Source organism: Lolium rigidum, chromosome 5 (assembly GCF_022539505.1).
Source record: "Lolium rigidum isolate FL_2022 chromosome 5, APGP_CSIRO_Lrig_0.1, whole genome shotgun sequence".
NCBI lineage: Eukaryota > Viridiplantae > Streptophyta > Magnoliopsida > Poales > Poaceae > Lolium > Lolium rigidum.
Window position 1 is genome coordinate 208,500,670 of NC_061512.1, and position 72,089 is coordinate 208,572,758.

Below are 72,089 nucleotides of genomic sequence, written 5' to 3' on the forward strand. Positions count from 1 at the left end.
AAAAATAAACCGGGCGTATCGTACGTGCGCCACCGCCGAATGAAAAAGAGCCACCACCTCCACCTCCTACCCACTATAGATCGGTTCCCCCTCCTCCGACCGGCCTCGCCGGCGTTAGGAGCGGTGGGGAACCCGATCTATGAGTGGAGGTTTCAATAAAAGTGGTGCTTTTATATAAGATTAGGTTAGGGTTTTAGGTAGTCGTCTTCTTTTGGTTCCCAAATCAATGAAGATGATACCGTCTACAATAATTGATCTAGTGCCCACTTCTCGACGAGATCTTCCTCCCGACGTCAATGATGGTGTTGGAAGATTAAAGTTCTCTAGGTATGGTTCTTCGGATCTAGCTTCGCCGGATGGATCTAGGATATTTTATCATGGTTGCCGCGAGGATGTTTGTCCTCGTAATATTTGTCCCGGCTGCTACATCCTCGACAATGGTGATTCGTACTCTCGGGTTTCTGGCGATGTCGACCAAGCTGTTCGGTTGCTTTTCCCTGATATACTGGTGTTGGTACTCTTGTCGATGGTGATTTACTACTTCCATGGATGTGCACGTGCATGTAGTCTTGGCATATTGCGGCTGAAAAATATATAAAAGAATCTTCATTGGTATTTTCAGGTATGTGGTTTGGTATCTACCTTCGGCTGCCACTAGAAAAGTACAAGATTGTGTCATGGAAGAAGAAAGAGTTTGAAAACCTTGAAGATTTGTTGGTTTCTTTCATACTTTATTTCGTAATAGTTGAAGTTAGCTTGTGTCTCATTACCATGTATTATTTGTTACTATAAATATATGTGGTATTGATTGTAAAAAAAAATAAAGCAAAAGAGGTCACTCTTATGAATACCCAATTTTTTCTCTGCAAAAAAAGAAGAATAGGCTGGTGAGTATAAGTACTCATTTTCCGCAAAAGAGTTGCAATCTCTCACCATGTTTATTGCCCTCGTGTTCATTAGTAGAATGCCTCAGTTGAGCGGAATCACAGACACATTGTCGTGGTTGAGTTATCTTTCCTTTCTCGTGATTATGTGCCTCTCAAATTTAGGGATGATGCATTTTCTAAGGTGGATTATTTGATTAGTTCTCTTTCTAAGACTGATTATTCTCTTCTAGGATTTTCTTCTGAACGTGTTGGCTTAATCTTCGTGCCTATAATGCTCACAAATTCCAATTTATTTCTAAACCATGTGCCTTTCTTGGCCATTGTGGTCTTCATAAAGGCTTTTCATTCTTGGACATCTCTGGGGGTCATGTCTACATGACGTTCTATTCCCTGAGTCATGTTTCCCTTTGCCAATCTTCATCCCAGTGCATGTGCTTAATTGTGTGGTGAAATTTTAATTTCTCCATCGAATCTTCATTTTCCTATGCTTGTGGGGTCACAATTTAATGTTGATGCTAATACTGCTAATGATCAATATGTTGACTCTATTGTGTAGGAAACATATCATTTTATGTCAAATAATGATAGGGGTGCAAAGTATGGAGATGATTCCCCTACAACGGCACAATTTGCTCTAGTATCATTGGCGGATCCTCCTCCGATCATGCATACCAGGGAGCAACAACATCACACTAGATTTGCATGCCTCCCGCCATGTGGTGCCTCACTGTTCCCCTTGCTGCTGATTCATGTGTGCCCGCGATAACAACGAGTGTTGGGCCGGACACACTTTCTTTGCTATGCCCTGAATTTTCTGCACTGGATCTACTCCTTATGCGTCACCGAACGAATTATCTGGGTGTGTGTGTTACTCGGGAAAAAGAAATTCAAAAGGTAGTAACTAAATTAGTAATTACTGAGTCGTTGAAGCCCATGTATTTGTTTATGAATTCTTTGTAAGTAAATTCAACGGCTTTTTGGCTGCATTATTATTACAAGATCCTAAAAATGAAGGCAATGATGACAGTTGGTGCATGTACCTACTGAAGTGCACTTATAGTCGGTAGGTTCTCAACACTTGCTCATGCTATCTTTTGCCCTATAAAAGAGGAGTGGAAAGACCAAAATTGCTAAAGCAAAAAATAAGAGATGGCCATTCCTTATGAGTTATGTTGTATCGAACTGTTGTGGGCTTGTGATGCATTGGGATTATTTAGCTCGTTTCTGTTGTGATTGTGCGATCTTGTTCCACAACACACATGCACTCTTCTACTAGTATCATAGCACAACAAGCATCCCTTTGTAGAAACAAGGGAAGGCGAAGCACCACATTTGTTGAATGTCCAATTGTACTTGGTATCAGAGCCATCCTTTCACCCGTTACGCTATGAACAAAACTTTAAGTGCACTTTGTCGCAATTATTTACTTGACGAGGTTTCATACACCATGACTTCTGGTGGCACTACCACATCCGCTCTCCTCCCTGCTGCTAAACACATGCACCAATGATGCTTAAACTATGGGTGTCACCTTCTTCCTTCGCATAGTCCCTCCTCTCACTACCATCACTGCAAAAGAATAGGCATAGTAATTTTGAAAAATATGTTGCAACAAATTATCAGGGTGTACGTTTGGATATGCTATGTTTGATGGGGAAAATGATATTTTCTATGGCCCGTGTAAAAAAATAAATTTTGGTGACGCAAAGTAGGTTTTCATGAGAAAATCTTTTGTCTTTTTACATAAGCAACAAAAAAAGAAACAGAGACTATGATGTTTCGTTCTATCGACACCCACATGGACAAGAGACGGTAAATTTAGGGTATACTAACATCAGATACCTCAATTTAATTTCCAACAAAAAAAACCTTGCATCATTTGAACATGTGTAGCCCAAGTAATAATCGTTTTGGTGGGAGGTGTCCAAGCTATGAAGGATTAACAAATTTTAGAAAAGCTCCTCAATAACTCCTCAAGTTGACTAGTTTTCTAGAACATGTTTACACCTAAGCTGGTTACTTATCTTGCCTCCTTTCACACCTTAGCATGGGGTTGTCTCTTAGTATAAATAGGCTAGTGTTTCCTCTAAAGTTAGACTTTTGGCATTTCATATTCATAGACAAAGACATATATTCTCATCATGAGATTGGAGAGACCTTGATGCCCTTATTCCCGTGATTCCTAATGGATTTGCACCTAATTTGTGCTCCACGACTTAAACGCGGCTCTTTGTGGGTTAGAGTTCACGATTTCCTTGTGGATTGCACTTAGTTCGTGCTCCGGGACTTAAGTGTGGCTATGTGAGGGTAGTTCGCAAATTCCGGACAGGCGATTGTCTTAGATTGTAGAGTAGATTTAGCATCCTCTTCGACCGGTCATAATCTTTTTTTTTTTTTGCTTTTGCGTGCTTGCAACTATTTACCTCCTTGAGTCATGAAGATCGAGCCATATCTAAAATCACCTTCTTGCCCAAAGCCGGTGCATATCACCTCTCCTCTCTCACAGCTCTCCTTCTCCACTCTCTCTCTCTCTCTCACACACACGCGTCTGAGCTCATTTATGTTCCACCATTACTCCAAATCAGCTCAAATTTAAACGGTACATTTCAATTTGAATTTGGCTACATAATTTGCCTGTTTTTTCTATGAATTTTCCACAGCCTACAAACCAATTAAATCAATGACATAAATTGCATATTTGTAATAAGTTATTCAGATTCAAATATAGTTCACATCAACACTCAACCATATCCAAAGTGAGCACAAATCTGATGGTCTTCGGTGACATAACAAAATGATCACAAATTAAGTTCTTTAGTGAGTTTCCATTTCACAAATTAAAGACCAACATCAGCACATAGCATAAGTGTTTTTGTGAGTCCACATCTCACAAAATGACCAAAATCAATGCTTACAACTTGTTTAAGTTAGTTCTTTTTCTTGTTCCTTGGTGCTATATTCTTTGGAGTAGTCTTCTAGACATTTCTTGGTGACGACACCACATGCTCTAATGTTGCATCCTCAACCATAGACAAACTTTATGTTTCTCTATGAAATTTTGAAAACAAGAATAAAATTGGATATATTTTAGAGTATAAACATTAGGGTCACGATTGAGTGATTTGAGGGCTCAAACTTCGACATTCAATAATTGAAGGGAAAAAGTGAATTTTCTTTCCTTACTTTATTTTTGGATCTTGAGACAGAAATTTAAATTACTTTTTTTGTTTCCAAATAAGAGAGAAAAATAAAAAATGATTGAATATTTCTTTAACAATTTAATTTCAAGCATACACGCTGGAAGCTGCATCAGACTTCATAGAAAAAGAAGCAAAGACTGCCGATACAACGCCGAAGGCAACCCGATACAAACAAGCGCCGCCGCATGGTTCATAACTCAACAACCAAACGACAAGAACTTGCCTTGCATTAAATCTATGAGACGACACACAAGACCGCATCACACCCGAAGAAGGGAACTTCATAGGCCGACTCCAACTCCCGTATGGCACAAGCCAACGCACTGCCCTCCCATAAGCACCTAAGAGTCGGTGAGTGAACGGCAGGACTGCACCAGGCTAAAGGAGGCGCCGACCAAGAAGTGATGGCGATGGTGTACATAGCGCCCCGGAAGCCCACGGTCGGAGCAACGACTCTAGTTGGTGCACCGATGACTCCCCGAACAACCTAGGTGGCGCCTCCAAGGAGGAAACAACATAGCTGCCCCGTTGCCTCCAAGGAGAGAACGACATAGCTACGCCGCCGCCCGGTCTAATTACTAGATCCGGGCTTTCCCTCGGTGCTCGGGCGAGGAAGTCGAACATCACCATGATGATGCCTTCAAGAAGGTGATGGTGCCCGCAGGTGTCGCCGTCGTCAGCTTGACATGGGGATTTCGCCCCAGCACTTGCCGTCAACCCCAAAGCACCTCCTTCATGTGCCATAAGGAGCTGATTAAGCCCAACGACGAGAGGCGATCCCGGTCTGCTATCATCGGAGAAGGAGGAGCAGACCACACTCCCACCGCAACTCCACCGAACGGGTGCTGGATGGTCATGATCCAGCCAGCCGCCGTCACCTCCACGGTGCTCACCTATCGACGCCATCAGGCACTACCACGCCCAACTGCAGCCATGGGCCTAGAGCCGCATGCCCGCCAAAGCCCATCTAGGCCAAGCGGCCCCTAAGCTCGTGTCTGCAGCCATAGGGAGGCTTCCGTCACGGGGCGGACTGTGTCTCCACCGCCATCGTCGAGACGCGCGCATCGCCAGAGCTCCGTAGCACCTAGATGCCGCGCTGCTGCCAGAGAGAAACGCCACCACCGCACGACGGAGAAAACCCCACCGCCGACTTCCGGACATTGCCCGGGGAGACCTTTGGCGGCGGCGGGACGGAGCGGGGCGAGGGTGGAGGGGCCCTGAGACCGGCGGCGCGGTCGGGACTCGTGTCTCCTATGGTTGACGACTCAAGGGTTGGAGATATTTCCCAAATTTGAAAAAGGAAAAAGTCTTTTTCAAACCCTCAAGTTGTAGTGGTTCGCCAAATCCAACCTTCAACTCAAAATCCCGGTCGTTTATACCTGAACTATCTTATCCCAGTCTAAACCGAATGCATGATCTCCTTTATGTGCAACTATTGGTTTGGTGACATGTGACACGTGCGCAACTCTGTCCATTCAGCCAAGATTTGACCTTATGGAATCTGTAGCAAAAACATGTTACCACTTTATTACAGCTCTGTTTCCTTGCGTCTCTGTTTATGCGCATGCTGATCTCCTTTGAATGCATGCGCGTTACCTTAAAACCTACAGTATGTAACTATGTATGGATCATTGAGCAGACGGCAGACGTTAGCATGGTCGCGCGCGCGTCAGCAGTCCGCCGGAGCGAACGACAATGTTTCCGCCTCGAGATCGTAGAGCACGCGCATGTCCTGCTGCAGGAAGTTGCCTATCGTGGAGCCCGAGTCGCCGGAGTCGGCCAGGAGGAGGCACAGGCTCCCTCTTCTCTGGTCGTCCAGGATGTAGTTCCGCCGCGGCAGGTCGAGGTCCGCGCCCTCGAAGTGGAACACCATCCTCGGCACCGGCACCGGCGGCCCGCGCCTCCGCATGGGCGCCGTCGCGAAGCACACGCCGTCGTCCGGGCCGCTGCTGTTCGCGAACGGGAGCCTCAGCTGTGCGCGGAACGCCCTCACGACCTCGGTCAGCACGGCCGCCGGGAAAAGCGTGAGCGCCGTCCCGGAGTCGACGATGACCCCGCCGGAGCCGTCGGCGGGGCTGAGCGCGAACGCCGAGAGCGGTATCCGCAGCCGCCTGGTGCCGACCGTGACGCCGGTGAAGGGCACGTAGTAGAAGGTCGGGTTGTGAGGGCTCTGCAGGAGCCTGGTGGTCTGGACGGGGCCGCTGGCGTCGTCGTAGACGCCGGCGGTGAGGGAGCCGAACAGGAGGGTGCTCTTCCTGGCGCTGGCGTAGGGCGTGAGGCAGTAGGAGAAGCGGCGGATGGACATCTGCGACACGAGCGAGAGCGGGTTCCGCCCGAAGCCGACGATGCCGGAGCCGTTGTTGAGGCTGCCGATGTTCATGCTGCCGCAGCCGAACCCGAGCAGGGCACTCACCCTCTCGCCGGACGACGACGAGAAGGTGAACCGCTCGGTGGCGTAGACGCCCAGCGTGGTGGTCCCGTCGCCGTAGTTGTACCGGTAGGTGCACGTGTCCGGCCTCTGGCAGGCGTGGTGCAGGATCTCGCCGCAGAGCTGGCCCGAGCACCGCATGGGCTCGTACGACGACGACGCGCCCGGGGTGAAGAGCGGGTCCGGCTGCGGGAGGCAGCTTGCGCACGGCGCGCACTGCGTCCAGATGAGGTCGCTGCCGGTGTCCAGCAGCGCGGACACGGGCTGCGGCGGCGTGCCGATGGCGAGGTCGACGAGGTACTCGAGGTCGCCCGACGGGCGCACGGCCACGCCAGGCTGCTGCTGCTCCTCCGCGCTCTTGCCGGCGTGGCGCCCGTTGTTTCCGCTCCTCGCCACGGAGAGCGCCGCCGCCCTCGCCTTGCTGCGCCGCATGGCGCGCCTGATCAGCTCGCGCCTCGACATCTGCTTCCCGGCGTCCACGTGCGTCAGGTCGACGCGGACGTCTCCGGCGAAGGCCGCCGTACTGTCCGGCGGCGCGGAAGCGTAGACCGACGCCGCGAGGAGCAGCGGCAAGGCTAGCGCCACCACTGCTTGCTTCATGCTTACGATTAAGCTAGCTCGATCGAATACTATCTAGTTTGCGCGGCAAGGCGTCCCATTATATACCCACGATACTCTTGCACCTTCCGGATGCAAACACGCATCGAACGCGAGCTGCAGCGCACGAAAGCAACCGCCATGGCCAAGACGATGGTCCATGCTCGCGGCTTTAGAAAATTCTCTTATCAATGGTGGATGAAGCACCAAAGTAGGGGAATGCCCTTTGGTCTGTCTCGGGCCGGGGCATCACTCGCGCCAACAGTTGGGCGACCTGTACCTCACCAAGCTGCGCGCGACATACCCGTACACCACTAGATCACGGCTAGAATTCTTGATGTGACCGCCGAACTTAGAGGGAGATTCTGGGCAGAAATGCTAATTACCGGTGAGAGAAAAGCTCGGGCGCCCCTAGCAATGCGCGCCGCCGGATTCCTGCAAGAGATCAAATATTCTAGAGCTGCATAGAATCGATGTCCGGATCTAATTCGAACCTAATCTTAGCTTTCACGAACAAGATAAATTATTACTACTCACTCGATCTAGCATATGCCTGATGTAAGCAATCTATTGCAAGATGGCGTCATCAACTGTTCCCAAGTGTGCGGTTCTTTTACCTCAAAAAAAAAAAAGTGTGCGGTTCTTTCCTATAACACACCGTCTCGGCTGCCCACCACCAAGTTTATCAGTATCCAGATACTAGGTAGTATTGTTTTGTTGTCAGATATTACCGTATCGTAGAAAGGTTATCAGTATCAGGATACTAGGTAGTATTGTTTTGTTGTCAGATATTATCATATTGTAGAACCGTATCGTAGTATCAAGATACTATGAAATTTATTTTTATTAAAAATATATATTAATGATGTATCTTAAACAAATTTAAATTTAATCTTTAATTTTTAGCATGTTCTATGTCTTTCATAGTCTCATCATGTAAATGATGTATTTAAATAATACTGTAAATATGTGATAACTCATCCAATGCACGATACAAACATAACTAATAATGAACCCATGAAACAAAAGAATGTGTACGCTTAACAGTCGGTACAAACAAATGGCTATGCATGTTACTGCTTTCTTGCACATACAAACTTCTTTTGATACCCATCTCGCCTAAACTTATTGAGTTTGTATTGTTTAAATAATTAGTTAGCCTTGAGACTAAAAAATAACTTTTGCTTTTTTAGCTTACGGTAGCGTTGTTTTTTAGCATAAGCGTGGGATCATACGGTATTGCTTTTATATCGGGATTCTAAAGATACCATGATACGTATCGGGTTATGACTGCCCAGATTAAGATGCCAGCATGATACGTATTGATTGGCCACGATAGTATCATAAAATTATAAAATACTACGATACGTTCGGGATACCGAGAACCATGGGCACCACTTAGTGTGATCGTGCACGCGCTGGGTTAAATTTGTTGCACGAGATATCTCGAGATGACATCTTCAGGTAACTGAACTACATACGTGGCTTGGAAGTTGCAACCTGCTGAACTTAAGAACTAAACAAATTAAAGCATATATTTGTGCTGGCAGCAGTAGTGCAGGCCGCCGTCGATACCCCGGTTCCATCTGCTGCTCGACACGGAATGAATTATGCCTTCCTTTGCAGAATGGGATGTTGGCTGGTCTGATGCTGATGTGACATGAGTGGGTATGTGGGTATGTTCTGGAAGGTCAGTCACAAAAACACATGTGCGGTAAACGGCGACTGCAAATGCAGCCAGACATCAAAGACCAGACGGCCATCAGCTAGCTATGATCTTCACACATGTTGCAGTGAAAGGTTTGGAAAAGGAAGATACTGAAGGAAAGATTGCATTTTCATTCAAGCCATCAGACAAACCGAACCAGTAAGAAAATTCCCCGAAACCATCATAAACGAACCGAACCAAGGAGGTACGAAAGCAATCGTGCACTGATGTGACATGGGCCAACTGATTGAATTCTCCCCCGCTTTTCTGAAAGGATTGCAGTGCTGGCCATAACATAAAAAAAATGTCATTCGCCGCATCAGAAGCCTCAGTCGAGTACTGAGTGATGACTTGATCTATCAGAAAGGATTGCAGTGTTGATCTATCAAAACCAAGAAATGTCACTCATCTGGGTTGGTCGCGGCGACGCAACCTAGCTAAAATATGCATCTCGGATGCGTCTCTGCGGATGCTGCGGACGTGCCGAGTGTCCGCTCGCGTCTAGCGGATGTTTTGTCGGGCCCGCCTAGCGGTGACCCAGGCTCGATGCGTCTTCTCGGGCGCCGAGGCGTCGCTTCGGCAGTATGCGGCCACGTTAATGGCGATGCCTCACGTGGCGCGTGACCACCGCCTACCTCTGCGCACGAAGTAATGGCGATGCCACGCATGCCCCGGCCATCGCCTGCTCCGGCCTATATAAACAGGGGTGCGCGTATCTCATCCCCTCCCACACAAAACCCTAGCCTTCGCACAACCTCCACCTTTGTCACGAGCAGCGCCAGCCGCGGCCAGGCTACCGCGCCTCCACCTCCGACACCACCTCCCCTAGTCGAGAGCTCCAACGAGGAGTTGGAGGACGACGAAAGCAGCGACAACGTCCTTGACGCAGCCAGGGGCGCGAAGTTCATGAATGACGCGGAGCAGGAAGCAGAGGAGGAGCGGACGGCCCACGCGGCGTTCGACGCCGAGATGGAACGCCGCAGGGAGGCGGCCGCCGCAGAGGACGACTCCTCCGACATCTCATGGTCATCTGATGACCCTGACGCGCCTACCCAGGAGGAGAGGGCAGCAGAGCAGAGGGCGTTACTCGACTCCTTCGAGACGCTCAAGAAGGCCGAGGATGCCGCGAACGAGACGGCAACATCTTCTAGAGTACGCGGCGGCACACCGAGCTCTAGCGGCCACATGACGGGCGGCGGAGAAGCAGACGAGGGAGGGACGCAACGACGGGGCCGGGCCGTCGGGCAGCAAGTAGCCTAGGGCTTGTATCGACAGTAGTTTTTAGTATATCATGCTTTTTAACTATTATTAGAAAACAAAAATAGGTCACCCCGCTGGAAGCACACTCAGACGCAAATAGACGCGCGATCAAAATATATCCGCGGAGCGAGACAAACGGACGGCGTGCGACCATTTTTGAATGTCCGATATGCGGCGCCCTGGTTGGTGATGCCCTTAATGCCTAATCCTACAGTTGATATGGTATCACAGAGCTTGGATGCCTGGTCGCTTTGTTCTTTGTGCGAAAGGTGCATTATCATCTTTCATATCGTAGCCATCTGAAAAAAGCTTTCGTACCGCAAAGGATCGATAAACCCATGAGCAAACATCACAAAACAGCAAAAAATGGGGATAGGATTTCACAAAAAAAAAAAAAACAGAAATCCACAACGCATAGGACAAGTTGTTTCGAAGAACCCAAATCTCAAGATTTAGTCTATTTAACAGCGTTTTTGACATTCTGTCTCACTAGTCAGTTCCACGTGAAAAGGGGTCGGTTTCTCTCTCTCTTTTTTCTGAAGGACCGAACTTGGACCGAACCGTTCAGAATCAGAAGTATGACTCTTCTAACTTTCAACAGACAATAGTTTAAAATTTTGAACTTTTTCTCAAAATGTGGAAAATTCCAATAACTTCTCCTCCCACTGAACTCAGATTAAGATAAATAGCGACTTAAGGTTGTTTTGAAAACATTCAAATTTTCGTTAAATTTTGGCCAAAAGTTATAAAAACTACGACAGCTTCCAATCGGCTTGGCAGGATGATTTGAAAGTTTATCACTTGAATCACTAGATGTATTTTCAATTATTAATTATTTTATAATTTTAAAAAAGCTTACTTTTAGAACAAACTTTGGCCAAAAGTTACAAAAAAAACTGCAAACAACTGGGCAAAATGAGCTCAAAATATTCCAACTAGCTCGGTAAGTGAGTTTGAACTATTGGTATTTAAAAAAATATGAAATGATAAGCCGAAAGTAAAATATGTGAAATCTTTGAAGGGACATTGTTCAAGTCCGGTTTAGTTTGCATTAAAAACACAGAGAGAGGCGCCACCAACAGTGTCGGATCTAGGATAGGCAACTATTTGTTTCCCAATGTCACAAACATAACAGAACATTGAGCAAGTATTTAGTTTTCTATAGAATGAAGAAAATAAATTTATAAAGTCGCACAAGTATCATAAATTCAGTGATTATGGCTCAAATTTGCATATAAGAATATTACATGACCGCTATAATTTTAAAAAATATAGCAACACTACTTATTCTTTTGAGGATATCACTTCCTCATTGCCATGAAAGTCTCAATTATATCATCATCATTTATCTTGAAGAAAGTATCTTGCTCAATGAATGTGATCATACAATCATCCAAAAGACTATCATCCATCTTATTCCTCAACTTATGTGTCACTAAATTCCTTGCGGAAAACACTCTTCAACACTTGCCATTGCCACTAGTAGAAGAAATACCAATTTGAAAAGAGAGTAGCCACATCATGAACAATGTGCCTCCTTGTTTCAACAAGCATGAATGATAGCTCAAAAAGATGTTTTAGGCCTTTGAAGTTCTCATATTTTCTCATGTCACCAATGTAGTTAACAAGCTGTGTCTCAGGTCTTATCAAATCAGCATTTAAAATATCCCTAGGATAAAATTCAGGAAGTCTACGTACCTTCTTTGCATCAAAAGAAGCAAATAACTCGATTCAATGCTACCATACAACAAGTAACTCCATATTGACGTCATCAAACAGACTGTCAAGATCTTGTCAATAACACTAGTGTATACTTTTCTTCTAAAATGATCATCATTAGTTTGTTGTGAAGAAAACCGTGTCGATCTCCCATAAGGCACATAATCACCATCCAGTGAAGGAACTTGGATGCATGTTCATTGCAAAATGAATCACATTTTGATAGAATGGATCCAACCCACAGGCCCGGCCCAAGGGGGGGAGGGGCCCAAGAAAATCAGGGGCCCTCCAGATATAGGTTTATACTACTAGGCCCATACAGGGTTGGTTCTTAGGCTCCCAGGGAGGTGCTACCCACCGAGCTGGTCGGTGCCGATCGGGTTACCGCACACCCCGCGCGCCCCACGTTACCAACTGGGCCGCAGCCCAACAACAGGTAAGCCATTTTTTTCGTTTCTTTTTGTTTTCTGCTGTTTGTTTTCTTTTTTAAAAGACATCTTTTTTAAAAATCTGAACATTTTTCAAATTTTAATATTTTTCAAATTAAGAAGAAATCACTTTTTAAAAATCTGAACATTTTTCAGATTTGAAATTTTTCTAATTTGAAAAAAAAATTCTATGAACAATTTCAAAATTTGAACATTTTTGAATTTGAACAAATTTATATTTGAACAATTTTCAAATTTGAAATATTTTCATATTAGAACAATTTTCGAATTTGAACAAATTTCGAATATGAACGATTTTCGTATTTGAACAATTTTTGAATTTGAACAGTTTTCATATTTGAACAATTTTCGAATTTTATTAATTCTCAAAATTGAACGTTTTTCAAATTTAAACATTTTTCGTATATAGACTTTTTCAATTTAAACAAAAAAAATAAACAGAAAGAAAAGAAAATAAAACAGAAAACAGAAAAAAAAAGAAAAAAAAAGAGAAAACGAAAGCGAAATCGAAAAACCGCTAAATGGGCCAGGCCCAATACCCGACCAGGGTGTGCGGCAACCGCATCGGCACCGACCTGGTCGGTGTATAGGACCGGCCGGCTCCCAGGCTGGAGAAGAAAGCTCAGCTGGGCCTTTTTTGGTCACCAACGGAAAAGAATTCTATCGAGCGAGGCGTCGAGTCCGGCCCTCGTACGTATACGTATACGATTCGGTCCGATCCGATACTATTTTACCGATGCCCCGGCTGAGGCTGTTCGTGAACTCGTTCAATTCGATCGCTCCCAATTCTCCAAGCTCCAACTCGCTTGGCCGGCCGGTCGGCCGCTCGCTGATTCCTTCAGACTTGCTCGCTGAACGTAATCAGCCTAGGCAGGACTGCAGGAGACAACAAACCGGTATAGTCATCTAATATCTGAAATTCTGATTCTTGATGCTCTGGCTATAGGTAGTCTATATGGCCCTATGCCCTAATTTCTGTTACAATTTGACTCAAAGAACATGAAGCTAGTGTTGAGCATATTACCGGCATGGTCCGTTGGAAGGAACTGAGAACTAGACTGAGCAAACATGAAACAATTGATAAGGAGTTGCAGCATGAGATCACAAAGGAGAAGGACCGCATAAGGCAAGTTTTACTAAGAATAGTTGCTGTTGTGAAGTTTCTTGGTAAACGTAATTTGGCTTTTAGAGGATCCAATGAGCAGCTTTACAATGATCAAAATGGTAATTTCTTAGCTTGTGTTGAGATGATTAATTGCAGAATTTGACATGGTAATGCAAGACCATCTTAGACGGTTTCAACACAAAGAGATTAGAAATCAACTCATTCTGAATTTTATGACTAAGAACCAACCCTGTATGGGCCTAGTAGTATAAACCTATATCTGGAGGGCCCCTGATTTTCTTGGGCCCAGGGCGGCCGCCCCTCCCGCTCCCCTTGGGCCGGGCCTGGATATAATGTGTGTGTTTAAACACTGTGATAGTGTTCGTATTGTTGCTTATAACTATGGAAATATTGTAATTTGGTGAAAATATTGGGTGCCGGCCGTATAGGGTGCGCCGGTGTGGGATGTGCTTCTCTAGCGTTTGGTTCATAGACACATACGTATGGGATGGGATGGGATGGATTTTGGAGGATGGGATGGCTCAAATTAGATGATCCCATTTTCTGTTTGGTTTCAGGCATCTAAGGTGGATGGGATGGAATATGCTTAATTAATGACTGATGAAAACGGATAAGTATGACATTAATAGAGCGGTTAAACCATAATTAACGGGCTCCTTTTCTATTTGTGGCCGAGGCCGAACCTAGCGAGGTCGCCGCTCGCTCAGGCCTAGCGACGTCGCCGCCCCGCTCGCCTTGCCGTGGCCGTGCGGGTACCGCCGGCTGTGAAGACCGAGCAGGGATCCGCGATGCTGGTGTGCGGGCGCCGCCGGGATGTGAAGATGGAGTCGAGATCCGCGATTGAGCACGCCGACATCGCCATCTCGCCCCTCTCCGTCTGCTTCATTGACCGCCGCCCAGTTCAACGCATCGTCGCCCAAATTCGAGGCTCCGCCCAGCAGGCTGATGTCAAGGATCCGTCGATGCGGGGAGATGCGGGGCAGCGAGCTCAAATGGCGGGCAACGGCGAGCTCCGGTGGGGACCGAAGCAAAGCTCCAACTGCGACCTATCAGCGGCTCCACAAGAACATCTACGTTCATGGAGATGAGGAAGCTCGAAGAGGTGGGAAGGTAGACAATCATGAGCGACGGCCCGGCTCGCGACGGTACAGTAGGAGCGGCGGCACAATGCGCCGCGGCCCAATCAAAGGGGCAGCCGGCCTTGGACGGGATGGTGGAACGACGACGAGCGAATTAGGAAAGGGAGAGATAATTAGGCTGCCATCCACAAAATTAGAAAAGATGGATGGAGAGGTTCGGCCGATTTTGAGGGATCAGCTGCTCCACCATTTTTAGGGAATATTCCCTCAGGTGGATGGTACCATCCCTCTTACTTTACAAGCAAACACATGCAAAAGGAGGATCATCCCATCCCATCCCTCTCTTGGTCTAGAACCAAACACACGCTAAACTAAGGAGCTTCTGCTAGCACGTCCTATGCAGCTGTGACGACTGGCTATTATGAGACAGCTCGAGCCAATATGTAGGAATGTCGGAATTTTGCAAGTAAAAACAAGGGGAGACGACTCAGCTCAAGAATCAGTTCAAGATGTCATTTGTAGGCGAGCATATACTATATTCATGTCACATTTGAGCTGATCATGACATTTCATTTGGATTAATTCTTGACAAATCTCCACAAGAAATTACTAGTTCTTGGAAAATATATTTGGACACAGCACACAGCATAGAAATTACTGCTCATCACTCTCTTTAACCTGGGCTACATACCTCTACATAGCATATTTTGCCTATCAATATCTGCTTTTTTCCCGTGGAGAAACATGCAGTCGCCACACTGCAACCACCATACTTCTATAGCTAAACATCCACACCCCCTTCTACGATGTCGGTCGCCCTCTGTTGGGCGGTTCATTCCTTGCCGGTATAAAGCTCATGCTCTCTTACATGCATGCGATGGCACGAAACCAATCCTTACGCGTTCTAACAATAATGCAGGAAACCCTAGCAGCGCCCAGCCCCAAAACAATGTTGTTCGATGTCCTCGCAGAATGGCTAGATCTCATCCCCACGGTGCGGGAGATCAGTTGCGCGTCCGTCTACCCCTTGCCGGCATCTACGTGGGTGAGCGTGACCGGGAAGCCGAATCCACCATCATAATGCGAAGCAGCGACGAGCAGCGAGGACTGGATTAAGGGAAGTAGGACGAGCAAGACCACCGGGATGCTTGCCATTTTGGAGCAGTCGTGGCGATGCTGCAAGCTGCTGATGATGGAGCCATCGCCGGACGACGCCATCGCCAGGCAGAGGTTCCCGGTGCTTCCATCGATGATCATGTAGTTTTCCAGCGGCATCTCCATGTTGGCCCCTTTGAAGTGGAAGATGAGCTCCGGCATGGTCACCATCTTCCGCGACTCCAAATATTTCATCGACGACGCAACAGATATGCCCAAGGATTTTCAACGCCGACGCAAGGATCTGTTAATGCGAATTGTGTTTGACGCACTACAGGAGAGCAGGTCATTGCCGTGCGAGCAAATTGGACGGCAAAGGGGGTTATTTGCACGGCAAAGGCGTTGCCGTGCGAAGCCGCACGGCAAAGACCGCACGGCAATGCCTAGCCCGGCAACGTCGTCGTTGCCGTGCGCATCACCAAAATTGCACGGCAAAGACTTTGCCGTGTGTCCCTACCTTTGCCGTGAGCCAAGACCCTCTGCCGTGCAGCGTCTCATTGCCGTGCGCCGACCGCCCTCTGCCGTGCGGCCTCTCGTTGCCGTGCGCCACGCCTGTACTTTGCCGAGTGTTATCACGGCAGCACACGGCAAAGTTTTGTGGCTAGACAAAAAAAACAGAAAATGGCCGAGCTTGCGGCCAGGATAGAGGGGTTGTCACTGCCAGAGGAGGCGCACCGCCGCGAGGTAGGGAGGGGGAAGCGGCAGGTGAGAGAGGGTGGGGTTCTACGGGCGGCGCACGGTCAAGGTGGGGGCTGGCCACGGCGTGCGGTCGAGGTAGGACCAACGACGACGGCGACGAACAGGAAGTCCTCGGGCCGGCCAGCGTCGTGGAAGTCCTCGGGTCGGCACAGCCGCGACGGGAGGGGACGTGGTGAAGGCGGTTGTCCTGCTAGGTGCGGCGCAGACGAGGAGCTGCAGCGTGGACCGGACCCCTGCGCGCGCCGACGAGGAGGCTTGGAGACGAGGAAGAGCTGCAGCGAGGAGCGGCGGCGCAGAACGGAGCGGAGAGGAGACGTGCTCGTGGCCGAGCTGAGGCGTGGAGCGGCGGCGCGGAACGGAGCGGAGAGGAGACGTGCTCCTGGTCGAGCTGAGAAGTGGAGCGGCGGCGCGGAACGAGGCGTGCAGCTGCAGCAAGCGTGGAGGCTGCGGACGCACGCGAGGAAGAGATGCAGCTCTGTATCGTGGGAGAAGACAAGGCTGGTGAGGAGGAGAGGATAAGGATTGGTGAGGATTATTTTTTTAATCTAGTTGGTTGGCAGGGAATACATGGAATGCTGAACGTCCGATTTTAGATGATCCAACGGTTACCAGTAGTGATCCGAGTAGTGATCCGTGGGATGCAGGCTTAGACCAATCAAAACAAAGGATCTTTGCCGTGTGCCAGCTCTCTTTGCCGTGCGCCAATGCACGGCAAAGACTCTTTGCCGTGCGCTAATGCACGGCAAACCTTTATTTCTTTTAATATTCACCATTTCATTTGTAACCAACATTCAGTTTTATTTCAAAATTATATTAAACCTATTTTCAACAATTGTATTATTCAATAATGTCTTCATCATGCTTTTTAAAAAACTATAGGAGGTGGAGCCTCGATCGGATAATCTCGGTGTGCCGCCGTCGGGGACTTAGAGCATCTCCAGCCGCGAGAGGGAAGGCAAAATATGCAAACCAAATTAGAGACGTCTAACTTGTTTTTGCAGGGTTTGGTGATGTGATATGGCCATAATGTGATGATGAATATGTATGAGATGATCATTATTGTATTGTGGCAACCGGCAGGAGCCTTATGGTTGTCTTTAAATTTCATGTTGAGTAGTATTTCAAAGTAGTTGTAATAGTTGCTACATGGAGGACGATCATGAAGACGGCGCCATTGACCTTGACGCTACGCCGACGATGATGGAGATCATGCCCGAAGATGATGGAGATCATGTCCGTGCTTTGGAGATGAAGATCAAAGGCGCAAAGACAAAAGGGCCATATCATATCACATATGAACTGCATGTGATGTTAATCCTTTTATGCATCTTATTTTGCTTAGATCGCGACGGTAGCATTATAAGATGATCCCTCACTAAAATCTCAAGATAATAAAGTGTTCATCCTTAGTAGCACCGTTGCCAAGACTTGTCGTTTCGAAGCATCTCGTGATGATCGGGTGTGATAGAATCAACAAGTGCATACAACGGGTGCAAGACAGTTTTGCACATGCGGATACTAAGGTGGCCTTGACGAGCCTAGCATGTACAGACATGGTCTCGGAACACGTGATACCGAAAGGTAGAGCATGAATCATATGGTTGATATGATGAACATTTTGAGTGTTCGCCATTGAAGTCACACCTTTTCTCGTGATGATCGGGTTTAGGTGCGGTGGATTTGGTTCGTGTGATCACTAAGACAATGCGAGGGATATTGTTTTGAGTGGGAGTTCACCTAGATTTTTAATTATGATGAATTAAAATTTGAACTCAATTTGTCATAAACTTAGTCTAAACTATTGCAAATATATGTTGTAGAGATGGCGTCCCCAATCAATTTTAATCAGTTCCTAGAGAAAGAGAAACTTAAGAGCAACGGTAGCAACTTTTAGAACAAACTTTGGCCAAAAGTTACAAAAACAAAAAAAAACTTCAAACAACTGGGCAAAATGAGGTTAAAATATTCCAACTTGCTCCTCTGGTTGAAGTAGCGGAGCTTCAGCTTGGCAAAGGCGGACAGTCTGCCAGCTACGGGGAATTTTCTTCAGCGGCCAGGCGCGCGCAACAACGGGTGGCCGGTGCAATCTCACTATATACCAACATGAATAATGGATGCCTGAGAACAAGGAGTTGAATACTGACCTGATTGTTAGATGGAGAAGAGCTCGCCCGTCGGCCTTCCGGCCAGTCCACAACGCCTTGTCGGCGAACCGGCGCCGTCGCTTGCGCCCGTTGGTCACCACTCCACTCATCGGCCAGCCATGGTGCTCACTCTCACTCTCCTCTCCTCGACAAGTAAAAGTCAAAGTCTAAGTTATAGTCACACGCGCAATCCACACGCGGTGTGTTGCGAATGACTCGTATATATAGAACTGAGGGAGGTTGAAGAAGAGAGGATAAGGTGCTACGATGGAGAGGATGGACAGCTTAGATGAATCGTGATGGGCAGCCAAGATGGATTATGCCATGGATTGGTGACTTGGCATCCCTTCTCGTAAAACAAAACACATCCCAATACATAAATGGTGTGACCCCTTGAAAAACATGCTTGGTGCGAGCCCCGAGTAGCCATCCAATCCCATCAATCAATGAGCTGGTAGAGCGAGGAAACAAACTAGCCTTAAAAGAGCATGCATCCTGATGGATTTTCGTGTTGCCTAGCAACAGCTTCCAAAACTTATACCTACCAAATTTATTGTCCATCTAGCAGGAAAGAAAGTATCCTTATAACGTGCTGGTCTTGTTATGCATCGCGGCTTGCTCATGAACCTAATTCGTGTTGTCTTATGAAAGGATAGACTTGGCTAACGCGACGAGCTGCATATTGGAGACGTCGTGGTACCGCCTTCAATAACTCCGATTTCCGGCGAGTATGCCTCCAAAGCGTCGTCGTCATCCTCTAATATCCAACCTGCTGGAAGTAGGATACGAGCAGCGCCATTGATGCCGATCACCGTTGGTATCATCGCCCATCTGGCCGATGCTATTGTCCACGTACAAGCTAGCTAAAACACGCCGAGTACTACACTAATGCTATCTATGTGTGTTCTACTGTTCTTTCTTTACAAGGATAGTCATAAAGGAATATTTTGACACGAAATCTAAGAAGATTTCTGGATATTTACAATCACATGGCAAAATAAGGATAGTGATAAAGGAATGAAGTGCAACAGCACTAGCTAGTCAAAGTACACAAGTAGATAACTAGATACACATTTTATCTGTAGCAATGGAGATACAAATTATTTCCATGGACTTAGTTTATACACACGTACGTATACATGTTATCTGTAGCATTGGAGATACAAGTACATGAGAGCAACCCCAGCTAGTGTGGATAAAAATCGCTAGTGCAATAACTTGACCAGCATACATAGAACTGTAAAACTCAAAATCTGGATCTATCTATATACATACTCAGGCATACATGTTATCTAGCAATCTGGTACAAGTGAACACCCTCGTGTGCGGCAATCTACCAAAGAAACTAGCCTTCCTTTCAATAACAAATCAGCTTGACGAGTTCCTTGAGCCCCACATTGATGGTGTGGTGCTCCACACATCCTCCATCTACCCATCCATCTTCTCCACTCGCAAGGTTGACACCACCAGCCGCTCCAAGTAGAAGCACGAAGACGCTCCAGATGATTTGGTCATCCCTGCCATACAAAAGCACGTTTTTATAGCAAATAAATAAATGCCACACCATCCTAATTTGTCCGCACGAAGAAAAATGCAAAATATAGTCTAAGTGCATGCTGGCCCAAATGTAGACACGGGATATATATTCAGTTATGGTAATTTTTTTAAAGTGCAAGAAGGACCAACTAACCATAGACATCTTAGCATCGATCTCAAACATAGTGGCACACTACACATGAAACTCAGACACAACTCCGCCATTCCCGCTCAAGCTCTCTCTCACACATGTTGAACAAGGAAATATTTAATCTACAAATCTGAAAGAATAAGTTATGCTATCATCAATCACACAAGGTACACCCTAGTCACATAGATTAGTGCACTGTAATGGAGGAAATGCTAAGCTAGCTGCGCACCATGCATACAGATTAGGAGCGGCAGAGTAATCTCACCATGAATCTCTAAGCTGCAACAATACGAAGCAACCCGATAGTGGCAGCGTCCTCGCAGCCAGCATTCATCCCCTGACCTGACCCAAGTGGTCGGACCGGAGGCTTAAGCACCAGACAAACAAAAGTCGCCGGCGTTGGGGCAGCATAAAAGGCCACCACATGGTGTCATGTTGGAGCCACGGTGCATGAGTCAGAGGCAGCGCAAAATAGAACTAGTGAAAACATTGTTGCACAAGAATGGCTGTCAAGTTATCCTGTCAAAGTAACAAAAGAGTAAAACATCACACACTAGCTGCTGGCCAGTTACAAGTAGATACAACCAGCAAAATCTATGACTAACTATATTAAAACAACTTGTACAATGTGGTCATTCTGTAACTAGCCTATCGGGGAGATCATAACTTTCTTTCGTAACAATAGTATATCACGAAGATCATTTCCTTTCAATAACTGTGTTTTATTTTTTATATATAGTGAAATGACTGGCAAATAATGAAAAACACTTTCAGTAATGCATTACAGACCTGCTATGCTTTATTAAAGACTGGTTCAAGGATTTTTTAAAAAAAATCAAGCATGTTGAGTTCGACATTCTTGGATCCTAAATGAATGATGTTTCAAGAATTACTTAAACCAAGAAGGTGAAAGAAAGACTGAAAGAAAGGGAACCAAACTCTGTCACGTCCGGAACCGCACCCCTATTGATTTCAGGATCTACAGAAAACAGGTTAGGAACATATTTATTGTTGGTTACTTATAAACACTGATTTTACTACAGAATGACAATTTTCACTGCAAGGATAAATCACATGGATTTGCAGTACTGCCATAAGACTGGATGAAACCTAATAAGTGTGAGCATAAACAGAGATAAATGGTTGCATGAAGCAATGTACTCTGATAACTTTCAAGCCTATTACTTCATCTTGTTTTCCTTATATTATGTAGCACCTATAATTGTAGCAAAATGTTTTCTTATATAAGTAATGAATTTCAGCATTGTGAGATATAACCAGCCAACTAAGAGCATGATACAACGATTTTATGTTGATTTTACAGGGACAGAAAGAAAAAGGGAGAAGGGGACATGCTCTTGTCAACCTTATATGTTTCTTCATAAGCCGCAAGTATCAAAGTTCCTGACCAAACTCCCAGCACACCCCGGTCAACATAAGTGCCTTTTTACATGTGTGGGCCGGTGAAAGTTGGTTTAGATGCCACTAGGTGCAGGCATGAACTCCATCTGCTGCGCTCTTCTTCTGTAAATACACGCATAGAAATGTCAGATCTGATTTACTAAGAGCACGCAATTATTACAAGAACCATCTAGATTTTATAACATTCTAATTGTGATGAAAACAAGTAAAGTTTTTGAAATGAAACATCAAAAATATACAACTGAGAACAACTACAAAGATTGGATGACACCCAATAACATTTTTGAACTAAATCATCATTAACTACTGCTTTAGTTTGTGAAAATGAATTGGGACCTAGTACATGAAGTATCAAATTCTTCTTGAGCCTAAACCAAGGATATCTGACCAAATTCAGCAACCACTTCATAACAATGTTACCTACTCCATCAAACTATCAGGACTAGGTAAAATATACTAATAACAAGCTAACAAGTTCATAACAGAGTGAAAAAAGATTTCCCTGAAGAACAATGTCAAATAATGGAGCTATTCTCCCAAATGAGGAACTGATCAAGACCCGCAAACAATTAGCATTGAGAACCATGCATATAACAACAAACAGAGTCAACTAACAAAATCATCAAGTCCACTAGCTTACCAAGAATACTAGCACAAGGACCTCAAATAACCAGGTATAGATATAAAATTCCTACCAAAGAATTTAGAAAACTAGATGGCAAGATAGCCATCCGACCATATTTCCAAATCCAAGTCATCGCCTCGATGGTCGGAGCACAACATGGCTACATCGAGCGCAAGGGAGCTTGACTTCAAAAGGGTGAACATGAGCTCACCATAGAGGTTGTAACGAGGACAGGTCATGACCTCCTTGACGCCAAGCCGAATCACCTCTGCCTGCACCAGACCAGGTGGATCATGCAGATAACAGAAATGGTGAGCTCCAGAAAGAACTAAGCACATAAAAAACTAAGCACCAGACCAAGACGCAACATATTTAGTAGCCGATAGCATCCAGCCATCAACAAAAAAGCAACCATTGACCCATTTATACCAAAAAAAAAAGCTCCAGGTTACAAAAAAAGGCAACACTTCAGGAAAGAATTAAGGTTTAGTTTCCATGTTGGAATCCAACTAAACAATGCTATGCTAAGGTGCGAAATATTTCGAATTAGCACAAACAGAAACACTATTACACCACATAGTCAAAATAACATGAATTAATTAAGGCAAGTACAAGATCAGAGAACACATGTACAAAAGCATTCGAACTGACTACAAATCTAAGCTTTGGGTTCAAGATTATTATACAAAAGGGAAACCCACTTTCTATGTTGATAGTTAACCGTAATTCTAACACAAGTGTATCAGTTGGCATCACAACCAGGAGACAACACCACTCCATATACCCGTCAGACCTTCATGACAATGAAGAGCAAAGCATATAAAAACAAGTTGCCAGCAAAATAGACACAACCTCTCATACGAGACATCATGAAAAAAACAGTTACATGCCTCCATTTCAAGAGCTCAAAAACTAGATGGGTTGTACAAAATTAGCACAACCAGAAGATGACAACAGAACAAGTACTCCAACTTGCAATTCAGGTAACAAATACTAGGCAAGAGTGCAAATCCATCTTTCAAGAAAAGCAACAGCAGCGCATGCATATCAATTCCTCTTTCAATATCATTTCAAACAGCCAACAAAAAAACATCTTTACAAGGCAGCATTATGTTGAATCACAAAATAACCAATACTCCCTCCTTTTCAAGGCATAGGGCGTATATTTTTTTCGAATTTTCATCAAAGCATAAGGCGTGAGACGGTTCAGATGCAATTAACACGCCAATCTTCCAAAATTACCCCCCGCTTGTTCAGTGCTCCACCTTAAAAATCGCTAGCAGTTAATACCAAACGTTGCTTTTTCATGTCTCTGCATGCGTGGAATAGTAGTAAACGAGGAGAGGAGCAGTTACTACAGCCTTTTTATTGGTTCTACATGTTGCATGCATGGAGAGAGAAAAGGAAACCCATCAAAGGAGGAGGCAGTCAATGCTAGGTGAGAAGAATACTCAACTAACTAGCGATTAATTAGGGACAAGTTAGGAAAGAGTTATCTGGCCGGAAACCTCCTTAATTGGCGTGCAAAAAAAATTTACGCCCTATGCCTTGAGAAGGAGGGAGTACAAGACAATATAACACGATACCTGACTATGCTAAAACAAGAAAAAATCATAGATTTAAAGACAATTGCATTAAGAAGTGCTCACCACACAAAAAGGAAAAGTGGCATTATATGCAGCCACCAAACACGCAAGAATGATCCCTACGCTTACTACAACAGACAAGGTATCAGAAGAGCAAGCCGCCTGTTTTCAAAAGCTACCGGAAGGCCAAGGCAAGGGGGTGACCCGGGAGGCACCACGATCATCATGTGCCCGTGTTCCTCACCTTCACCAACCATGTGCCTGCCCTCTTTGCTTCTTCCGACAGAGCCCACCGGTACAACTTCTCCTATGCGTACACTTGCTCCATGATCAGAGCCAGAGCCATGTTTTTGATAGTTGGTTGAACAAGATGGCCTCGTCCATCACCTGCACGAGGACCCACATGAAGTACCTGAATGCACTTCAAACTAAAAAAATCAACATTTCAAGTTTTAACTATTGGTACTCAGATGCTTTTGCTATTGTGTTAATACTGCCATTCTCTCAGATGCTTTTGCAACTGAGAGATCATGATCAAATAAAATATGTTTCATAACGAAAGGTATCAACCACCCTGATGAAGAATTGAAAATCGAAATTAATTTTCATATGGCTGTACTGAATAAGAATAATCTTGCAACACTTGAAGAGTTGAAGTATGACCATCCCTTTTATGATGTCATTTATTTGGTAATAGCAACTAGGCATGTTATTGCACAATTATCAGGATTTAATAGCTATCAGTCATCTGGATTCAAACTAATCCCTAGGACCAAGCAAAACCCAGTGTTATTCCTTTCCAATTTAATTCATGCTAGAAACTGGATACGTCATCTAAATTATAAAACAAGAACAAAAAGGAAAAGTCTTTTGGGTACAAAAGATCATTTAGGAAAACTACATATAGTAGGATGATTTGTGTAATGCAAGACCATACTTGTGAAGCAACTCCATGACACTAGAAAGTTCTAGACTCTGACTTTATAGGGTACTAATGATCATGGACATTTAACACGAGTCATTCGTGAAGTACAAATAAGAGTAGAGAAAATAGTGGATGCATCTGAATCTACACAGAAGAAACAACACAGAAATGATGAAGCAGCACATGAAACGAAATGTTACTCGAAAAAATTGCATAGGGTTGATGAATAGCAAGTATACCTTGGTGCAGCAGCAGATCATCCGCATTACTTCACGAGTGAGCACGCGAAGATGGTGCTAACGGGTCTCAGCGACTAACTTCTCAAAGTAGATGGCCAGTTGCGGTCGACTTACAAGAGTCGACATGGCCAGTGGCCACAATGTTAGTGTGAGACTTCTCCTTTCCCATGGCAGAACTATTTAGCTGTCAAACTGTAGGAACAAAGTAAAGGTGTTCAAAAAAAAACAGATGAACAAAACAGGAAAATAAAAACCTAATACAAGACACTTTATACCACTCATAGTCAAATCGAATCTGTTCTAATATTAATATTCTTAAATCAGGTATAGTCACATCTATACAGTACACCAATCATACATAAAAAAAATTATTTGCAACTTACTAGTTCATATAGCCCAAGGTGCACAACAAAAGTGCGAGCATTACAAAAGTTCGATAAAAAATGGTAAAGAAAAATAACTTATGGCTCCATACTACCAGTCATGAAAATACTACAGGTTCTGAAATTAGAAAAGGCTCTAAATATAGCATCAGTGTTTGAGAAGTATCCAAATCAATCACAGGGAATATGGGTGTGCATCTGATTTTTCTCTGTTAACTAGCACTTAATTGCACCATTTCTATGGTTTAGGACAAGTTGAGGGTTGGTCAGCTCAATCAGAATGGTGCAGCATAGAGGATCAAAAAAATGTGTTCATTCGACCCCACAAATAAAGTATACTACAGCCCATCTTAAGCACACAAATACATTCTTCATCCAACTTCTACTGTAGCATGCACATTGTCACCTATTCCTATTAATTATTCATGAATGTGTTGTTGATAAAATTTCTGCTCTAAAAAGGGAAATGTTGCTGAATAAATTACATAATGGCCTCCTCTTGGAATAGAAAGAAATTATTAGTTCAAAATTGGAAAAAATGGAATCTTTTTAAGATGGCTAATGGCTATTACCATATTTTAATACAACGCATGTACAATCGCTTTACATGTATGATAGATGACACAATGAATAAAGAAACCTAACAAATAATCCAAGACATGCTTGTTTTGTATTGCATTGAAATCTATTAAAATGTCACCATCATCTACCTTTGACAATAGCTTAATACAGAACAAAAATGTTTCGATAGTAGAAAGCAATATCCAATGGGACAAGCCACAAACAAGAATGGGCTGCTTACTTATCTTTTGCCACAAATTTGCGGCGTTCTCAAGAACTAGTTGGTGTTCATTCTCCTTTATAGGAATAGCCAACACCTTCCTGTTATACAGCCTCAAGCCGTGAAGGCTCCTTTATCTCGGCACTGTAACAACCAGGAACAAGTAGCTTAGCATAGTACAATCCAAAAAACAAGGCATATAAATTTTTATAAGAGTCAAACATTATAAGTTTTGACCTTTATAGAAAAATTATCAACATATATACTACAAAATCAATATAATAAGATACATGATGCAATGTAATTTCATACTGTGTCTATTTGGCGTTGTAACAGTGGATAGTTTATTTTATAAATTTGGTCAAACATTACACCATTTGACTTCATAAGAAACATATATGCCTCCTTTTTGAAAGGGAGGTAGTACTTTTTATGCCTAGTGTAGATTGGAAAAAAACCACATACATTTCAGCAAAAGACAATAACTCAAAAATACCACCAGCTAACTAACCCACAAGATACTATGTTACTATGTTGTCTCGTTGTTATGCTCAGTGAAATCTAAAATAAGAAGGTCTATTTGCAGAGGATGATTTGCAATGGAAAGGGGCTACTGATAGTGACTCTTCCGAGAGCAAAAGCAACAAGGGGATAATACCAACAACCAAGCCTTTCAGTCCCAAACAAGGGGATAATGAATCTAAAATTTGTAGCAGGACAGTGCATCAGCTGGAGGCGATGCTTAAGGAGCTCTTCGTGCAAACCTGCTCTCCAGCCCCCTGCGCGTCAACCTGCCTCATAACTAGTAGCTCTAGCGGTGGAGGGTGCGGTTTATTCGATTATGGTTGTAATGTACTCCGTCTTCTGGACCAGGGTGGTCCTTTGAGCTTGTTTTGTTCTGTCGTTGGGGTGTGTCTTAAACTCTAAACTTTGTATCCATGTTTCGCCTGTGGGCTTTATTAATTTAAAGTCGGGCACCTTGATGCCTTTGATCTAAAAAGGACAGTGCATCAGCCAGTACCAAAATGATTCAGACATCCAGCCTTGTCCTTGTTGCTTCTGATGTGTATTGTTGCTTGCTGATGCATCCAGGCAGTCCTTGATCCACGCCTCCACGGTGAGATCCAGCCTAGTACATGGAATCAAAAGCGAGCGCAGATTGCTGAATAATGCATCTAGCAGCTCTAGAAATGACCCGAGCTGATTTGAAAATGTTGCAACATCAGTAATAGATAGTGCAGGTAGCTGAATAATGTAGCAACAGCTACTAGTAAACATCAAGAAATAACCAAGCTGGTCCCAAAATCAGCCAAGTGTTGCAATTAAAACCTATACCAAACAAGTAGTCCAAGATCTAAATCCCTTAGATCAGTCCACTCAATTTTATGGCGTCCGAAAACACATTCATTCAAGCAGGAGAAATGCCTGGCAAACACCACGAGCCAACACACGAAAAATACTACCTAAGGCTCCAATTAGTTGTCAAAGCTGATGGGTACGCATGTTTGTAATAAGTACATGTACTGCTACAAACAATCCGGGCCAGAGGGAAAACAAAATTCAGACAGCAGTAAGAAACCTGTCTGGGCCCAGGACAAGTAAGCATGAGGCTAAAGGACAAGAAAGATGGACAACACATAGTAGCAGCAAAAAATGATCTTGCGGAAAACAGATCTTGTGACATGAACATTCCAAAACTCAATGAACTAGCAGAAATATAGATGGCAATGATTAAATAGATGACCTAGAATGTGCATCTGCTTGAATTGTAAAATTTCAGAGATCCAAGTTTTTGAAAGCATACACCACTTAAGCCAATTACTAATAACTCAGTAATATACACGAGTTAAATCAGGTCTACAGCCATATGTGCACGACAGATAACTTGAGAAGTATACAAATCGACCACAAGGCACGACGACAATAGCACAAGACAGATTCACAAAGATACAAGCATGCATTCCTCACTAACATATTCAGCAGGAATAAAGACATGATTTTTATGCAAGAATAAATGGAGGAGAGAGACCTCACCGAGCAGAAGCATGTCGTTGAGGTGGCTGGCAGCAGGGGGTTGCGGACATGGTGGCTAGAAGAAGGAGATCGCGGAGGTAATCGCCGCAAGACGCCGACAGCAGCTCCCCATGGACGCCATCAGTAGCTCCGGGAAGGCGACCAGCAGCTCGCCCACTACGTCTCGCTGCGCCATGCTTGCACAGCGAACTTCTCCCGCCCGCCGATGCCGTCGCCCGCACTGCTTGTCCACACCAGCCAACAGGATGACTGATGCAGCTCCGCCCCTACCCTTCCCTGGTCTTGCTCGACTCCTGCATGTGGTCGCCTAGGATGACATGGGAACATAGCTCATTTTAGCAAAGATGGTACTGCAACACTGGAACTAATTCCCGAAGTATTATTGTGCACGAACACGAATCAATCAGAAGTTCTGCTATTACTGCGAGCTAATGTGTGGAAAAAGCAAAGCTTGCAAAATAAAATTGATTCTTAAAAAAATAAGGATTCCGTGCATATTACAGACTAGATATGTAAAACCAGAACTTCAATAAGAATGACTTGCAATACACGGACCTCTAAAACCAAGTATTTATATGGAAACAACAAAATCTCGGAAAAAACAGGGACTAGTAAAGTAGTAATGCAGCAACGTGTAAAATGGGGAAAACATTAAATTGCACTATGATTTGTGCTATGCAACATTATTCATGAGTAAAAAGTCATATACTTAAAACAAAAAATGTCAGCCATACATAATTGAGTATTACAACTTCACCTAAATGAAAAGATTGATAGATTTGGTTTAAGAGTTTAACCATGCATGCATGCTTGCGTAGGAAGAGACTCCAATCAAATTTTGAATAGAAAAAAATCATCAGATCGGAACAAATATCGTTTATCATTGAGGAAGATCCTCACAACGGCAGAAAAGAGATGGTACATAAAACCACAGAATATAACTTGCCCACATTCACAGTGACTCTCATTATAATAACTTGAGAAGTATGTGCATACAACCAGATAACTTGAGAAGTATACGAATCAACCACAAGGCACGACAACAATAGCACACAACAGGTTCACAAAGATACAAGCATGTATTCCTCACTAACAAATTCAGCAGGAATAAAGACACGATTTCTATGCAAGAATAAATGGAGGAGGAGAGAGACCTCCCCGAGCGGAAGAATGTCGTTGAGGTGGCTGGAAGCAGCGGGTTGTGAACGTTGTGGCCGGAAGGAGCTCGGGAAGGTACTCGCTGGAAGATGCCTGCATCAGCCGCCCATGGACGTCGGCACAAGTAGCTCCGGGCAGGCGACCAACAGATCGCCCTCCACATCTCGCCTCGCGATGGCACCGCGGCGAACTTCTCCCGCCCGCCGATTCCGTCGCCCGCACTGCTTGTCCACACCAGCCACCAGGACGACGGATGCAGCTCCGCCCCTACTGTTCTCTGGTCTTGCTCGACCCCTGCCTGTGGTCACCTAGGATGACATGGGAACATAGCTCATTTTAGCAAAGATGGTACTGCAACACTGAAACTAATTCCCTGAGTATTATTATGCACGAATTAATTAGAAGCTGTGCTATTACTGCGAGCTAATGTGTGGAAAAAATGAAAGCTTAAAAAAACATTGATTCTTAAAAAAGTAAGGATTCCGTGCATAATACAGACTACATATGTAACAGCAGAACTTCAGGAAGAATGACTTGCAATACAGGGAACCTCTAAAGCCAAGTATTTATATGGAAGCACCACAATCTGTGTAAAAACAGGGACTAGTAAAGTAGCAGCAACGTGTAAAATGGGGAAAACATCAAATTGCACTATGATTTGTGCTATGCAACATTATTCATGAGTAAAAAGTCATATACTTGAAAAAAAAATGTCAGCCATACATAATTGAGTATTACAACTTCACCTAAACAAAAAGATTGAAAGATTTGTGCACGAGTTAACCATGCATGTGTTGCGTATGAAGAGACTCTAACGCTTCGTTTGGATGTTTGCTTTCGTCCTAGATATTAGACATTCGGGAGGGGTCAGGCCCGAATTCCATGATTGCAGCTGTTTGGCGGGTCTACGTATTGGAGCTAGACATTCGGGCTATTTATCTCAGGTCCGAACGGCAAGAACTGAGGAGAGCGAATGTCCAAGGGTAAGGCTAGACATCGTGGTGTATTCTCCCAGGGGCAACGCTTCGATACTCTGCTTCTCCCTCCCTTCGGCAAATCGCACACGCGGAAACCTAGCGTCCGCGATGGCGGCGCATGTACCCCGGCCTCCCGTCCTCCTTCTCCGTATGAGAACCGCGCCGCCGGCCTCCCGCCCGACCTTCCAATCCCCGCGGCTCTCTCTCTATCTCCCGCCCCTCATCCATGTAACTTTTATGTGCATGAATCAACCTTGCTCCGGCGGCCGGCGAACCCACCTCCCGAGCTCCGGCGACCGTCGTACGGCACAGGTTTCTTGCTGCAAGACCTGCCCCCGCTACCCCTGAGCTAGGACGTGAAGCCTTCCTGCTCTGTCCCTAATTTCTCACTCTACCTTCAACGATGTGATGCGCTGTTACATGTCATGTGTAATGTGTCGATGCTTTTCCTATGAATGTGTTGGCTAGATTAACATGCTCTGATGACTGATTTGTGTGATAGTGCTTGTTGACAATTTCTGATAGTACCTGCTATTTACCTTTTTATAATATACATAACATGGTATAATGATCAAAGTTCCTTCACAATGCAATTCATCACTTTTATCATCCAAACAACATTTGGCATTCAACTTCAATATCTAGTCTAGGTTCCAAACATCTAACACATCCAAACAGAAATAATCGCATTTGATCTCAATATCAATATCCTGGGTATTGGACATTCAACCCAATGGAATACCTAGCCCCCCAATGCAAACATCCAAACGAAGCGTAATCGAATTTTGAATAGAAAAAAATCATCAGATCGGAACAGATATCAATTATCATTGAGGGAAGATCCTCAAAACGGTAAATGAATATCTTGTTAATACAAAAACAGAGCATTTTTACATATTTAGGAAAGCCAGCTAGAATTAAAATAAGATCAAACTGTTGCAAGAGAACCACCAAACCTCAACAACTCATTATAATGCATAGAATCCATTAACCATAACACCACTGTGCAATTGGTGGTTAAGTATTGCCACCACGCATGTAAGCACCATCTAGTACCTGATACGCAAGCATCCAGACCCACGGTTCATCGCTTTGTACAGCTAGAACTATAGGAGTACCAAAGTTCAGAGGGTCAGCCCCAATCATATGTAAACTAGAAACACCCATGGATGTTTTCACACTCATTAATTCAGTGTTACACTTTTTTTTTGTAGAGAAGATGGGAATGATTATGTTTACCATCTGACTGCTATCGCAAGAGAAGCACTGAAAGGGTTTAGAAAATTGAGATACCTTAAGCGGGTTTTCTTTCTTTGAATTTATTCCATTTCCAATGAATTTATCTTTATCTACAAAACCTTGGTGCACAATCATTTAGAATGCATCTTGTAAAACTAGTTCTCCTAGAAATGACCGAATAATGCGTGTTACCAGCCTCTTGCCTCTTGACTTTAGAAAACATGCCTAGTCTATATATAAAGTTCAATCATAAAAAATAGCTACCCAGCTCATCATGATAGCATGGCATGGCATCTTCATTTGGGATGACACTGGCCACTCCAGGCTCATCTCACTATGCAAGCCTAGCCAAGATACTTGCAGTAAAGAAAAGAGTCTCTTCAGTACACAACACTGGTGGACTGTAAGCTACTGAACAACAACGGTAATACTAGAGAGAGAACTGGTAGTACTAAAATGCCCAAAATATGAATGTGCATTGAATCATCAATCAGAAGCTGAAGATTTAGTGTGCGATCTAAGCATGTTCCGTATGTATGTGAGCTGAACATGACCTCCCATGAAGAGAAAAGAGAAGTCAACGATTGAATGAATTAATCCCTCCAATACAGATTGCATGTCTCAAATGCATGTACGCCATAGAGTGCAGCAGGTTAGCAAACGGATCACCAATCGTGGGAAATTAAGTAGGGAAGAGCACAACAGAACAGAGCAGGGGGAGAAAATAGGTACATTTGCGGGCGGGGCTCCCCCTGGAGCTGGAGCTGGAGCTGGAGCTGGAGCCTGGAGGTCAGATTGGCGACCTAATCGTCCCCACATCTTCACCGTGGCCGTCTTCCTAGACCTGCTCCGAATCAAAGAACAAGGGCATTACGCGGGCGTAAGCATAGCGGCAAAGGAAGGCGAAGACGCATCGGAGGTGGCACTGACCGACCGAGGAGAAGTTGGGATGGGGTGAAGGTGAGGCCCTCCCTCCATGGATTGGGGGAGGCGGGTGCTCGGGGACTGCAAGGAGACGCGCAGCCGGAGCCATGGATGGCCGGAGCCGAGGCGGCGGGTGACGCGGGGAAGCGGCGTTGGGTGGATTGGGGACTGAGAGGAGATCCATTGGGTCTTGGCGTTCGTTTGCCTCCTCGATTAATGCATGCGTGTTAATTAGTAGGAGGCAGCCTATTTTGTTGCTTAGAATTCCCAACTACCTAATTTATGTGCACTTAAACTTAAACTAGGATATAAGTGTAGGCCATCGCATTCCCGGCTAATTTTATTTCGCATGTTGTAGTACCTAGGTCATTTTTCCAACTCCTCCTCATGTTTTGCCTATCACGACGCATGTACACTACTCATGTTTCATTTTCTTCACCTCCCTACACAGCACTACTATCATGTAGTAGTAGATGGACAGCCAACCCATCCATCATTTGACCTAGCCCTACCCGTCGGCTTGGTCAAAAGATGCCACCGTCATGGACTTAATTAGGTGACCTTCCCCTCGACGCCACGGTTTCCACCATGGACTCCCTCGCTTGGAATTGGATACACACCGTCTCAACGCCGACTCAACGGACGGCTGGCCGGCCGGCCTCAAAATTGTGGTTCTTCTTTACCATCGGCAATCGCGTTCTGCACCGGCCATGCCAAATTTCAAACACAAGTAGTATCGATTAACTTTGTTACTACTTAGCTACACGGGCTATTTGTTTGAATTATGCATGACCAACCGCCATCTAGATGTGAAATGTATCAATGGTCATATGCTTTGGCTCAGTCGTCGTCGTTCTGATGTCCACTCTCGGTTCGTTCGCTCTACGATGTCGCATCCACCGACCGCTACTCCTACACACCGACCTCACTTGCAACCATTGGAGCCGCGACGCCGACCTCTACCCTCCTTTCCCCACGCCCCCTTGTGTCCCTCCTCAACTACTCACCTCAGCATGCAAGGTAGTCGGTCACGAGGGCGAAGAGATAGCCATATGGGCTAGCTAGGGCCGTAAGGCGACAACGGCGCGGGCGGTAAATCTAGGATGCTCAAGGTACATTGGACGTTGATAATTTCTCGGGCGATTGCAATGTACTGCTATATGCCTCTTGCCAGCTAGATATATTGATCACTGGTACTTTATTTGGAACAATTATTTTGTTTTATTAGTTAGTATATGCATGCTTCTTTCTACTACGGAGTACGAAAGATTGTGTTCGATCGTGTAGCAGCAGAAGCTCAATGCCACGCAACATCAATGCAGCCAATGACGTGTTGCTTAGAATTCCCAGCTGCCTAATTTATGTGCACTTAAATTATGAAATTCCCAAACCTACTGATGCTAGGTGAGTTACTGCTCTAATAAAAAGAAGCTAGGTACTTCTCAAATCGATTCTAGTGGATGTATCTGCCAGCTCGCGTGCATCTGCAGATCGATTCTATCTTAGCTTGACTAATCAAAGCTGAATCCGATCTATCAGCTCATCTACGTAAATAGTTTAACCTTCCTTTATTCTACTAGTGTTGCAAACGTACACCAAACTAGATAGCTTCTTCAAGAAATCTAGTTTCAAAAAATACTAATCAACAGTTAAGCTAATTAATAATCATATAAAGGCTAATTCACAAGGGTGTTCAAAGTTTTGGCATGGCTTTGCCTGTTTTGGGGACATTCAAAACTGCATAGCAAACAATATATTTATATTACAACAATAGTCACAACTAACGAGACAATCAACCAGAATTTCCAAACCACCGACCAACAAACATAGGGCAAAAGCGGATACACAGCAACACATGTTTCCGATCACATCCTAGAAGGGTTATATACATAAGAAAAAATAAAGTTGAAAACTTTGGCGGTTCTTGGATTGCAACCATATCATCGCATTCAGGGAGCTACAGGTGGCTCAATATGATGCATCAAGCAGCTACAGATCCAGCTAGCATACCCTGCCATGTCATTGTCCTAGCACAAAAATAAAACATGATGGTCAGCTCTAGAACCAATTTAGCAGGAATAAAGAGATTCGGAAATTGGCATAAACAGATAACATGCCATTGGAATTACAAAACAGGAATACAAAAATGGCTTGATGGTGTCAAAGATTAGCATGTAGAAACCAAGACATGTGCAGATTTACAACAAGGCAAAAACATTTGTCACGCATATTAGGAGCTGCAAAATCCCAGGTACAGAGATATAATTTATATCATTGCATATATGTCTTGGATATGCTAATTCCAAACTCTTAACATTGCACGAGTATAATGAAAGGAGTTACTTGGATACATTTGGATATGGCCAAATGCGACAGATCTAAGCATGGAATATCCTTTCATGTAAGCCTCTACTGAAACAAAATTAAACAAAGCCATGCAGTCTAGAATCTACAATATAGGTGCGTCAGTCAATATGCATGTGAGATCACAATCAATTTAGTAGGACTCAGTTTTAGTAAACTTAGCATATTTCCAAGAGCGTCAACAGAAAAAATACCATGATTTTTTTTTGGAGAAGGAAGCAGGAGGAACCTCGCAGAGATTCTTGTCCCCAACAGTGTCTGAGTGGAGGAAGACATCCTGAACCGATTTATGAGCTCTAAGGCACCCTCCAAATTAAGGACCCTCCTGGACCTTCATGCATGGCGCCATCACCGCTGCCGCCAGCAGTTGGCTCTACCAGCACCACTGCACGCAATCCTGAACCTTCTACATAGAGAAGGCAAGTTAAGCTAGAGTTCAATTTTCGCCAGAGAAAAAGAAGCTGCAGACTCTCAATCAGCAAAAGGGAACCAGACAGGTCCAGGAGGATGCGAGGCTCACCAGCATGTGGCGGCGGTCAGCAGCAGCAGCCCGGCCAGCCATATTTCAGCACCAAAGCACCGTCCATATTCAGGAAAAGTGGCAGCAAGAAAATCTGTGATCGGAAATGAAGAGAATAATTAGAAGAGAAAACTCAATGTGCTGATATATCTAGAAGCACTTGCTACTGCCTTGCCTTGCGGTTGAACCGATTTGATTCAGGATTAAACTAGAAAAGAGTGTAGATATATTAACGACACGAGGACATCAATGTAGGTGCTAGTGCTACCAATAATTGAGCAATCAAAGACTATCATCTACAAAATTACTATAACTAAGGAGAAATTAACTTGAGAACACCTAAACCAAATATTCAACCTTGTGAGTTGTTACAAGGTAAAAGGCAGGCAGGAGGCACCTAGTCGTTCTTGTCCCCGGTGGCGTCCTAGTGCAGAAAGTCATCCAGAACCCGCCCATTTTGCAGCAACAAGGCACCCTCCATATTAAGTGGCAGCAAGATATTCTGTGATGACAAATGAAGAGGATGATTAGAACTAAATATTAATAAGAATCGAAATGTCTAGAAATACTAAAACCATGTTTAAGTATACATTTATTCATGAAACAAGGACATTAATACTCCTGGAATATTATCTATAACATTACTAATCAAGAATTAGTATCCAGGTGCTGAAATAAGGTCATGTGTCCACATATTTCGTGGTGATCAATAATAGCAAACAGTATTGCTACTGTTTGTTATTGTAGATCACAACATTTTTCAAAAAAAAAAAAAAATCCTCTTACTCTTCCCTAGATTGAGCAAGAACACATAATGCCCACACACAGATCACCATGAGCAGCCAGCAACCATATCAGACCACAGGGCTGGAGAGAGTGTGATTACCTTGATGGACACCTCATACTCGAGGCAGTCCTGGCCATCCATCCAGGACAGTTGCGTCCCCTGTGGACGACATTAGCCAGGGATGATTTTTTGAAAACATTTCTTGATGTTTCCTTCTCTTCATTATTTCCCATTTGTCATCCCAGAGTTCATTCCACCTCCACCAGACCATATCATATCAGGAGCAGAGTAGCTGCTGATTTTATTTCACCATAACAAATGACTAGTACTAAACCTCCTCAAGGATCCACCAGAGTCACTATTCATACATCTCATCTATCAGAGTTATCTGCAGCATAACACAGGAGGCTTTCATCAGTTGGGGGTACCATATTTATTTACTTAAAAGACGATTTGCGCAGAAACAGAATTAGCACATATATATATTGGGGGTTCATAGGAGAACAATATTATAGTCAGTAACAAACCACTGAAGATACAATCAAAGAGAAGCCAATAGAATGTCCTCTTAACATCAGTATCATGTGATACCATTCTGCATGATATTCCTATCCGACAGAAGAAAGACAGAATCGATGCTAGAGTAGAGATTAAATCAAGCACCAAAGTTAACACACATATCTGCCAGCATATGAATCACGACAAGCTCATCACGCCTCCAGTAGAGTCCAGATTGTAAACCAATATGCTATGTCGATCCAGCAAAGCAAGTGAATGAATCAAGCACAGCTAATAATCCACTCAGCGGTGAGAAAAAAAAGAATAGGATGCAGATATATACCCCTGGCGTCTTATAGCCGAGCATGTACTGTATTTGTCACTCTTCATCACTTTGCTGGAAAGGGAGGGTCTGGTAGTGCAGACGACTGGCGGGATTCGACGAGGTGGGGCTGCTCTTGATGGAGAGCTTGTAGTTGATCCGAATCGTCGACAGAAGGCAGCAGCTTGTATGTTGATCCGCGTACTGAAGAAAGTAACCTCGTCCTGAACAGCACAGAAGAGGAATTCCGGAGCAAGAGTGTGAGCACCACACGCACGAAAAGAAAATATGAGGAAGAAATCAGTAACAAGCAGGCAGACCGGAATGAATATTTGGCCAGACCTGAATTGCAGCCTTGTGTGTAACTCCATGGAACCTGCCTGGCCCTCCCAAGCAAGAGAAGCAGGGTGTGAAGCAGCAGCGGTACGGCTGAAATTGCAGAGGATGAAGGGTCATCTTTCTGTAACTTGTAGCAGCCAAAGGAGTAGGAGGCGCCAAAAAAAAAAAAGCATGGTTTTGATGTTTTGGTTGTGGGCATGGATGGAATCGAATTCCAGCATTAATTTCGGCAGCAATCATCCGAAAGCAAGCAATCCGTGAGATTTGGAAAGCTGTGTCTGAGACCAAAATCGACCTAGAAGGCTAGAAGGCGGATCCAGTGGTGGTAATTAGCAGCACAAAAATGGTTGGTTTGTTTACAGCCGGCCTTGCTTGGTTCAAGAGGAGAGGAGCGGGAGGAGGATGGATTAGAGGACTCACCGCGAAATGCCTGCCTGCTTGGAAGTTGAGGGCGCAGCGTGATGTGCGTTCCCCGTTGGTGGCCATGGACTCGTGCCCTGGAGCGTCGGCGAATGGTCCGGCGGCAAGATCCGGGCGTAGGCGAGCAGGTCGGGGCGTCGGGATTGAGGCGGAGCTGCGAGCAGGCTAGGGTTTGGGTGCAGCGGCGAGGGTGGGGTGCGCCGGCAATGCCAAGCGTCGGCGGAGTTAGGAGAGAATGGAGGTCGATTATTTGCGCGATTGGAGGCGCAACGCAGCTAGGGTTTGCGCTTGCGCTTGCGCGGGTGGGTTTCGGTCCTTTTTCTTTTTGTTTTGGTTTTGTTTTTCTTTTTGTTTTTCTTTTCGGGAGGATCCATGGGGCGTGTCAGGTGTTTGGATGATGGATCCGCGCGGGTCCAACCGCCGATAAAGGTTTGGACGTGGTGCGCATCGAACGCGAGCTGCAGCGCACGAAAGGTCGTAAACGCCCGCGGCGAGCACCCTCATGTTCTGCAGGAGCCTCGTGGCCATTGGCGTCGTCGTAAACGCCCGCGGCGAGCGAGCCGAACATGAGGGTGCTCTTCCTGGCGCTGGCGTAGGGCGTGAGGCAGTAGGAGAAGCGGCGGATGGACATCTGCGACACGAGCGAGAGCGGGTTCCGCCCGAAGCCGACGATGCCGGAGCCGTTGTTGAGGCTGCCGATGTTCATGCTGCCGCAGCCGAACCCGAGCAGGGCACTCACCCTCTCGCCGGACGACGACGAGAAGGTGAACCGCTCGGTGGCGTAGACGCCCAGCGTGGTGGTCCCGTCGCCGTAGTTGTAGCGGTAGGTGCAGGTGTCGGGCCTCTGGCAGGCGTGGTGCAGGATCTCGCCGCAGAGCTGGCCCGAGCACCGCATGGGCTCGTACGACGACGACGCGCCCGGGGTGAAGAGCGGGTCCGGCTGCGGGAGGCAGCTTGCGCACGGCGCGCACTGCGTCCAGATGAGGTCGCTGCCGGTGTCCAGCAGCGCGGACACGGGCTGCGGCGGCGTGCCGATGGCGAGGTCGACGAGGTACTCGAGGTCGCCCGACGGGCGCACGGCCACGCCAGGCTGCTGCTGCTCCTCCGCGCTCTTGCCGGCGTGGCGCCCGTTGTTTCCGCTCCTCGCCACGGAGAGCGCCGCCGCCCTCGCCTTGCTGCGCCGCATGGCGCGCCTGATCAGCTCGCGCCTCGACATCTGCTTCCCGGCGTCCACGTGCGTGAGGTCGACGCGGACGTCTCCGGCGAAGGCCGCGGTACTGTCCGCCGGCGCGGAAGCGTAGAGCGACGCCGCGAGGAGCAGCGGCAAGGCTAGCGCCACCAATGCTTGCTTCATGCTTACGATTAAGCTAGCTCGATCGAATACTATCTAGTTTGCGCGGCAAGGCGTCCCATTATATACCCAATATTCTTGCACCTTCCGGATGCAAACACGCATCGAACGCGAGCTGCAGCGCACGAAAGCAACCGCCATGGCCAAGACGATGGTCCATGCTCGCGGCTTTAGAAAATTCTCTTATCAATGGTGGATGAAGCACCAAAGTAGGGGAATGCTCTTTTGGTCTGCTCGGGGCATCTATCGCTCGCTCCATGTGTGGAGCCAACAGTTGGGCGACCTGTACCTCACCAAGCTGCGCGCGACATACCCGTACACCACTAGATCACGGCTAGAATTCTTGATGTGACTGCCGAACTTAGAGGGAGATTCTGGGCAGAAATTCTACTTACCGGTGAGAGAAAAGTATGCGCGCCGCCGGATTCCTGCGAGAGATCAAATATTCTAGAGCTGCATAGAATCGATGTCCGGATCTAATTCGAACCTAGCTTTCACGAACAAGATAAATTATTACTAGAGCATATGCCTGATGTAAGCAATCTATTACAAGATGGCGTCATCAAGGGCGCGTTTGGTAGGCTGGACTAAATTCTTGAACCACTGGCGCAGCGAGATGGGCGCCCCTGCGCGTTGAGAACGGGCCGATGGCCACTTTTGGCCCATTGTTTGGCAGCCTGTGCTGCATCGGTCCGAACAGAGTTGTAAATTGTTTGGCTGCCTAGAGACAACGTTTTTCTCTGTTCAGTCACCACACATGTGTTTGGTTGCCATTTTGGGCACCATCACAAGAGCTTCTCCTCACCACATTCAAATATGGTGATCTTACCATCATATAACGGCACACAACAACTCAAACACGATCATACTTCACAGCAAACACTTATAGACACAGAACAATGTACTTAACAGGTCCTAATCTAGCGTCATAGTGGTAAGACGCTTGCCTAAACCTGGGGGCAGACTCCCCAGGTCAAAAAGCAGTGTTCAAACGCCTCCTAGAGGCCATTACATCAGTGAGATATGCACAAAAGTAGTGTTTATCAGCCTCCTAGAGGCCAACACAACTAAAGAGGATCAGACATAAACAGAGGGGAGCGGTGGAGCAGCTGCACCTTACTGGCGAGAATCAGCAAAAGGTCCCTCGCAATGCCTCTTGCAGCCGAAGACGCTGGACACGGACGTCTCCTTCCGGAAGACGGCGACCTTGAAGCCGTCGTCCTGAGGTGTGAAGACGAGCGTGTCGTCGACGTGCAGCAAAATCCTGGCGCAGAACTCGCTCCAGGACTTGATGAACCCGACGCACTGCCCTGTCCACTTCAGCTGCACCTTCCACTCGCAACGGGCGCCCAAGTACAAGCAGACCTTCACAGGGGGGCCATTGTTCTTGAGCTTGTACTTCCTGATGAGGGGCTGCTCCATGTATGGCGGGACGGCGAGGGCACGGAGGTCGTGGCTCTCCACCTGGATGAAGAACGCCGGCAGACGCGTATTGGCTGCGTGCCCCAGGTCAGCAGGACGGCCGGCGTGGCGACTCGGCGCTGTGATCTCCTGGTAGACTGCCATGAAAGCTGCGTTGGGATCACGCAGTTGCACACGGACGGCATAGTCGATAGCGTCCAGTATGGGCCCTGTTGAGCGCGGAGTTGATGAAGAAGAATTTATGTGCAACGTTGAGTGGAACCCCAAGAGAAAGGTATGATGAGCACAGCAGGAAGTTTTCCCCCAGTAAGAAACCAAGGTTTAACGGTCAGTAGGAGAAAAACGTTCTCTCCCGAGGTGTTGTGAACCAACTCGTGGCAGGGCGCACTGCCGGCGTCAGCAGCAACGTGGAGACCTGCACACAAACAACCAAGTAATTTGTCCCCAACTTTCAGCGAGGTTGTCAAGCTCACTGATTTTGCTGAAAACAAAGGATTAAACAAACCGTGTGGAAGAAGAATTGTTTGGAGAGAACAGAACAGAAAAATGCTGTAGAAGATTGCAATTAAAAGAAGAAGGACCGGGTCCAAAGTTCACTAGAGGCGCCTCCCCAATAAAATAAATATGCTGGGTAAATAGAGATGGGCAATTGACAAACAGAGATTCTACGCTAATGGTTGGTGCAGAATACATGCTATGAAAGTATGCGGGCATTACAACAATATACATAGACTGTAATCCAACTGCATCTATGACTAATAATCCACCTTCAGGATTGCATCCGTGACACCCTCCAGTATTAAGTTGCAAGCAACGAACTATCGCTTTAAGCAATGTGTGTAAAGTAAACGATGAAACTACCCTTGAATATAACACCGTTGTTTTCTCCCTAGTAGCTACAACACATCTACAACCCTAGAGAACAAGGTCACTTCCCATGGTTAAATAGAGGCATGAACCCACTATCGAGCATAAATACTCCCTTTTGGAGTCGGTAGCATCTACTTACCAGAGCATCTACTAGAAACGGAGAGCATGCAAGATCATAATAACATAATACATAATCTCAACCAAAGCAATCTCTCTATAAATCAGATCCACATCAAACCAACATGTAGCAATTACAAATAGATGATTTTGATCATGTTAGGCAGCTCACAAGATCTATACATGAAGCACAATGATGTCTACGCACGCTTCTATTCCTGTAGACAGTGTTGGGCCTCCAAGAGCAGAGGTTTGTAGAACAGCAGCAAGTTTACCTTAAGTGAATCACCCAAGGTTTATCGAGCTCAGGGAGGTAGAGGTCAAAGATATCCCTCTCAAGCAACCCTGCAATTAAGATACAATAAGTCTCTTGTGTCCCCAACACACCTAATACACTTGTCAGATGTATAGGTGCACTAGTTCGGCGAAGAGATAGTGAAATACAAGTAATATGGATGATTGTAAGTAGTAATTGCAATCTGAAATAAAAATGGCAGCAAGCAAACATGTGGCAGAACTTGTTGGAAACGGTGTTTCAATGCTTAGAAACAAGGCCTAGGGATCATACTTTCACTAGTGGACACTCTCAACAATGATCACATAAATAAATAACTTCTCTTCACTTGTGCTACTTTCAAACACTCTCTTGTTGGATAACAAACACCATTCATTGTGTAGGGCTATAAAAGCACACCTCAAGCCGAAGTAAACAAGCTCCACAACGTCCGGAGTTCATATTAAAGTAACCTCTAGATTGCGGAATAGATCGCATCAATACTATCATAGTAATAGTTAACTTCATAATCTACAAGAGATTACAATCATAACCTACGCCAAGTACTACATGATGCACACACTGTCACCTTTACATCATGGAGGAGGAATAGACTACTTTAATAACATCACTAGAGTAGCACATAGATTAATAGTGATACAAAGCTCACGATCACATAAAGATCACACCATGGGAGAGAGAGATGAACCACATAGCTACCGGTAGAGCCCTCAGCCTCGGGGGAGAACTACTCCCTCCTCATCATGGGAGACAACAACGGCGATGAAGATGGCGGTGGTGTCGATGGAGATGACTCCGGGGGCAATTCCCCGTCCCGGCGACGTGCCGGAACAGAGATTCTGTCCCCTGAAACTTGTCTTCGCGATGGCGGCGGCTACGGAACTCTTTGTGGAATATCGTCGGGTGTTTTAGGGTTTTCGCGATGGAGAGAATATATAGGCGAAGGGGCGATGTCGGTGGAGTCCCGAGGTGGGGTCCCCACCTGGCGGCGCGGCCAAGTGGTGGCCCGCGCCCCCTAGGGTGTGGGCACCTCGTGGCCCCCCTTCGTCTCTCCTTCGGACTCCGTGAAGCCCCAGGAAAAATAGGAACGTGGCCTTTTGTTTCGTCCAATTCCAAGAATATTTCCTTTGTAGGATTTCTGAAACCAAAAACAGCAGAAAACAGGAACTGGCGCTTCGGCATCTTGTTAATAGGTTAGTACCGGAAAATGAATCAAAATGATATAAAGTATGAATAAAACATGTAGGTATTGTCATAAAACTAGCATGGAACATAAGAAATTATAGATACGTTGGAGACGTATCAAGCATCCCCAAGCTTAGTTCCTACTCGCCCTCGAGTAGGTAAACGATAACAAGGATAATTTCTTAAGTGACATGCTACCAACATGATCTTGATTAATACTATTGTAAAGCATATGAGATGAATGAAGTGATTCAAAGCAATGGTAAAGATAATGACTAAACAACTGAATCATATAGCAAAGACTTTTCATGAATAGTACTTTCAAGACAAGCATCAACAAGTCTTGCATAAGAGTTAACTCATAAAGCAATAGATTCTTAATAGAAGGTTTTGAAGCAACACAAAGGAAGATTTAAGTTTCAGCAGTTGCTTTCAACTTTCAACATGTGTATCTCATGGATAATTGTCAATACAAAGTAATATGATGAATGCAAATAAGCAAGTATGTAAGAATCAATGCACACAGTTGACACAAGTGTTTGCTTCTAAGATAGAAGGAAGTAGGTAAACTGACTCAACATAAAGTAAAAGAAAGGCCCTTCGCAGAGGGAAGCAGGGATTACTCATGTGCTAGAGCTTTTTATTTTGAAAACATGGAAACAATTTTGTCAACGGTAGTAATATTCATATGTGTTATGCATAAAACCTCCTATAAGTTGCAAGCCTCATGCATCGAATACCAATAATGCTCGCACCTTGTCCTAGTTAGCTTGGATTTCCATGGGTTATCATTGCATTACATATGTTTCAACCAAGTGTCACAAAGGGGTACCTCTATGCCACCTGTACAAAGATCCAAGGAGATAGATCGCATTTGATTTCTCAATTTTGATAGATCTCAACTTAAGGACATCCATACCGGGACAACATAGAAAACAGATAATGGACTCCTCTTTAATGCTTAAGCATTCAACAACAGATAATATACTCATAAGAGATTGAGGATTAATGTCCAAACTGAAACTTCCACCATGATACATGGCTTTGGTTGGCGGCCCAATGTTCTTCTCTAACAATATGCATACTCAAACCATTTAATCATGATAAATCACCCTTACTTCAGATAAGACGAACATGCATAGCAACTCACATGATATTCAACAAAGGTGTAACAGGTTGATGGCGTCCCCAGAAACATGGTTACCGCTCAACAAGCAACTTATAAGAAATAAGATACATAAGCGACATATTCATCACCACAATAGTTTTTTAGGCTACTTTCCCATGAGCTATGTATTGCAAAGACAAGGAATGAAATTTTAAAGGTAGCACGCAAGCAATTTACTTTGGAATGTCAGAGAAATACCACATAATAGGTAGATATGGTGGACACAAATGGCATGAGTTTTGGCTCAAGGTTTTGGATGCACGAGAAGCATTCCCTCTCAGTACAAGGCTTTGGCTAGTAAGGTTGTTTGAAGCAAACACAAGTATGAACCGGTACAGCAAAACTTACATAAGAACATATTGCAAGCATTATAAGACTCTACACTGTCTTCCTTGTTGTTCAAACACTTTACCAGAAAATATCTAGACTTTAGAGAGACCAATCATGCAAACCAAAATTCAACAAGCTCTATGGTAGTTCTTCATTAATAGGTTTAAACTACATGATGCAAGAGCTTAAACATGATATACTTGAGAACTCAAAACAATTGCCAAGTATCAAATTATTCAAGACCATATACCAATTACCACATGAAGCATTTTCTGTTTCCAACCAAATAGCAATAAGTGCAGCAGCTTTTAACTTTAGCCATGAACATTAAAAGTAAAAATAAGAACACAAGTGTTCATATAAAAAGCGGAGCGTGTTGATGGCGTGTAAGACACACGTCCGTTGGGAACCCCAAGAGGAAGGTGTGATGCGCACAGCAGCAAGTTTTCCCTCAGTAAGAAACCAAGGTTATCGAACCAGTAGGAGTCAAGGAACACGTGAAGGTTGTTGGTGGCGGAGTGTAGTGCGGCGCAACACCAGGGATTCCGGCGCCAACGTGGAACCTGCACAACACAATCAAAGTACTTTGCCCCAACGTAACGGTGAGGTTGTCAATCTCACCGACTTGCTTCGTAAACAAAGGATTAAATGTATAGTGTGGAAGATGATGTTTGTTTGCGAAGAATAGTAAAGAACGGAGTTTGCGATAGATTGTATTTCGGATGTAAAGAATGGACCGGGGTCCACAGTTCACTAGTGGTGTCTCTCCCATAAGATAAATAGCATGTTGGGTGAACAAATTACGGTTGGGCAATTGACAAATAGAGAGGGCATAACAATGCACATACATATCATGATGACTACTATGAGATTTAATCGGGGCATTACGACAAAGTACATAGACCGCTATCCGACATGCATCTATGCCTAAAAAGTCCACCTTCGAGGTTATCATCCGAACCCCTTCCAAGTATTAAGTTGCAAACAACAGACAATTGCATTAAGTATGGTGCGTAATGTAATGAACACAAATATCCTTAGACAAAGCATTGATGTTTTATCCCTAGTGGCAACAGCACATCCACAACCTTAGAACTTTCTGTCACTGTCCCAGATTCAATGGAGGCATGAACACACTATCGAGCATAAATACTCCCTCTTGGGGTCACAAGTATCAACTTGGCCAGAGCCTCTACTAGCAACGGAGAGCATGCAAGAACATAAACAACATATATATGATAGATTGATAATCAACTTGACATAGTATTCCATATTCATCGGATCCCAACAAACACAACATGTAGCATTACAAATAGATGATCTTGATCATGGTAGGTAGCTCACAAGATCTAACATGATAGCACAATGAGGAGAAGACAACCATCTAGCTACTGCTATGGACCCATAGTCCAGGGGTGAACTACTCACACATCAATCCGGAGGCGATCATGGTGATGAAGAGTCCTCCGGGAGATGATTCCCCTCTCCGGCGAGGTGCCGGAGGCGATCTCCTGAATCCCCGAGATGGGATTGGCGGCGGCGGCGTCTCTGGAAGGTTTTCCGTATCGTGGCTCTCGGTACTGGGGTTTTCGCGATGAAGGCTTTAAGTAGGCGGAAGGGCAGGGTTGGAGGCGGCGCGAGGGGCCCACACCATAGGGCGGCGTGGGCCCCCCTCTGGCCGCGCGGCCCTATGGTGGCGGCGCCTCGTCGCCCCACTTCGTATTCCCTTCGGTCTTCTGGAAGCTTCGTGGAAAAATAAGACCCTGGGCGTTGATTTCGTCCAATTCCGAGAATATTTCCTTTGTAGGATTTCTGAAACCAAAAACAGCGAGAAAACAACGAATCGGCTCTTCGGCATCTCGTCAATAGGTTAGTGCCGGAAAATGCATAATAATGACATAAAGTGTGTATAAAACATGTGAGTATCATCATAAAAGTAGCATGGAACATAAGAAATTATAGATACGTTTGAGACGTATCAAGCATCCCCAAGCTTAGTTCCTACTCGCCCTCGAGTAGGTAAACGATAACAAGGATAATTTCTGAAGTGACATGCTATCATAATCTTGATCAATACTATTGTAAAGTATATGAGATGAATGCAGCGATTCGAAGCAATGGTAAAGACAATGAATAAACAATTGAATCATATAGCAAAGACTTTTCATGAATAGTACTTTCAAGACAAGCATCAATAAGACTTGCATAAGAGTTAACTCATAAAGCAATAAATTCTTAGTAGAAAGCTTTGAAACAACACAAAGGAAGATATAAGTTTCAGCGAGTTGCTTTCAACTTCAACATGTTTATCTCATGGATAATTGTCAACACAAAGTAATATAACAAGTGCAATAGGTGAACATGTAAGAATCAATGCACACAGTTGATACAAGTGTTTGCTTCTAAGATAGAAAGAAGTAGGTAGACTAACTCAACAATAAAGTAGAAGATAGGCCCTTCGCAGAGGGAAGCATGGATTACTATTTTTGTGCTAGAGCTTTTCATTTTGAAAACATAGAAACAATTTTGTCAACGGTAGTAATAAATCATATGTGTTATGTATAAGACATCCTATAAGTTGCAAGCCTCATGCATAGATTACCAATAGTGCCCGCACCTTGTCCTAATTAGCTTGGATTTACATGGATTATCATTGCATAACATATGTTTCAACCAAGTGTCACAAAGGGGCACCTCTATGCCGCCTGTACAAAGGTCTAAGGAGAAAGATCACATTTGATTTCTCGTTTTTGATTATTCTCAACTTAGACATCTATACCGGGACAACATAGACAACAGATAATGGACTCCTCTTTAATGCATAAGCATTCAACAACGAGATAATATTCTCATAAGAGATTGAGGATTGATTGTCCAAACTGAAACTTCCACCATGGATCATGGCTTTAGTTAGCGGCCCAATGTTCTTCTCTAACAATATGCATACTCAAACCATTTGATCATGATAAATCACCCTTACTTCGGACAAGACGAACATGCATAGCAACTCACATGATATTCAACAAAGGTGTAATAGTTGATGGCGTCCCCAGAAACATGGTTACCGCTCAACAAGCAACTTATAAGAAATAAGATACATAGCTACATATTCTTCACCACAATAGTTTTTAAATCTATTTTCCCATGAGCTATATATTGCAAAGACAAAGAATAGAATTTTAAAGGTAGCACTCAAGTAATTTACTTTGGAATGGCAGAGAAATACCATGTAGTAGGTAGGTATGGTGGACACAAATGGCATAGTTTTTGGCTCAAGGATTTGGATGCACGAGAAGAAATCCCTCTCAATACAAGGCTTAGGCTAGCAAGGTTGTTTGAAGCAAACTCAAGTATAAAATGGTACAGCAAAACTTACATAAGAACATATTGCAAGCATTATAAGACTCTACGCTGTCTCCTTGTTGTTCAAACACCTTAACCCAGAAAATATCTAGACTCTAGAGAGACCAATCATGCAAACCAAATTTTAACAAGCTCTATGTAGTTCTTCATTAATAGGTGCAAAGTACATGATACAAGAGCTTAAACATGATCTATATGAGCACAACAATTGCCAAGTATCAAAATACTCAAGACATTATACCAATTACCACATGAAGCATTTTCTATTTCCAACCATATAACAATGAACGAAGCAGTTTCAACCTTCGCCATGAACATTAAAAGTAAAGCTAAGAACACATGTGTTCATATGCAACGAGCGGAGCGTGTCTCTCTCCCACACAAGGAATGCTAGGATCCGATTTTATTCAAACAAAAACAAAAATAAAAACAAACAGACGCTCCAAGTAAAGCACATAAGATGTGACGGAATAAAAATATAGTTTCACTAGAGGTGACTCGATAAGTTGTCGATGAAGAAGGGATGTCTTGGGCATCCCCAAGCTTAGATACTTGAGTCTTCTTAAAATATGCAGGGATGAACCACGGGGGCATCCCCAAGCTTAGACTTTTCACTCTTCTTGATCATATTGTATCATCCTCCTCTCTTGACCCTTGAAAACTTCCTCCACACCAAACTCAAAACAAACTCATTAGAGGGTTAGTGCATAATTGAAAATTCATATATTCAGAGGTGACATAATCATTCTTAACACTTCTGGACATTGCACAAAGCTACTGAAAGTTAATGGAACAAAGAAATCCATCAAACATAGCAAAACAGGTAATGCGAAATAAAAGGCAGAATCTGTCAAAACAGAACAATCCGTAAAGACAACTTAACTTGCTCAGATGAAAATGCTCAAATTGAATGAAAGTTGCGTACATATCTGAGGATCACGCACGTAAATTGGCAGATTTTTCTAAATTTCCTACAGAAGGGGCTGCTCAATTTCGTGACAGCAAGAAATCTGTTTCTGCGCAGTAATCCAAATCTAGTATTGACTTTACTATCAAAGACTTTACTTGGCACAACAATGCAATAAAATAAAGATAAGGAGAGGTTGCTACAGTAGTAACAACTTCCAAGACTCAAATATAAAATAAAAGTGCAGAAGTAAAATAATGGGTTGTCTCCCATAAGCGCTTTTCTTTAACGCCTTTCAGCTAGGCGCAGAAAGTGTGAATCAAGTATTATCAAGTGATGAAGCATTAACATTCTTAGCAGGGGCTTTGCGCTTACCCTTCTTTCTCTTATTCCTACTCTTTGGTTTAGGGAATACATGACCGCATCCGGGTGTAGAGGTAAAATTTAGAGTGCCTTTCCCCACATCTATGATTGCTCCCACGAGTTTCAGCAGGGACCTTCCAAGTGTGATTTGTCCTGTCCCTACACATTCAACAACGAGATAATCAGTGGATACCGTTCTTCCAAGAAAGGTTGTGAACACACCTTCAGCTATATCTTTAGGAATTATAACAGAGTTATCAGTAAGAGTTATTCCTTCTCCTCCTTCAGTAAGTTCCCAAAGCGTCAAAGATTCATAAATTCTTTTAGGCATAAGGCAAAACTCAGACATAATATCACAACGGGCATGAAAAGTTTTACCACAAATAGAAACTTTAATAGTAGGCACCCACATTGAAGGTTCAAAACTTACTGGAACATAATCATAATATTCGCGAATCTGGTTGTACCCTTCTTTTAAGCAAGATATATTTGTCTCGAGGGTGTTTAATCTATTATGAATGCTAGCAAGAGATGAATCAAAATTATTAGCGGAGCTAGATGATGTAACCACTTTTCTTATGGCATTAAAAGCTTGATCCCCATCACAGTGAAGGAAATCTCCTCCTACTACAGCATCTAAGGCATATCTATAGCGAAGAATAAGCTCAAAATAAAAGTTACTAAGAAGCAAACTTAGGGTCATTTTAGGTTCAGTTTTACTATAGGAATCAAAAATTCTAGACCAAGCTTCTTTAAAACTCTCTTCACCCCCTTGTTTAAAAGTAAAGATCGATTCCTCAGGTGATAGAGTAACAACTACAGGACTAGTCATGATAATAAAATAAAATAAATGCGAGTAACTAATTTTTTTGTGTTTTTCATATAGAGAGCGCAAACAAGACAGTAAATAAAGTAAAACTAGTAACTAATTTTTTTGTATTTTTGATATAGAGAACACAAACAAGACAGTAAATAAAGTAAAGCTAGCAACTATTTTTTTTGTATTTTTGATATAAAGAGCAAACAAAGGAGTAAATAAAATAAAGTAAAGCAAGACAAAAACAAAGTAAAGAGATTGGATGTGGGAGACTCCCCTTGCAGCGTTGATGACCCACAAGTATAGGGGGTGTATCGTAGTATCTTCGATAAGTAAGAATGTCGATCCCAACGAGGAGCAGAAAGTGTTGACAAGCAGTTTCGATGAAGGATTCACTTGTAAATGCTCACGAGACAAGTATTCGGGGGTTTTGATATAGCAGATGAATAAAGTACAAGTAAATAAAGTGCGAGAGAAATAATTGCAGCGAGTGGCCCAATCCTTTTTAGCACAAAGGACAAGCCGGTTTGTTTACTTATAATGACCAAACGTTCTTGAGGACACACGGGAATTTAGTCTAGTGCTTTCGCTTCATATAGCTGATTAATCTTCATTGTTTTGGTAAGTGTTGTGTGGGTGAACCTATGCTAATGTACCGCCCTTCCTAGGACTAATACATACTTGTGATTATACCCCTTGCAAGCATCCGCAACTACAAGAAAGTAATTAAGATAAATCTAACCACAGCCTTAAACTATGAGATCCTGCTATCCCTCCTGCACCGATATACCAACGGGGGTTTAGGTTTCTGTCACTCCGGCAACCCCGCAATTAGCAACCGAATACAAGATGCACTCCCCTAGGCCCATAAATGGTGAAGTATCATGTAGTCGACGTTCACATGACACCACTAGAAGAATAACACCACAACTTAAATATCATAACATTGAATACTAACCAACATAATTCACTACTAACATTTAGACTTCACCCATGTCCTCAAGAACTAAACGAACTACTCACGAGACATCATATGGAACATGATAAGAGGTGATATGATGATGAATAACAATCTGAACATAAACCTTGGTTCAATAGTTTCACTCAATAGCATCAATAACAAGTAGAAATCAACACCGGGAGAGTTTCCCCTATCAAACAATCAAGATCAAACCCAAATTGTTACAGCGGTGACGAGGTGCAGCGGTGGAGATGGTGGAGATGATGATGATGATGATGATGGAGATGATGATGGAGATGATGTCCAGCTCGATGACGGTGACGATGGCGTCGATTTCCCCCTCCGGGAGGGATTTCCCGGCAGATTTCAGCCTGCCGGAGAGCTCTTTTCTCTCTGGTGTTCTCCGCCCCGCAGAGGCGGCTGTGACTCTTCGCGACTATCCTCTGGAGCTTAGGTTTTCGGGGCGAAGACGTACGCGAAGAAAAGGAGGCCAGAGGGGGCTGTGGGCCCCCTCCTCACTGGGCGACGCGGCCAGGCCTTGGGCCGCGCCGGCCTATGAGGTGGGCCCACCTCGGGTCCCCTCGGCTCCCCTTCCGGCTCTCTTCGCCTTCTGGAAAAATAGGATTTTTCATATAATTTCCGTCAACTGTTGATCTTCCGAAATATCGCATTCTGACGGTGCTTTTTCCAGCAGAATCCTGACTCCGGTGCGCGATCCTCCAATAATCATGAAACATGCAAAATAGATGAAATAACATAAGTATCATCTCCAAATATGAGAAATATCAATGAATAACAGCAAATTATGATATAAAATAGTGATGCAAAATGGACGTATCAAGCGTGTCTTGATCTCCCCGGCAACGGCGCCAGAAAAAGAGCTTGATGGCGTGTAAGACACACGTCCGTTGGGAACCCCAAGAGAAAGGTGTGATGCGCACAGCAGCAAGTTTTCTCTCAGTAAGAAACCAAGGTTATCGAACCAGTAGGAGTCAATGAACACGTGAAGGTTGTTGGTGGCGGAGTGTAGTGCGGCGCAACACCAGGGATTCTGGCGCCAACGTGGAACCTGCAGAACACAATCAAAGTACTTTGCCCCAACGTAACAGTGAGGTTGTCAATCTCACCGGCTTGCTGTAAACAAAGGATTAAATGTATAGTGTGGAAGATGATGTTGGTTTGCGAAGAACAAGAAAGAACGAGTTTGCGATAGATTGTATTTCAGATGTAAAGAATGGACCGTTGTCCACAGTTCACTAGTGGTGTCTCTCCCATAAGATAAATAGCATGTTGGGTGAACAAATTACAGTTGGGCAATTGACAAATAGAGAGGGCATAACAATGCACAAACATATCACGGTGACTACTATGAGATTTAATCAGGGCATTACGACAAAGTACATAGACCGCTATCCAGCATGCATCTATGCCTAAAAAGTCCACCTTCAGGTTATCATCCGAACCCCTTCCAGGTATTAAGTTGCAAACAACGAGACAATTGCATTAAGTATGGTGCGTAATGTAATCAACACAAATATCCTTAGACAAAGCATTGATGTTTTATCCCTAGTGGCAACAGCACATCCACAACCTTAGAACTTTACGTCACTCGTCCCGGATTCAATGGAGGCATGAACCCACTATCGAGCATAAATACTCCCTCTTGGAGTCACAAGTATCAACTTGGCCGAGCCTCTACTAGCAACGGAGAGCATGCAAGAACATAAACAACATATATATGATAGATTGATAATCAACTTGACATAGTATTCCATATTCATCGGATCCCAACAAACACAACATGTAGCATTACAAATAGATGATCTTGATCATGATAGGCAGCTCACAAGATCTAACATGATAGCATAATGAGGAGAAGACAACCATCTAGCTACTGCTATGGACCCATAGTCCAGGGGTGAACTACTCACACATCAATCCGGAGGCGATCATGGTGATGAAGAGTCCTCCGGGAGATGATTCCCCTCTCCGACGGGGTGCGGAGGCGATCTCCTGAATCCCCCGAGATGGGATTGGCGGCGGCGGCGGCGTCTCTGGAAGGTTTTCCGTATCGTGGCTCTCGGTACTGGGGTTTTCGCGACGAAGACTTTAAGTAGGCGGAAGCGCAGGAATGGAGGCGGCGCGAGGGGCCCACACTATAGGGCGGCGCGGGCCCCCTCTGGCCGCGCGGCCCTATGGTGGTGGCGCCTCGTCGCCCCACTTCGTATTCCCTTCGGTCTTCTGGAAGCTTCGTGGAAAAATAAGACCCTGGGCGTTGATTTCGTCCAATTCCGAGAATATTTCCTTTGTAGGATTTCTGAAACCAAAAAACAGCGAGAAAACGAGCAAGCGGCTTTTCGGCATCTCGTCAATAGGTTAGTGCCGGAAAATGCATAATAATGACATAAAGTGTGTATAAAACACGTGAGTATCATCATAAAAGTAGCATGGAACATAAGAAATTATAGATACGTTTGAGACGTATCACGTGTCTCTCTCCCATTCAAGGTATGATCCAATTTATTCAGAGAACTAAGATAACAAAACGAAAATGAAAGCACACAGACGCTCCAAGTAAAGCACATAAGATGTGATGGAATAAAAATATAGTTTCACTAGAGGTGACCTGATAAGTTGTTGATGAAGAAGGGGATGCCTTGGGAATCCCCAAGCTTAGATGCTTGAGTCTTATTGAAATATGCAGGGATGAACCACGGGGGCATCCCCAAGCTTAGACTTTTCACTCTTCTTGATCATATTATATCATCTCCTCTCTTGACCCTTGAAAACTTCCTCCACACCAAACTCAAAACAATCTCATTAGAGGGTTAGTGCATAATCAAAAATTCACATGTTCAGAGAGGACACAATCATTCCAACACTTCTGGACATTACCCAAAGCTACTGAAAGTTAATGGAGCAAAGAAATCCACTCAACACAGTAAAAGAGGCAATGCGAAATAAAAGGCAGAATCTGTCAAAACAGAACAATCCGTAAAGACGAATTTTTTCGACACACTTAACATGCTCAGATGAAGAAGCTCAAATTGAATGGAAGTTGCGTACATATCTGAGGAACCCGCATGAATTTTGGCATAATTTTAAGAGTCTCCTACAGAGAGATCTACTCAAATTCGTGACAGCTAAAAATCTTTTCCTGCGCAGAAATCCAAATATAGTACCAACTTTACTATCAAAGACTTTACTTGGCACAACAATGCAATATAATAAAGATAAAGAGAGGTTGCTACAGTAGTAACAACTTCCAAGACACAACAAAACAGTAGCAAAATAAAACATGGGTTATCTCCCAAGAAGTGCTTTCTTTATAGCCATTAAGATGGGCTCAGTAATTTTAATGATGCTCACGCAAGAAATAAGAGTTGAAGCAAAAGAGAGCATCAAAAGCAAATAAGAAACACTTTTAAGTCTAACCCACTTCCTATGAAAAGGAATCTTGTAAATAAATAAGTCATGTAAGCATAATGCAATAAGCATAGAAAGGCAACACAAGCGCAACTTCAAGATTCTCAACATAAAGAGGGGAAATTTAATATTATTAAAATGCATATAACCATGTTTCCCTCTCTCATAATAACTTTCAGTAGCATCATGAATAAACTCAACAATATAACTATCACATAAAACATTCTTATTCACATGCATAAAAGTATCATTACTCTCCACATAAGCATAATCAATTTTATTAGTAATAGTGGGAGTAAAACTATCACAACCATCATTGTAATTATCATAAATTGCAGGCATGGTATAATCATACTCCCTCCGTTCCTTTCTATAGTGCCTATAGATTTTTGACATTTGTTTCAAAATATAAGGTTGTAGCTTAGCTTTTTTTCAATTACCCCCTCCCCGTTCAGCTCCCAAATCGTCCAGCTCCCAAATTTAATATGGTAAGTTAGGAAGATATGGATTTCCCAAATTTTACGTTGATCTCAAATCATTTAGTTAGGGGTCTTGTGTAAAAAATACCCTTGCGCTAATTTCCATGCCAAAAAATATAGGCACTATAGAATGGAACAGAGGGAGTAATAAACTTTATCCTCCATAGTAGGTGGCACCATAATACCACTATCATTATAATCATCATAAATGGGAGGCAAAGTATCATCAAAGAAAATTTTCTCCTCAAAACTTGGGGGACTAAAAATATCACAACCAGCTTCCCCAAGCTTAAATTCTTCCATAGCATTAGCAATAATAGTATTCAAAGAGTTCATGCTAATAACATTGCTACAACTATTTTGCCAACAAAGTTCCATGGATTTTTTAATTCTCTCTTCAAACACATCATGTCCTAATTCAATATAAAGTTCATAAAGATCTCTAATTTTTTTGTTGTTTTCCATTAAGCCTAACTAGTGAAAATAAAAACAAGAAACAAAAAGATATAATTGCAGGATCTAAAGGAAATAACTTCGAGCACTCACACACCGGCAACAGTGCTAGGAAATAGCTTAGTAGTCGGATGATGTGAATACCTTTTACCTTACCTCCCCGGCAATGGCGCCAGAAAATAGCTTGATGTCTACGCACGCTTCTATTCCCATAGACAGTGTTGGGCCTCCAAGAGCAGAGGTTTGTAGAACAGCAGCAAGTTTCCCTTAAGTGAATCACCCAAGGTTTATCGAACTCGGGGAGGTAGAGGTCAAAGATATCCCTCTCAAGCAACCACCGCAATTAAGATACAAGAAGTCTCTTGTGTCCCCAACACACCTAATACACTTGTCAGATGTATAGGTGCACTAGTTCGGCGAAGAGATAGTGAAATACAAGTAATATGGATGATTGTAAGTAGTAATTGCAATCTGAAATAAAAATGACAGCAAGCAAACATGTGGCAGAACTTGTTGGAAACGGTGTTTCAATGCTTGGAAACAAGGCCTAAGGATCATACTTTCACTAGTGGACACTCTCAACAATGATCACATAAATAAATAACTTCTCTTCACTTGTGCTACTTTCAAACACTCTCTTGTTGGATAACAAACACCATTCATTGTGTAGGGCTATAAAAGCACACCTCAAGCCGGAGTAAACAAGCTCCACAACGTCCGGAGTTCATATTAAAGTAACCTCTAGAGTGCATAATAGACCGTTGCAATTTAGGCCGAGTACTAACATAGCATACACACTCGTCACCAATAGCTATGAAAGGGGGAATAGATCGCATCAATACTATCATAGTAATAGTTAACTTCATAATCTACAAGAGATTACAATCATAACCTACGCCAAGTACTACATGATGCACACACTGTCACCTTTACATCATGGAGGAGGAATAGACTACTTTAATAACATCACTAGAGTAGCACATAGATTAATAGTGATACAAAGCTCACGATCACATAAAGATCACACCATGGGAGAGAGAGATGAACCACATAGCTACCGGTAGAGCCCTCGGCCTCGGGGAGAACTACTCCCTCCTCATCATGGGAGACAGCAACGGCGATGAAGATGGCGGTGGTGTCGATGGAGATGACTCCGGGGGCAATTCCCCGTCCCGGCAGCGTGCCGGAACAGAGATTCTGTCCCCCGAAACTTGTCTTCGCGATGGCGGCGGCTACCGAACTCTTCGTGGAATATCGTCGGGTGTTTTAGGGTTTTCGCGACGGAGAGAATATATAGGCGAAGGGGCGATGTCGGTGGAGTCACGAGGTGGGGTCCCCACCTGGCGGCGTGGCCAAGGGGTGGCCCGCGCTCCCCTAGGGTGTGGGCACCTCGTGGCCCCCCTTCGTCTCTCCTTCGGACTCCGTGAAGCCCCAGGAAAAATAGGAACGTGGCCTTTTGTTTCGTCTAATTCTGAGAATATTTCCTGTGTAGGATTTCTGAAACCAAAAACAGCAAAAAACAGGAACTGGCGCTTCGGCATCTTGTTAATAGGTTAGTACCGGAAAATGCATCAAAATGATATAAAGTATGAAGAAAACATGTAGGTATTGTCATAAAACTAGCATGGAACATAAGAAATTATAGATACGTTGGAGACGTATCACACAACAAGGAGAGGACAACCATCTAGCTACTGCTTTGGACCCATGGTCCCGTGGAGGACTACTCACGCATCACCTCGGATGAAGACATGGCGATGTAGAGGCCTCCGGCCGTGATTTCCCTCTCCGGCAGGGTGCCTGGATAGACTGCAGAACCCTCCCGAACTAGGGTTTCGGTTGACGGCCGCGTCAGAACTTTTCGTGGATGGAGGCTCGGGTCCCTGGGGTTTTCCCGATACGAGGAATAAATAGACGGAAGGGCGGAGCAAACGAGGCGGCGAGGCGCCAGTACATGGGCCAGCCGCGGCCAAGGGTGGGGCCACGCCTGCCCTATGTACTGCCACGTGGTAGCTCTCCTGCGCGTGTCCTTCTGGCTCCGTCTTCGTCCCGGAAAAATAAGACCCTGAGCTTTTGTTTCGTCCAATTCCGAGGAACTTTGATTTACAACTTTTCTGAAACACAAAAACAACAGAAAATAGGAACTGGCACTGCGTTAATAGGTTAGTCCCAGAAAATGCTAAAAAGTGTGGAAAAGTGCACATAAAATATATAAGAATTGTAACTAAACAAGCATGGAGCATCAAAAATTATAGATACGTTTGGGACATATCAACATCCCCAAGCTTAACTCCTGCTCGTCCTCGAGTAGGTAAGTGATAACAAACAAATAATTTTTGAGGTGACATGTTGTCACACTACTTTGATCAATCTAAGTGTAAAAGCAAACATAGCTGGAATCATAGAATCCTAACATAAGCATGATAGATATAATCAAACAATGAAACTTAATAACCGTGCTAAAACATGAATAGTAATCAAATAAAAGAAAATGTATAACGTGCATGGAAAGCAAAGTGATTGTCAAGAGCATAGCATAGATACATAATAAAGTGGTACTCAGCTTGTCCCATAAGTGGAAGCAAAACATAAATGCTTGGACACCTTTAAAAGATTATAAGGATGACTAGAAACAAAAAGTTTGAACAAGCAGTACCATAATTATGAATCAATCAAGAAAATCTTGGGACCATGCACATAAAACTAAGAATGACAACTATGCTCTCATAAGTGGTGCATAAACTAGAAAGTGGAGACTCAACATAAAAGTAAAAGAAGGTCTCTCTTTGAGAGGCAAGTAAGATCACTCATGTGCTAGAGCTTTTTATTTAAACAACAAGAGTATAAAATGCACTTTTGAGAGGTGGTTGTTCATGTCAACGAGTAGTAAAAAGAAAGCTATTGTCATCTTCCATACTAAGCAAGTTTAAGAGCGGTTCCGAAATATTTGGGCGAAGCCTCTTTTCATTTATACTACTAATAAAATTGTGACACTCCTCCCAACCTTTGCTTACACATACCATGGCTAACCGAATCCTCGGGTGCCGACCAAGCAATCACAAACCATGGAGGAGTGCCCTTTTCTTATAATTTTCCTATTTTTTCCCCTATTGGAAGTTGTGGTCAACCCAGCTCTTTTTTATGTGACAAGCAAGATGAAGCTCGCGAGTCTTTGAGTTACTTAACTAGTATGGAAGACGACAACAACAATTTTAATTTACTTCCTCATGAGCTAAAAACAATGTCACAAAACGAGAAACTGTTTGAATGTTTTAAAGGTAGCACACGAGGAAACTACTATGGAATGACAATGAAATACCATATATAGGTAGATATGGTGGACACTTTGGCATATTTGGTTTTTGGTGGTTGGATGCATGAATAAAATACTCACACAAATGGAGGCTAGAAAAAGACCGGGTGCGACCAACTAAGAGAGCATAATGGCCATAATCATGCACATCGACAAAATATATTAATCAAAGCATAAAGTGATACACAAGTTGCAAACTAAATGATCATAGAGGCAAGAATTGACTGGAATGTAGTCATAACATGTGCCAAGTCGACCCAAATAAAAACATTCGCAGGAGAATATATACCACAATATTATGCTTTTCTCTTGTATGCTAAAAACAATGCATGAAACCTTCAATGGCACACTAAACACTCTCAGTATTTGAGACTAATCATAATGAATGATGGGATTCAACTTTATTGAAAGTAAACACACAAAAAAAATTAAAGATGCTCCAAGGATAACACATATCACATGAAGGAATAAAAATATAGCGTGTTAAAAAATGACCTGGTGCTTTTTGTTGATGAAAGGGGATGCCTTGGGCATCCCCAAACTTTGACGCTTGTACTTCTTGGATATTTATTGGGGGTTCCAGGGGACATCCACAAGCTTGAGATCTTGTCCATACTTCATCTTATTATATCATTCTTCTCTCCCTACACTTGAAAACTTCCTTCACACAAAACTCAGCACAATTAATTAGCAACATTAGTGCAAATAAAAATATATCAAACCAGCAAGGATTCAGTAGTGGCACATATCAAACATTCATTTTAACATATGCTACTGTAGCTACTTCTTTCCAAATCTCTTTTTCACAAAAGAACTCAAAAAGACGAAGCATAAGACGCAAATGGCAGAAATCTGTCAAAACAGACCAGCAGGCAGAGATCGAAATTAAATAAACAGTTATGTTGCTCAAATCGAAAAATGCTAAACTAACAAAAGTTAGCTAACATACTGGGGCATAAGCACAAAAATTGTCAGCTCAAAATAACGTTCTGGCGATTTTTAAGAATTTTTTTCGTGACCAGCACAGAATCTGTTTCAAAATTGCAAATACCCCAAACACTGCTTTCTTTCTATTAGAGGCTACCCTTGGCACAAAAACGAAATAAAAACGATAAGGAGAGGTTATTACAGTAGAAATAACTTCCAAGATTCAACAAAGAAAAAATAACAGAAATAAAATATGGGTTGTCTTCCATAAGCGTTTTTCTTTAACGCCTTTGAGCTAGGCGCAGAAAGGGTACAAATCAAGTATTATCAAGAGAGAAATCATTAAGATCGGGAATGAAAGTAGTTTCAACCAGGCATTCTATGCTATCTATAGTGGTTTTTGAAGTTCCTCTCTCAACACTTTTAGGTTTACTTTCTTCATCAAATAAATTCCCAGGAACAATCCAATCAAAATTCCTATCGTAAGCTTCATGCATTGCTAAAATTTAAAGAGGTATTGGTATATTTATTTCCTCCGGTTTAACTTTACTAATCTTACCAAATAATTTCAGAATATCTATGCTTGATCCTAGCATACCATAATGATCAAATATTTTCCTTGCTTCTATAGCTTCATACCTAAATTTGCTAAGCAAGTTTTCAAGAATAAATTCTTTTTTCTCGCCATCCTCAATTTCATGCAGTTTAAGAAACATGTATTGCAAGGATGGGTGAAAGCTAATAGATTTACTCTCTAGCATTTTAACTAGGCAAGCCATAGCGGTTTCATAATCGGGAGCAAGTTCAGCTAAAGATTTTTCTGGGATTTTCTCATACTTAATAATATGATTAAGGAACTCTCCAATATTATTTATCCCTACTATAGATCCATCACCTATAGATAGGTTCCTGAACTCAAACTCGGGAATAATCATGGTAAACTAAATGCAATAAAAATAACAACTACACTAATCTTTTTTGGATTTTTTATATAAAATGTAAACAAGATAAAAATAAAATATGCAATCAAAATAATAACAAAGTAAAAGAGTTGAGAGTGAGAGACTCCCCTCGCAGAAGAGATGCTTTTCTCCTCGGCAACGGCGCAAGATAAAGTCTTTGCTGAGCGTGGAGTTGATGAAGGAGAATTTATGCGCAACATTGAGTGGAACCCAAAGAGAAAGGTATAAAGTTCAAAAAAAAAGAGAAAGGTATGATGAGCACAGCAGGAAGTTTTCCCTCAGTAAGAAACCAAGGTTTATCGACTAGTAGGAGAAAAATGTTCTCTCCCGAGGTGTTGCGAACCAACTCGTGGCAGGGCGCACTGTCGGCGTCAGCAGCAACATGGAGACCTGCACACAAACAACCAAGTAATTTGTCCCCAACTTTCAGCGAGGTTGTCAAGCTCACTGGTTTTGCTGAAAACAAAGGATTAAACAAACCGTGTGGAAGAAGAATTGTTTGCAGAGCACATAACAGAAACATGTTGTAGAAGATTGCAATTAAAAGAAGAAGGACCGGGATCCACAGTTCACTAGAGGCGCCTCCCCAATAAAATAAATATGCTGGGTAAACAAATTACAGATGGGCAATTGACAAACAGAGATTTTACGCTAATGGTTGGTGCAGAATACATGCTATGAAAGTATGCGGGCATTACAACAATATACATAGACCATAATCCAACTGCATCTATGACTAATAATCCACCTTCAGGATTGCATCCGCGACACCCTTCGGTATTATGTTGCAAGCAACGGACTATCGCTTTAAGCAATGTGTGTAAAGTAAACGATGAAACTACCCTTGAATAGAACACTGCTATTTTCTCTCTAGTAGCAACATCAAATCTACAACCGTAGAGAACAAGGTCACTTCCCATGGTTAAATAGAGGCATCAACCCACTATCGAGCATAAATACTCCCTCTTGGAGTCGCTAGCATCTACTTGGCCAGAGCATCTACTAGAAACGGAGAGCATGCAAGATCATAATAACATAATACATAATCTCAACCAAAGCAATCTCTCTATAAATCGGATCCACATCAAACCAACATGTAGCAATTACAAATAGATGATCTTGATCATGTTAGGCAGCTCACAAGATCTATACATGAAGCACAACAAGGAGAGGACATCCATCTAGCTACTCGCTATGGACCCATGGTCCCGTGGAGGACTACTCACGCATCACCTCGGATGAAGACATGGCGATGTAGAGGCCTCCGGCGGTGATTTCCCTCTCCGGCAGGGTGCCGGGATGGACTGCAGAACCCTCCCGAACTAGGGTTTTGGTTGAAGGTGGTGTCGAAACTTTTCGTGGATGGAGGCCCGGGTCCCTGGGGTTTTCCCGATACGAGGAATAAATAGGCGGAAGGGCGGAGCAAACGAGGCGACGAGTGATACGTCTCCGACGTATCGATAATTTCTTATGTTCCATGCCACATTATTGATGATATCTACATGTTTTATACACATTATATGTCGTATTTATGCATTTTCCGGCACTAACCTATTAACAAGATGCCGAAGAGCCAGTTGTTGTTTTCTGCTGTTTTTGGTTTCAGAAATCCTACAAAGGAAATATTCTCGGAATTGGACGAAATCAACGCCCAGGGTCCTATTTTGCCACGAAGCTTCCAGAAGACCGAGGGGGAAAGGAAGTGGGGCCACGAGGCGCCGCCACAACAGGGCGGCGCGGCCCAGCCCTAGGCCGCGCGGCCCTGGCTTGTGGGGCCCTCGTATGGCCCCCGCGTTGCCCTTTCGCCTACTTAAAGCCTTCGTCGCGAAACCCCCGCACCGAGAGCCACGATACGGAAAACCTTACCGAGCCGCCGCCGCCGCCAATCCCTTCTCGGGGATTCGGAGATCACCTCCGGCACCCCGCCGGAGAGGGGAATCATCTCCCGGAGGACTCTTCACCGCCATGGTCGCCTCCGGAGTGATGAGTGAGTAGTTCACCCCTGGACTATGGGTCCATAGCGGTAGCTAGATGGTCGTCTTCTCCTTATGTGCTTCATTGTTGGATCTTGTGAGCTGCCTAACATGATCAAGATCATCTATCCGTAATGCTATATGTTGTGTTTGTCGGGATCCGATGGATAGAGAATACTATGTTATGTTAATTATCAATCTATTACCTATGTGTTGTTTATGATCTTGCATGCTCTCCGTTATTAGTAGAGGCTCGGCCAAGTTTTTACTCTTAACTCCAAGAGGGAGTATTTATGCTCGATAGTGGGTTCATGCCTCCATTAAATGCGGGACGGTGACAGAAAGTTCTAAGGTTGTGGATGTGCTGTTGCCACTAGGGATAAAACATTGATGCTATGTCCGAGGATGTAGTTATTGATTACATTACGCACCATACTTAATGCAATTGTCCGTTGTTTTGCAACTTAATACCGGAAGGGGTTCGGATGATAACCTCGAAGGTGGACTTTTTAGGCATAGATGCATGTCGGATAGCGGTCTATGTACTTTGTCGTAATGCCCAATTAAATCTCACAATACTTATCATATCATGTATGTGCATTGTTATGCCCTCTCTATTTGTCAATTGCCCGACCGTAATTTGTTCACCCAACATGCTATTTATCTTATGGGAGAGACACCTCTAGTGAACTCGTGGACCCCGGTCCTATTCTTTACATCGCATACAATCTACTTGCAATACTTGTTCTACTGTTTTCACGCAAACATTCATCTTCCACACAATATGGTTAATCCTTTGTTACAGCAAGCCGGTGAGATTGACAACCTCACTCGTTTCGTTGGGGCAAAGTACTTTGGTTGTGTTGTGCAGGTTCCACGTTGGCGCCGGAATCCCCGGTGTTGCGCCGCACTACATCCCGCCGCCATCAACCTTCAACGTGCTTCTTGGCTCCTCCTGGTTCGATAAACCTTGGTTTCTTTCTGAGGGAAAACTTGCTGCTGTGCGCATCATACCTTCCTCTTGGGGTTCCCAACGAACGTGTGAGTTACACGCCATCAAGCATATTTTCTGGCGCCGTTGCCGGGGAGATGAAGACACGCTGCAAGGGGAGTCTCCACAATCCAATCTCTTTACTTTGTTTTTGTCTTGCTTTATTTTATTTACTTTCTTGTTTGCTGCATTATATCAAAACACAAAAAAATTAGTTGCTAGTTTTACTTTATTTACTCGTCTTGCACTCTATATCAAAAACACACAAAAAATTAGTTACTTGCATTTATTTTATCTAGTTTGCTTCATTTACTACTGCTAAAATGGCCACACTCGAGAACACTAAGTTGTGTGATTTCACTAGTTAGGCTTAATGGAAAACAACAAAAATATTAGAGATCTTTATAGTATTTATCTTGAGTTAGGACATGAGGTGTTTGAAGAGAAAATTAAAAAACCCATGGAACTTTGTTTGCAAAATAGTTGTAGCAATGTTATTAGCATGAACTCTTTGAACACTATTATTGCTAATGCTATGGAAGAATTTAAGCTTGGGGAAGCTGGTTTTGATGAGCATGATATTTTTAGTCCCCCAAGCATGGAGGAGAGAATTTACTTTGATGACACTTTTCCTCCCATTTATGATGATAGTGGTATTTTGGTGCCACCTACTATTGAGGATAAAGTTTATTATGATTATACTATGCCTCCTACATTTGATGATTATGGTGATGAGAATAATAATGATAGCTACTTTGTTGAATTTGCTCCCACTACAATTAATAAGAATGACTATGCTTATGTTGGGAGTAGTAATTATTTTATGCATGAGACTCATGATAAGAATGCTTTATGTGATAGTTATATTGTTGAGTTTGTTCATGATGCTACTGAAAATTATTATGAGAGAGGAAAATATGGTTGTAGAAATTTTCATGTTACTAAAACACCTCTCTATATGCTGAAATTTTTGAAGTTACACTTGTTTTGTCTTCCTATGCTATTCACTTTGTTCTTCATTGGCTTGTTTATTTACAACATTCCTTTTCATAGGAAGTGGGTTAGGATTAAATTTGTTTCATACTTGTTTTTTATTATTATGCTCTCTTTGCTTCAACTCTCATCCTTATGCGAGTGCATCACTAAATTTATTGAGCCCATCTTAATGGCTATAAAGAAAGCGCTTATGGGAGACAACCCATGTTTTTACTACAGTACCTTTATTTTATATTTGAGTCTTGGAAGTTGTTTACTACTGTAGCAACCTCTCCTTATCTTAGTTTTGTGTTTTGTTGTGCCAAGTAAAGTCTTTGATAGTAAGGTTCATACTAGATTTGGATTACTCGTGCGCTTACTGCATTTCTTTTGCTGTCACGAATTTCGACCTGCCTCTCTGTAGGTAGCTCAGAAAAATATGTCAATTTACGTGCGTGATCCTCAGATATGTACGCAACTTTCATTCAATTTGGGCATTTTCATTTGAGCAAGTCTGGTACCATTTTAAAATTCGTCTTTACGAACTGTTCTGTTTTGACAGATTCTGCCTTTTATTTCGCATTGCCTCTTTTGCTATGTTGGATGAATTTCTTTGATCCATTAATGTCCAGTAGCTTTATGCAATGTCCAGAAGTGTTAAGAATGATTATGTCACCTCTGAACATGTTAATTTTTATTGTGCACTAACCCTCTAATGAGTTGTTTCGAGTTTGGTGTGGAGGAAGTTTTCAAGGATCAAGAGAGGGAAATGATGCAATATGATCAAGGAGAGTGAAAGCTCTAAGCTTGGGAATGCCCCGGTGGTTCACCCCTGCATATTCTAAGAAGACTCAAGCGTCTAAGCTTGGGGATTCCCAAGGCATCCCCTTCTTCATCGACAACATCATCAGGTTCCTCCCCTGAAACTATATTTTTATTCAGTCACATCTTATGTACTTTGCTTGGAGCGTCCGTTTGTTTTTGTTTTTGTTTTGTTTGAATAAAATGGATCCTAGCATTCATTGTGTGGGAGAGAGACACGCTCCGTTGTTGCATATGGACAAATATGTCCTTAGGCTTTACTCATAGTATTCATGGCGAAGGTTGAATCTTCTTCGTTAAATTGTTATATGGTTGGAATCGGGAAATGCTACATGTAGTAATTGTAAAATGTCTTGAATAATTTGATACTTGGCAATTGTTGTGCTCATGTTTAAGCTCTTGCATCATATACTTTGCACCCATTAATAAAGAAATACATAGAGCTTGCTAAAATTTGGTTTGCATATTTGGTCTCTCTAAAGTCTAGATAATTTCTAGTATTGAGTTTTGAACAACAAGGAAGACGGTGTAGAGTCTTATAATGTTTACAATATGTCTTTTATGTGAGTTTTGCTGCACCGGTTCATCCTTGTGTTTGTTTCAAATAACCTTGCTAGCCTAAACCTTGTATCGAGAGGGAATACTTCTCATGCATCCAAAATCCTTGAGCCAACCACTATGCCATTTGTGTCCACCATACCTACCTACTACATGGTATTTCTCCGCCATTCCAAAGTAAATTGCTTGAGTGCTACCTTTAAATTTCCATCATTCGCCTTTGCAATATATAGCTCATGGGACAAAATAGCCTTAAAAACTATTGTGGTATTGAATATGTACTTATGCACTTTATCTCTTATTAAGTTGCTTGTTGTGCGATAACCATGCTTCGGGGACGCCATCGGCTCTTTGTTGAATATCATGTGAGTTGCTATGCATGTCCGTCTTGTCCGAAGTAAGAGAGATCTACCACTTTAATGGTTAGAGCATGCATATTGTTAGAGAAGAACATTGGGCCGCTAACTAAAGCCATGAATCATGGTGGAAGTTTCAGCTTTGGACATATATCCTCAATCTCATATGAGAACACTAATTGTTGCTACATGCTTATGCATTAAAGAGGAGTCCATTATCTCGTTGTCCATGTTGTCCCGGTATGGATGTCTAAGTTGAGAATAATCAAAAGCGAGAAATCCAAAATGCGAGCTTTCTCCTTAGACCTTTGTACGAGGCGGCATGGAGGTACCCCTTTGTGACACTTGGTTAAAACATGTGTATTGCGATGATCCCGGTAGTCCAAGCTAATTAGGACAAGGTGCGGGCACTATTAGTACACTATGCATGAGGCTTGCAACTTGTAAGATATAATTTACATGATACATATGCTTTATTACTACCGTTGACAAAATTGTTTCATGTTTTCAAACTAAAAGCTCTAGCACAAATATAGCAATCGATGCTTTCCTCTTTGAAGGACCTTTCTTTTACTTTTATGTTGAGTCAGTTCACCTATTTCTCTCCACCTCAAGAAGCAAACACTTGTGTGAACTGTGCATTGATTCCTACATACTTGCATATTGCACTTGTTATATTACTCTATGTTGACAATTATCCATGAGATATACATGTTATAAGTTGAAAGCAACCGCTGAAACTTAATCTTCCTTTGTGTTGCTTCAATACCTTTACTTTGATTTATTGCTTTATGAGTTAACTCTTATGCAAGACTTATTGATGCTTGTCTTGAAGTACTATTCATGAAAAGTCTTTGCTTTATGATTCATTTGTTTACTCATGTCATTACCATTGTTTTGATCGCTGCATTCATTACATATGCTTACAATAGTATGATCAAGTTTATGATGGCATGTCACTCCAGAAATTATCTTTGTTATCGTTTACCTGCTCGGGACGAGCGAGAACTAAGCTTGGGGATGCCGATACGTCTCCGACGTATCGATAATTTCTTATGTTCCATGCCACATTATTGATGATATCTACATGTTTTATACACATTATATGTCGTATTTATGCATTTTCCGGCACTAACCTATTAACAAGATGCCGAAGAGCCGATCTGTCGTTTTCTCGCTGTTTTTGGTTTCAGAAATCCTACAAAGGAAATATTCTCGAATTGGACGAAATCAACGCCCGGGGTCCTATTTTGCCACGAAGCTTCCGGAAGACCGAGGGGGAAAGGAAGTGGGGCCACGAGGCGCCGCCAACAGGGCGGCGCGGCCCAGCCCCTAGGCCGCGCGGCCTCGGCGTGTGGGGCCCTCGTGTGGCCCCCGCGTTGCCCTTTCGCCTACTTAAAGCCTTCGTCGCGAAACCCCCGATGACCGAGAGCCACGATACGGAAAACCTTACCGAGACGCCGCCGCCGCCAATCCCATCTCGGGGGATTCTGAGATCACCTCCGGCACCTCGCCGGAGAGGGGAATCATCTCCCGGAGGACTCTTCACCGCCATGGTCGCCTCCGGAGTGATGAGTGAGTAGTTCACCCCCGGACTATGGGTCCATAGCAGTAGCTAGATGGTCGTCTTCTCCTTATGTGCTTCATTGTTGGATCTTGTGAGCTGCCTAATATGATCAAGATCATCTATCTGTAATGCTATATGTTGTGTTTGTCGGGATCCGATGGATAGAGAATACTATGTTATGTTAATTATCAATCTATTACCTATGTGTTGTTTATGATCTTGCATGCTCTCCGTTATTAGTAGAGGCTCGGCCAAGTTTTTACTCTTAACTCCAAGAGGGAGTATTTATGCTCGATAGTGGGTTCATGCCTCCATTAAATCTGGGACGAGTGACGGAAAGTTCTAAGGTTGTGGATGTGTTGTTGCCACTAGGGATAAAACATTGATGCTATGTCCGAGGATGTAGTTATTGATTACATTACACACCATACTTAATGCAATTGTCCGTTGTTTTGCAACTTAATACTCGGAAGGGGTTCGGATGATAACCTGAAGGTGGACTTTTTGGCATAGATGCATGCTTGGATAGCGGTCTATGTACTTTGTCGTAATGCCCAATTAAATCTCACAATACTTATCATATCATGTATGTGCATTGTTATGCCCTCTCTATTTGTCAATTGCCCGACTGTAATTTGTTCACCCAACATGCTATTTATCTTATGGGAGAGACACCTCTAGTGAACTCGTGGACCCCGGTCCTATTCTTTACATCGCATACAATCTATCGCAATACTTGTTCTACTCGTTTTCTCGCAAACAATCATCTTCCACACAATACGGTTAATCCTTTGTTACGAGCAAGCCGGTGAGATTGACAACCTCACTTCGTTTCGTTGGGGCAAAGTACTTTGGTTGTGTTGTGCAGGTTCCACGTTGGCGCCGGAATCCCTGGTGTTGCGCCGCACTACATCCCGCCGCCATCAACCTTCAACGTGCTTCTTGGCTCCTCCTGGTTCGATAAACCTTGGTTTCTTTCTGAGGGAAAGCTTGCTGCTGTGCGCATCATACCTTCCTCTTGGGTTCCCAACGAACGTGTGAGTTACACGCCATCAACGAGGCGCCAGTACATGGGCCAGGCGCGACCAAGGGTGGGGCCGCGCCTGCCCTATGTACTGCCACGTGGCAGCACTCCTGCGCGTGTCCTTCTGGCTCCGTCTTTGTCTCAAAAAAATAAAACTCTGGGCTTTTGTTTCGTCCAATTCCGAGGAACTTTCATGTACAACTTTCCTGAAACACAAAAACAGCAGAAAACAGGAACTGGCTACGGCACTGCGTTAATAGGTTAGTCCCAGAAAATGCTAAAAAGTGTGGAAAAGTACACATAAAACATATAAGAATTGTAACAAAACAAACATGGAGCATCAAAAATTATAGATACGTTTGGGACGTATCCGGCCCGTCCGAGAAGAATTCCAGGAAGGGCCAGTTCTGCACAACCACAAGGAAGCAATGTCAAGGTCAAGCAGGTAATGGCAATGCAGAAGCTCAAGCAGGTAATGGCAATGGCATGCACAATCACAAACAGTGGCAATGGCATGCACAATCAGGTAATGGCAATGGCAATGGCAATGGACTTGACATTAACACAAACAGGCAATTGCTATGTCATGCACAATCACAAGCATGCAAGGCAATCATGCTGCTTGAGCTCGGCATTGCCAGCTGCTTGAGCTTGGCATTGCCAAGAAATTGTCAAGTCCATGATGGTGCTTGACCTTGGCATTGCAAGCATAAGCACATTGCAATGAAACCTATGTACATTCACATGTACAAGTTACAAGGATATTGAATGTACTTACGATTGGGTGGCTCGCCAGCGCCCCGCTCTGAGGAGGAAGAGGAGAAAATCCCGGTGGAGGAGGAGGTGGCGTAGCCGGTAAGTACATCCTCAGATCGGGCCGCGGTGCAGCGGTCGGGAAGCTGGGCGTCGATGGTGCTGACGTCTGGCGTCGAGCACGAGGTCGGGTGAACCCCGGCGGTGGGACGGGAGGCGCGCCATAGGGGGCAGGCGGACGCGGCCTGCCCCGTGGCATCGCCGGCTGCATCGGGGTGGACGCGAACCCCGGAGGGGGCTCCATCTCCCTGCTGGAGCCCGGAGCACCGCCCGCCATTGCGGCCGCCCTCGCGGTTGGAAACCCTAGTGGGGATGGGGAAAAAAACCCCGTCCCCGACGGATCCGCCGGTTGAATCCCGGCGGCTCGAAGAGCCAGGACGGCGGCGCTCCGGGTTGCAACGCCGGCGGGCCTCGTGCTCGCGAACGGTGATGGTCGATTCATCACTGGCACTCGGCCGGCATCGATCTGAGCCCCGGAGTCGCCGCCTCCGGCCTCGTACTCGCGGACGAGTCGCATTACCGCCTCGGTGGACCTGGTTGCGGACGTCCGTACGGCTGGATCCGTCGGCGCTGGAGACGATGGCGGAGGCGGAGGCGGAGGAGGCGAGGAGGCCATGGCGGCGGTTGATGGGACAGGGCGATGTTGTCTGTGCCAGGAGTGAATGTGGAGAGAGAAGACTGAACCGGTGAGGGGAAGTGGGGAGCGAGGACCAAGGCAACGCGGCGTCTCCCGCGCTTCTCCACGCATGCAACCGTTGCACGCGGGCGTGCAAAATCGCACGACAACGGGCCTGTCCCCGGAGAAACTGCCGATTCAGCCGTTCCTCCAGGGCCTGTCCAGGGGTGCTTTGAGAACCGGTTGGGCCACAACGGAGACCTCTTACAAGCAACCAAACGGGCGGTTTTTGCTGGACCGATGCGAGCCAAAGGGCTCACAGCCAACCAAACGCGCCCTAAGTGTTTCCAAGTTTATCAGTATCCATATACTAGGTAGTATTGTTTTGTTGTCAGATACTAGCTATAGTATTATCGTATCGTAGAAAGGTTATCAGTATCGGGATACTAGATAGTATTGTTTTGTTGTCGGCTATTATCATATTGTAGAACCGGACCGTAGTATCAAGATACTATGGAATTTTATTTTTATTAAAAATATATATTAATGATGTATCTTGAACAAATTTAAATTTAATCTTTAATTTTTAGCATGTTCTATGTCTTTCATAGTCTCATCATGTAAATGATCTGTTTAAATAATATTATAAATATGTGCTAACTCATCCAATGCATGATACAAACATAACTAATAACGAACCCTTCTCTCAAAAAAAAAAATAACGAACCCACGAAACAAAAGATTGTGTACGCTTAACAGTCGGTACAAACAAATGGCTATGCATGTTACTGCTTTCTTGCACATACAAACTTCTTTTGAAACCCATCTTGCCTAAACTTATTGAATTTGTATTGTTTAAATACTTAGTTAGCCTTGAGACTAGAAAATAACTTTTACTTTTTTAGCTTACGGTAGCGTTGTTTTTTAGCATAAGCGTGGGATCATACGGTATTGCTTTTATATCGGAATTCTAAAGATACCATGATACATATCGGGTTACGACTGCCCAGATTAAGATGCCAGCATGATACATATTGATTGGCCGCGATAGTATCATAAACTTATAAAATACTACGATACGTATCGGGATACCGAGAACCATGGCCACCACTTAGTGTGATCGTGCACGAGCTGGGTTAAATTTGTTGCACGAGATATCTCGAGATGACATCTTCAGGTAACTGAACTACATACGTGGCTTGGAAGTTGCAACCTGCTGAACTTAAGAACTAAACAAAGCATATATTTTTGCCGGCAGCAGTAGTGCAGGGCGCCGTCGATACCCCGCGGCTCCATCTGCTGCTCGACACGGAATGAATTATGCCTTCCTTTGCAGAATGGGATGTTGGCTGGTCTGATGCTGATGTGACATGACTGGATATGTGGATATGTTCTAGAAGGTCAGTCACAAAACACATGTGCGGTAAACGGCGACTGCAAATGCAGCTAGACATCAAAGACCAGACGGCCATCAGCTAGCTATGATCTTCACACAAGTTGCAGTGAAAGGTTTGGAAAAGGAAGATACTGAAGGAAAGATTGCATTTTCATTCAAACCATCAGACAAACCGAACCAGTAAGAAAATTCCCCGAAACAATCATAAACGAACCGAACCAAGGAGGTACGAAAGCAATCGTGCACTGATGTGACATGGGCCAACTGATTGAATTCTCCCCCGCTTTTCTGAAAGGATTGCAGTGTCGACCATAACCTAAAAAGAATGTCATTCGCCGCATCAGAAGCCTCAGTCGAGTAACCGAGTGACGACTTGATCTATCAGGAAGGATTGCAGTGTTGATCTATCAGAACCAATAAATGTCAGTCATCACATCAGAAGCCTCAGTCGAGTTAGGCATCTCCAACGGAGCGAATGTGGGACCAGGCCCAGCGGCCCGACGCATAGTAGCTGGGTTGTCCGCGGCGACGTAAACCTAGCCCAAATATGCGCCTCGAATGCATCTCCGCGGATGTTGCGCGGACGCGCCGAGTGCCCGCTCGCGTCT

General features: G+C 43.9%; 3 protein-coding genes and 2 long non-coding RNA genes across 8 annotated transcripts; all 5 read right to left on the reverse strand.

The window, feature by feature from the left end:
• Positions 1-5,377: 5,377 nt before the first annotated feature.
• Positions 5,378-7,115, reverse strand: LOC124655255 (aspartic proteinase nepenthesin-1-like). Its single transcript, XM_047194179.1, has 2 exons — positions 5,749-7,115; positions 5,378-5,709 (listed from the first exon to the last, which is right to left on the reverse strand). The coding sequence occupies exon 1, from the start codon at positions 7,113-7,115 to the stop codon at positions 5,757-5,759; it is 1,359 nt and encodes a 452-aa protein (XP_047050135.1). The 3' UTR covers positions 5,378-5,709; positions 5,749-5,756.
• Positions 7,116-21,073: 13,958 nt separating this feature from the next.
• Positions 21,074-26,238, reverse strand: LOC124654842. 2 transcript variants are annotated; one of them, XR_006988484.1, is made up of 6 exons: positions 26,121-26,238; positions 24,936-25,127; positions 24,016-24,158; positions 22,397-22,457; positions 21,505-21,662; positions 21,074-21,117 (listed from the first exon to the last, which is right to left on the reverse strand). It is a non-coding gene; the product is annotated as an uncharacterized LOC124654842 (long non-coding RNA). The 2 variants fall into 2 exon arrangements; XR_006988485.1 differs by lacking the exon at positions 22,397-22,457.
• A 1,899-nt stretch (positions 26,239-28,137) lies between these two features.
• Positions 28,138-32,549, reverse strand: LOC124654841. The gene is made up of 4 exons (XM_047193828.1): positions 32,438-32,549; positions 32,240-32,351; positions 29,288-29,589; positions 28,138-28,440 (listed from the first exon to the last, which is right to left on the reverse strand). The coding sequence occupies exons 2-4, from the start codon at positions 32,324-32,326 to the stop codon at positions 28,290-28,292; spliced, it is 540 nt and encodes a 179-aa protein (XP_047049784.1). The 5' UTR covers positions 32,327-32,351; positions 32,438-32,549; the 3' UTR covers positions 28,138-28,289.
• Positions 32,550-34,145: 1,596 nt separating this feature from the next.
• LOC124654843 lies at positions 34,146-36,485 on the reverse strand. Of its 3 annotated transcripts, none has more exons than XR_006988488.1 (5): positions 36,202-36,485; positions 35,713-35,817; positions 35,316-35,409; positions 34,990-35,198; positions 34,146-34,458 (listed from the first exon to the last, which is right to left on the reverse strand). It is a non-coding gene; the product is annotated as an uncharacterized LOC124654843 (long non-coding RNA). The 3 variants fall into 3 exon arrangements; XR_006988486.1 differs by having other exon boundaries at positions 34,990-35,201; XR_006988487.1 differs by having other exon boundaries at positions 34,990-35,201; positions 35,673-35,817.
• Positions 36,486-38,063: 1,578 nt separating this feature from the next.
• LOC124657005 (aspartic proteinase nepenthesin-2-like) lies at positions 38,064-39,035 on the reverse strand. The gene is made up of 2 exons (XM_047195638.1): positions 38,937-39,035; positions 38,064-38,621 (listed from the first exon to the last, which is right to left on the reverse strand). The coding sequence occupies exons 1-2, from the start codon at positions 39,033-39,035 to the stop codon at positions 38,064-38,066; spliced, it is 657 nt and encodes a 218-aa protein (XP_047051594.1).
• Positions 39,036-72,089: the final 33,054 nt, after the last annotated feature.

Excerpts from the sequence above, each read along its gene's own strand:
- LOC124657005 (XM_047195638.1), bottom strand. The coding sequence starts at position 39,035 with ATGAAGCAAGCATTGGTGGCGCTAGCCTTGCCGCTGCTCCTCGCGGCG. Across the intron at positions 38,622-38,936 it reads CCGCGGCCTTCGCCGGAGAC|CCGGACCCGCTCTTCACCCC; the intron begins GTCCGCGTCGAC and ends TGCCTCCCGCAG.
- LOC124655255 (XM_047194179.1), bottom strand. The coding sequence starts at position 7,115 with ATGAAGCAAGCAGTGGTGGCGCTAGCCTTGCCGCTGCTCCTCGCGGCG.
- LOC124654841 (XM_047193828.1), bottom strand. The coding sequence starts at position 32,326 with ATGTGGGGACGATTAGGTCGCCAATCTGACCTCCAGGCTCCAGCTCCA. Across the intron at positions 29,590-32,239 it reads GGGGAGCCCCGCCCGCAAAT|GCAGGGGTCGAGCAAGACCA; the intron begins GTACCTATTTTC and ends AGGTGACCACAG. Across the intron at positions 28,441-29,287 it reads ACATTCTTCCGCTCGGGGAG|GCGACCACATGCAGGAGTCG; the intron begins GTCTCTCTCCTC and ends ATGTCATCCTAG.